Here is a 61315-nt window from a genome sequence, read left to right on the forward strand (position 1 = left end):
TAGTTTTTTTTCTGTGGGACTCTTAGTCCCATATTTGTATTATATTTTTATTTATATATATATATATATATATTACTGTTGTAGATAGTGCCCGAGTTGGGCTTAGTTGTTTGTGAATCTATTTACTGTTTTTTTTTTCTCAGTATGTCAGAGGATAGGGAGAAATCCCATCCCAAGTCGGGTTTTAAAAATGCCCAGATTGTGGGCAAAAAATGTCCATCACTGACAGACATATTCAATGTGTCTCCTGCTTGGGGGCCAAGCACCTCCAAGACACCTGTAGCATTTGTCACTCCTTCTCTTCAAGAGTACTCTTGGAGAGAAGGATGAAACTTATAGACAGAGGATTGCTACAGCAATCTTTTTCAGAGGTTTTGAAAAGCCATGAAGGTGCTATTACGTCTTCCAAATCTTCAAAATCCAAGTCTTCAGATAAGGTATCCAAAAAGGCTAAAATTTCAGAAGGAGGGTCATCGGTTCCACAGTCATCGGAGCCGAGTGTACCTTTGATTCGGAGCTACCTTTCAGTATTGGAGCCGGTCTCCGAAGTTCCTTCTTCACCTCTGCTCCAGTCAGCACCTTCGGTGCATTCAGCTAAGTCTTCAGTCAGCCTTTCGGATTTGGACATGGATCGGCTAGTGCAGAAGTTTTTACAGGCACCAGGTCTTGCCAAATTGTTGTCGGCCCTGACCAGCTTGTTGATGCTGAAGACCATGGAACCGAACTTGTCTACTTCTCCTCTGGGCCGTACTGGACTCTCGGAGCCGAGGGAAGTCGAACCGATGATGATTGGACCCTTGGAGCCGATATCCACTCCGGGGTTATTGGCTCCATCTACTCAGATGTCCTCTGTGCTGACCGAGGGCTCTAGGAGCCGACGCTCTCCAGTCGGGTCCAGGGAGGATAGTCACACCGACTTGTCGATGCCGACTCTCCCTCTCGGGGCTTTGGCTTAGATGAGCTCGGCTCCTACCTCTGGCTCGGTGGCCAGGGTTTCGGTGCGGGAGGATTGGACGGTACTCTCAGATCTGCCTACTCCTCCTCATCAGAGCCATGGTTCCTTCGATGCTATGAGGAGAGTTTTGTCTCCAAAGACAACATCAGCATCGGTTCAGCTTTCCCTCTCCCCTCAAGCTCCTGTGTCTACTTCTGCATCTACCGACCCCTCTAAGCGTAGAGACCCTCAAGTACCCCCACAGGGTGTCCCCTGCTCTTCTGAGACCTCCCCAGACCCTCCCACTGAGGAGGTGCCCAGAAAGAGACTGTGCAAGAGGAGGCACTTAGACTTCCCACAGGAGTCTTTGACATCTGACACGGACTTAGATGAGTCAGAAGGGTCCCCTCCATCCCTCTCTGACGATATTTCTTTTGCAGAGATACTAGCGATCCTTAGTCAGAGGGGCGACTGGCAGTCCAAGACCCATACTGAGGATGAGTCTGTGCTCTTGAAGGCTTTTGGGTCTCAACCTTCCACTTCTTGGGTGTCTCCGCCTTAAGATGAGCTCATGGATCTGATCTCTCGTAAGGCGTGAGAGTCACCGGAGGCCATGGAACCTGTCCCTCGTAGACACAATAAATTCATATCTGCCCCAGTCGATAAACTTTTTTGCCAAAAGGAGTGCCTGTGGATGCCATGGTGGTGGCTGCAGCCACCAAAAAGGAAGTATCTGAGACATCCTCTTCTATCCATCCCCCTAACAGAAATTCTAGGGTTATGGATAGATATGGGAAGCGCATGTTTAGTTCAGTGACTTTTTCTCTGCAATCACTGAACTACTTGACCCATTTTACAAGACTACAGAGAGATCTCCTGAAAGAGCTAGGAGATACCCTCCAGGGTACAGTAGCTGCAGGAGTGGCTGACAAAGTCAAAGCCCAGCTCACTACCCTTAACTCAGTAGTGAACTCACCCATGCATCTCATATCCTATGCAGCTGATGATTCAAGTAGAGCTACTAGTTCGGGCATTGCTCTTCGCAGACAAGCCTGGATGCATCTCTGTTCCTTTGCAGAGCCCTTCAAGTCTTCTTTTATTAATACCCCATTTGATGGCTCATCATTGTTTGGGCCCAAAGTAAAGGAACCTTTAACCAGGTGTGAACAGGAAGGCAAGACTTTATCTGCCGTTGTGCTCTGCTTTTCCACTCCTACTCTGCCCTACCCCAAGGGCCCTAGGGGGGGGAGATGTGGTTCCGAAAAATTCAAACAGCCTTTCATGACACATGTGGTGAAACCCCCTCTAGAGGCAGAGGAGGGGGTTATAACGGAAGACGCTGCCGCCATGGCAGAGGGGGTCTGCAGCAACAGGGTGACAGGAGTCAGTTCTCCGGTCAGTCCTACCAGCGCTTCTGAAAGGGGGCCTGACTGTTTGGCTCTGGAGGCAGTCGGGGGTCACTTGTCTTTGTACTCAGAAGCCTGGATAAACATAACATCGGATACTTGGGTACAAAGCATCATTTCCAGAGGATATTTCATACTGTTCTTTACCCCTCCCATTCCTATCAAAAAAATCCCAGATGTTCCACCCAATCTCAGGGAACAAGCAATCGTAGAGGTCCACAGATTGCTAGAAAAAAAGAGTCATCCAACCAGTCCCAGCAGACAAAGTCGGATTCGGAACTTACTCAAGATTCTTTTTGGTACCAAAGAAAATAGGGGACTGGAGACCTATCTTGGACCTTAACAGACTCAACAAATTCGTAAAGAAAGAGAAGTTCCGAATGGTCTCGCTTCAGTCCATTCTTCCCTTTTTAGGGAAAGGTGATTGGATGTGCTCCATAGATATCAAGGACGCATACTATCACATAAAGATGGACAGATACTCCAGAGATCATCTGCGCTTCCGGCTGGGAGCCAATCATTACCAGTTTCGAGCCCTGCCCTTTGGTCTCACTTCAGCCCCCAGAGTGTTCACCAAATGCATGGCAGTGGTCACGGCTCACTTGAGGTGTCTAGGATTCCAGGTGTTTCCATACTTAGACGATTGGCTCCTCACCACTACCACCAGGCATCAATTGACTCAGGCAACACAATACACTCTGACACTCTGCCATCAATTAGGCATTACGATCAACTTCATAAAGTCTGCCTTATCGCCATCTCAGCATACCGTTTTTATAGGAGCAGAGTTAGATACTTCAACCACCACTCTATGTCTCCCTATCAAAAGAGTCTCCCTTCTTCACCAAAACGTCAGCTCACTGGTGTCAAAGAACAAAGCTACAGCAGCGGAGGTATTGAAAGTACTAGGTTTGATGGCGGCAGCAATCCTGGCTATACCACTCGCAAGGATGCATATGCGAATCCTTCAATGGCTTCTTTTCACTCAGTGGTCTTACCAGAAACTACCAATGCACCACATGATTCTTATCATGGATTCTTGCCGGGGAGACCTTCGGTGGTGGTTGATGTCTCTTCATGTTACAGTAGGGAGACCCTTTGTCCCCCCCCCCCCCCCAGTAGCCACTGTGACCACGGATGCTTCCCTGATAGGGTGGGGGGGGGCATTTTCAGGGAAAGACTGCCCAAGGCACATGGACAGATCAAGAATCACATCTGCACATCAATGTTCTAGAGCTGAGAGCGGTACTTCTGGTGTTGCAGTACTTTCAGGACTCTCTCCCTCTAGGGACTATTACAATTCAGACAGACAACATGTCAGTAGTCTGGTACTTGAACAAGCAGGGCGGAACCAAGTCTTACCCCCCTTGTCGAGAAGCCCTCAGGGTTTGGCAATAGGCTGTGTCGTCCCAGCATTTTCTGTTAGCAACGCACATCCCAGGGAAATCCAACATCATAGCGGACAAGCTAAGCAGGGCAATATTACTCCCTCATGAGTGGTCTCTCAATCAACAGGTTGCGGAGTTGATTTTCCACAAATGGGGCCAGCCTTGTTGCGACCTTTTTGCCAGCCACATCAATTCAAAATGCAGAAGCTACTTTGCCCTAATACCACCTCCCGGTCATCCCCCGAGAGATGCACTTTTACACGATTGGCCCCCGGGTCTCTTTTATGCATTTCCACCCTTGCCATTAATACCCAGATTTCTACAGAAAGCAAAATCACTGGGAAGGAAGGTTATACTCATAGCCCCCTACTGGCCTCGACAGATTTGGTTTCCGTTTCTCCACCATCACCTGTTGGAGGATCCATGGATCCTGGACAAAGTTCCGGACCTTCTGATGCACCCGTCAGGGGACCTTCATCCTTCTCTACAGTCCCTGAAACTGACTGCTTGGCTAATCCACTTCCCCTAATTGCCAGGCTTCATTCAATTTCAGAAGATACAAGACAGATTCTCTTGTCCTCTCACAAGTCATCTACCAGGAAATTATATGGCAGCAAATGGAAAAGGTTCCCAATTTGGGCCAACGCGCAGAACATTGACCCTTTTCGACCTCCGCTATCTTCGATTTTGGAATTTTTGACAAACATTTTTAAGGAAGGGGCAGCAGCTGCTACAGTTCGAGTTCAGTTAGCTGCTATCTCACATTTTCACTTTGGTCTTGATGGCTCAAATACTATGAGCCATAAATTATCCAAAACCTTCCTTAAAGGCGTTCTTCATATGAGACCTCCGATCAAAATTCCCTTTTCTCCCTGGAATTTAAACCTTATGCTGTCTCAGCTTATTCTTCCTCCCTTTGAATCAGCTTTTTCTTGTGATTTAAAATTCTCATCATAGAAAACTATTTTTCTTGTGGCCATTACGTCTGCCCGCAGAGTGTCAGAACTTCAAGCATTATCCATCAGACCACCCTACATGATCTTCCATGCTGATAGAGTATCTCTCAGAATGAACCCCTCCTTTTTACCTAAAGTCTGTTCTGACTCAAACATCAATCAGGTCATTGAACTACCAGTGTTCTTCCCCAACCACTCTAACAACTTAGAATATATGCTGCACAAACTTGATGTTCACAGACAGCTCATATTTTATCTTGACAGAACTAAGGATATTAGGAAATCAGATCAACTTTTTGTAGCCTTCTCAGAAGCAAGAAAAGGCAATCTAGTGGCTAAAACAACCTTATCTAAATGGTTATCCGATTGTATATCCTTTGTTTATGAAAATGTGAACATGCCTTTAACGCACAAACCTAATGCTCATTCTACTAGAGCTGTCTCTACCTCTTCTGCTTTTCAAGTTAAATTGCCCCTTGACAATATTTGCGCTGCAGCCACTTGGTCTAAGCCTCATACCTTTATCACGCATTACAAAGTAGATAAGGCTTCAAGGGACAGGTCTTCATTTGGTTCCATGGTACTGAAGAACATACTTCCATGAGCCACCTAGGATTGAGGGTGCTAGGGACGCTACCCATCAGTGAGAATAAATGGCGAGATTTAACAACTTCACATATAGAAGTTATGTACTTACCATAATGTTCCATGTGAGTTGTTTATCTCGCCTTTATTCTTACGTCCCTCCTTTTCCCTCCTGGCTGACTGTTGACTTAGAAGCTAGTGCCATCCTGGTTATTCAATATTTCTCTTTCCTTTTGGGTACTCTTCTTCGTAGCTATATATATAAGAGAGTATGTATAGGTTGTATATATGTATATATATATGCATAGACTATTATTCACAGCAAACAAGATCTGAGGTAATTCTAGCAGTGCATGGTGGGACAAGGGGCTGGTCTCGAGCTACTGGCAAACCTTGAGCTTGCTATCGGCCGTGTCAGAGCTGAGGATCGGCTCCAACCCATCAGTGAGAATAAAGGCGAGATAAACAACTCACATGGAACGTTATAGTAAGTACATAACTTCTATTTCCTATTCTTCCACAGACAAACTCCTTCATAAATCCAGTAAAAATATTGGTAACTCAATGTACTCTTCATATCCTGCTGTGCCATGAAACTCCATTCCTCTCAAACCAAAACAAGATAAAAACCCTAGGTCCTTCAAAACATGACTAAACAACATATCACTGGCTATCAGTGACACCCAGATATGCTCCTCCTCCTCTCCTGGTTAATCTCAATCATCTACTCCTCTCTACTCTCTCTCTACAACACTGTTTCTAGACTCTTCACCCTTACAGACTTCATGTATCCCTTACTGATTTCCACACCCTCACCCCCTGAACCTGTTATCTTCACATCTAAATAATCCTACACAGTATTCCTGCACTTCCTGCCTCTACTACATTTTCCACACACACCTCCTTCTCTTACCTGCATCTCAATTTCTCATAAGTCTGTCCACTATCCTTCTAAACTACCTCTATGTCACAATTTTCTATTGCTCGTCTTAAAATCACTAAAGGCACTTGTCATAACCATACTGTTCTCCACAAAATAATATACACTATCAACTTAACAACTTCATCTATTTGTTTTTTTACTGTTGTTTTGTGTTTCTCATATTGTATTGTAAATCTGCAACCAGTGCATACATTGGACATTTTTGCTGTTCCATATAATTACTACAACATAGGTTCATAGGTTCGTACTAGGCTAGCTGCTCTTGTGGGCCATTATAAGCCTAGTTAGTTTCTCTTTTTGTTCTCGGATTAACCTATCCCATTTGGTTACAAATTGGCTTTACCCATTCTGTGGTCGATAATTATATATTACTCCTAATGAGAATAACTGATATCATACCATAGATAATTTCATGGGACCTCTGTGTGGGAGAAAGCATTTAGGAGCTGAAACTGTCCATTAATAGTTCAGGGAGTAGTCTTGGGGTAAATTTTCTGTTTCCCTTCCATAGATCCAAGTTGTGTTTCAATATGGGCAGGGATGAACTTTGTTTTATGTGGAGGGAGAATGTGTTCCAGACCAGTGATATCCTCTCTGAGATATACCTTTCCCTCTGAAACATTCTGTTGACATTTCAAAAGAGGTTTAGATCCCTAGACTGAGTATTTTTAGTTCCATTTGACTTGCTGATGAGTAGTAAATCCATCAGTACAGGATCAGAGGATGCCTTCTGTGCTAGACGTAGGTCACCTCTTAGCAGTCTGTAGAATATTGAGTATAGTGAGAGGGCTTTGAGTTGGTCCATGTAGGGCATATTGTTTCAGCCTTGTATCCTTCTAGTAAGGTATATCTGTGGTCATTCTAGTTGTTGCATGTGTCTGGAAAGATACATGCCAAAGGGGCATTACATTGAATTACTGGTCTAATGAGGGCTAAGAAAAGGAGAACAATGACCACCCCTAGATCTAGACCCAGTCCCTTTGGTTATAAGCTGAGCAATATAGGAAGACTTTCTTATATCAATGGACTAATGCTGGTCAAAAGTTAGATCCCAAATCCTGAACAACTGGGTCAACTCTTAGGGGTGTACTGTCACTGTGGTAGTTCCCAGGGTAGATGACTTCCCAAATGATATAAGAATGCATTTTTGGCATGTAGCAATAAAATTAAAGTTGCTTTTTTAGCTTCTATAACAACATTATATTTATATGGAGCGTTTTTCCCATGGCCTCCTCTGAAAAAGTGCTAAGTTTCACTCATACTTTCCTGGCAAATAGAGACAGATAAATAAATAAATTCATTGAGTTTTAATACATATAGTTGATTAGGAAATGGGTGGAAGGGGTAAAAGATGAAGGAATAATCGCATCTTGGTGGAGCAACTTTTGGGTTAAGAAATAAAAAAGTTAATAGTAAGCTGGATAACAAGAAAGGGGGACATGGGAAAGGAAGATCATTATAAGGGGAGAAATATAAATGGTTGGGAAGATATATTGGAAAAGCCCATGAAATTATTTGTAATGGTGTAGAATGTGAACAGAACAAGCTCTGATGCAGGAATCACAGGAGGGAGTAAATAACTTTTTAAATCTCTAGAGGAGCTGAAAGAGAAATATGGTCTGCCAAGAGCAGAATAGTTGGAAATGTTTTAACATTCAGGGAGACATTTATGATTTGGCACATAGATGGAGGAAAAGAGAGAGTCAAGAGGGAAATGAAAAAAGTATGATGACACCATGGGAAGAATGATGGTACCATCTGAATAGTATGATGGCACCATGGGAAGAATGATGGTACCATGTGAATAGTATGATGTCACCATGGGAAGAATGATGGTACCATGTGAATAGTATGATGTCACCATGGGAAGAATGATGGTACCATCTGAATAGTATGATGGCACCATGGGAAGAATGATGGTACCATGTGAATAGTATGATGTCACCATGGGAAGAATGATGGTACCATGTGAATAGTATGATGTCACCATGGGAAGAATGATGGTACCATCTGAATAGTATGATGGCACCATGGGAAGAATGATGGTACCATGGGAATAGTTTGATGGCACCATGGGAAGAATGATGGTACCATGGGAATAGTATGATGGCACCTTGGGAAGAATGATGGCACATTGGGTGGAATGATGGTACCATGTGAACAGTATGATGGCACCATGGGAAGAATGATGGTACCATGGGAATAGTATGATGGCACCATGGGAAGAAAGATGGTACCATGGGAATAGTATGATGGCACCATGGGAAGAATGATGGTACCATGGGAATAGTATGATGGCACCATGGGAAGAGTATGATGGCACCATGGGAATAGTATGATGGCACCATGAGAAGAATGATGGTACCATTGGAATAGTATGATGGCACCATGGGAAGAATGATGGTATCATGGGAATAGTATAATGGCACCATGGGAAGAATGATGGTACCATGGGAATAGTATGATGGCACCTTGGGAAGAATGATGGCACATTGGGTGGAATGATGGTACCATGTGAACAGTATGATGGCACCATGGGAAGAATGATGGTACCATGGGAATAGTATGATGGCACCATGGGAAGAATGATGGTACCATGGGAATAGTATGATGGCACCATGGGAAGAATGATGGTACCATGGGAATAGTATGATGGCACCTTGGGAAGAATGATGGCACATTGGGTGGAATGATGGTACCATGTGAACAGTATGATGGCACCATGGGAAGAATGATGGTACCATGGGAATAGTTTGATGGCACCATGGGAAGAATGATGGTACCATGGGAATAGTATGATGGCACCATGGGAAGAATGATGGTACCATGGGAATAGTATGATGGCCCCATGGGAAGAATGATGGTACCATGGGAATAGTATGATGGCACCATGGGAAAAAGATGGTACCATGGGAATAGTATGATGGCACCATGGGAAGAATGATGGTACCATGGGAATAGTATGATGGCACCATGGGAAGAATGATGGCACCATGGGAATAGTATGATGGCACCATGGGAAGAGTATGATGGCACCATGGGAATAATATGATGGCACCATGGGAAGAGTATGATGGCACCTTGGGAAGAATGATGGTACCATGGGAATAGTATGATGGCACCATGGGAAGAATGATGGCACCATGGGAATAGTATGATGGCACCATGGGAAGAGTATGATGGCACCATGGGAATAATATGATGGCACCATGGGAAGAGTATGATGGCACCATGGGAAGAGTATGATGGCACCATGGTAATAATATGATGGCACCATGGGAAGAGTATGATGGCACCATGTGAAGAATTTCAAAGACAGATGACAAGGAGATGCATAATAATTGATGAGGACCTGAGAAAAATAGAAGCAACCCCTAAAGAAAAAAATGGAATAGGGTGGGGTGGGGTGCAAGGCCTCAACCCAAGAGATGAAACAAGTTTGATGAGTGGTAAAAGGTGCAAGAGGACTACATTGTCTGCAAGACCAGTACATGAGGAACACCCACAGATGGTTCATAACACTGAACTAACTAGAAAAGAAGGCCTGGGGCAATAATAATTGCTGGAAATGTTGACAATGAGAAGAAGAAATTAATTATCTATCTTGAGATTGTTAGTGGGTCCGAGAGAGAACAGATAACAGTCGGATGGAAAAAATATAATAGCAATGGAGGTAAAACACATTACTGCAAAGAAATGGAAAGGGAAGTGGCACATGACAAAGGAGGAACTGCACATAAAATGCATAAAGGTGATGAGCAGAGTACTATGCTCCGCAATGATTACAAGAACTAGCTAAGATGAGAAAGGAATGGAGACGCGTTCTCACATACGATGGAATAAGTACAGCCTAATGATGGGAAGAGGCGAATGTCAGTAGCCTAGGGATAAATAGCTACACAGGAGGAATAGACAGGGACAAGAAGGAAGGAATGGGGGGAGGGAAATGTAGATTAAGGGTGGTGAAATGGGAGAGCACACAACCAAATGACTAACTAGTGAAGAAGAATATAAGTACTTCCACTGATGTGCATGTGCGTGTGTATACATGGCAATGGATGATAAATAAATAAAATGATATATGCATACATGATCAACTAATTAAAAGGTTTTAGTACCAAAAGTACAATGGGATAAAATATACTATGAATTGTTGAAAGGGACAACACAATGTGCACTTTGGGACAAAAGTCTCCTGAGTTTCCAAAACAGAAACACCAAAATTTGTTTTTGTCATGCTAGTTTTCTGTGCACAGTATTCGCACTTGTGAATAATTAAGTTGATTTTGGATATATATAGACTTGAAAGCATTCCTTATGTTATAAATTTAAATGGTTTATCACATTATTTGCCTTACAGCTAGTTTACAATCTCAAAGCTTCTAATCTTTCAGATAGCCCTGGGCAAATAAGACTGAATACTGTCTATGCTAAATGATGACATTATTTAAGAGGAGAACATTAAAAGAGCACATCTTTAGCAAGTGACTCCAATGTAACAACCTGCTCTTAACTTTTAAACTTATATGAAAACATTTCATATCTTTTATGTACGTAGTGCAAAATGAAAACCAGTAGGAATTCATATAAAATGCTACAATGTCAGATATATCTCATATTACGAAGCCACTGGCAAGATAATATTCATACCTGACTCTTTTTTTCACAAGGAACAAGTCCTCCCTCACCCTCCATATTCCTTTATTAATTTATGGTAAATTTATGGAAGCACAACCCTCAAGAAAAGAAAAATATTTAGGGGGGTTATTCAGAGAAAATAGGGCTGTAGCATTACTAGTGCTTCAGTGGTGAGCTCTACTATCACTATGTCAATAATAAGTGATTCAGAGACATGAAAGTGTCACATTGAGCCAAAGTATATTAGTAACTCGCTTACACATCTCCAACTTGAACACTTATCACAACTGTACTGACTTAAGTCTTTCCCCAGCCTAGGCACATACAAACACGCACACACACACACACACACACACACACACACACACACACACACACACACACACACACACACACACAAATTGTGCCACCCATGCACATTCATACAGACAGCATGAGAGTTATACACAGATGCACAGACAGACAGACAGACACACACATATGCAAACAATGCCATACAGGTCCACTCAGTCCTAAACACACCCACACACACACACACACACACACACACACACACACACACACACACACACACACACACACACACACACACACACACACACACAAATTGTGCCACCCATGCACATTCATACAGACAGCATGAGAGTTATACACAGATGCACAGACAGACAGACAGACACACACATATGCAAACAATGCCATACAGGTCCACTCAGTCCTACACACACCCACACACACACACACACACACACACACACACACACACACACACACACACACACACACACACACACACACACACAAACACACCTGCATACACATGCACGCACCCTTGCAGTACTTACCAGCAGTTGTGCTAGTAGCACCACTCCTGTGTGTACACTATAAAAAGATGGTGTGCATTCCCTTGTATTTGCTCTTAATTAGTGTTTTAAAACTTCTCGTTGAATTGTTAAACCATGCTGTTTCAATCATGGTGTACAACTGCTCAGAAGAACACATGTCTAATTTACATTAACCATGCCCCAGTACTGCCATAGTTGCATGTGACAGTTTTAATTTTTATTTATTTATTTTGCATTTAGTTACCAGGGCAGACCAAATTGGCAAAAAAGCCCTTTTCAGAAGTCTCTTATATTTTTGTCCAGAAAAAATCCTTAGCACTTCTCTAACCTCTCTTACTCACCTGACCTTTTCCTTTCTGTAACTTAACTTATAAAACTATTTAGAAAAGATTCCATCTTAAATTATTACCCATCCACTCCCACCTCCTCCAGCATGGCCATCTTAATGTCCCTTTGTTTTCTCTGTTTGCTCTTTCCCCTTTTTTCTAACTGTCTATCTGCCTTCTTTCCTACCTTATAAAAGCCATTTCAAGGTATAAATATAAGCACACCTTCAGAGTAAATTCAAGTCCTTAAAATGATTTAATAAACAGATAGCCAACAGCTCTGAGTCATATTCAGTGCAAAATATCTAGGAATGTTATTGAGTGACTCCCCAGTGCTTTGTTCACTGTTGGCTGCCAAAAATGAACAACATGAGCTGTGAACATACATGTCAAGCATTTCCGCAACAGCAGTGACATTTCTTTCCAGAACTTAACTCTTTTCTTATCATTTCATTCTTGTTCAGATGTACAAGATGATACTGGGTATTTCTTCAAAAGGTTAAGAACTTCCAAAACCACTGCTGTTTGCACCCACTTTGCTTCTTTAAATACATGAGTAGCAGAACTATTCCCTTTATGCATGTAGCAGAACTATTCTCTTTATACACATATGATGTTTGAAGCATGATACTATGTATACAACCCCAAAACTTTGAGAAACGAGGGCAAAATGAAGAGAAACAAAACAGGAGACGCATTTGAAGCAAAGGAAACACCATTTGAGTTGATTGGCTTAAAGGAAAAAAAGGCACATAGGAAACAATGTCTTTTTCTGACTTTATTGTTTATAAAGGCACACAGAAGGGCCAGATTTTTTCAGTTATTATATGGAATATTAGGCTGAATAATACTGGATGAAGCAGAAGCGACAAGTGTAGAAACATATACAGTACTCAGTAATTCTATTTCTGTGGAGTAGGGAAGAATTCTGGGATCCTGCAATGAGAAAGAGACAGCACAGTAGTTTAGCATTTAGTGTCGCCATCACACAATGCTTGGTTCTCCAGTTCAGTTCTCAGCTGGAGTATCTTGTGTGTTTAACCTGAAGGTCACCAAACGTCATACTTCACAAAGGCGTGTCACAGATGAATTGATATTTCAACAAATTTCCCAAAGGCGTGTCACAGATGAATTGATATTTCAACAAATTGTCCCAAAGGCATGTCACAGATGAACTGATATTTCAACAAATTGTCCCAAACGAATGTCACAGAAGAACTGATATTTCAACAAATTGTCTCAGAGGCATGTCACAGATTAATTGGTATTTCAACAAATTGTCCCAAAGGCATGTCACAGATGAATTGATATTTCAACAAATTGTCCCAAAGGCATGTCACAGTTGAATTGATATTTCAACAAAATGTCCCAAAGGCATGTCACAGATGAATTGATATCTCAACAAATGTTCCCAAAGGCATGTCACAGATGAATTGATATTTCAACAAATTGTCCCAAAGGCATGTCACAGATGAACTGATATCTCAACAAATTGTCCCAAAGGCATATCACAGATGAATTGATATTTCAACAAATTGTCCTAAAGGCATGTCACAGATGAATTGATATTCTCAACAAATTGTCCCAAAGCATGTCACAGATTAATTGATATTTCAACAAATTGCTCATAAGCGTGCGTGCCATATGCAATGAACTGGCATTTTATTCAAGTTTAATTTGCCTGCTGTGTGCCCAATGAATGCCAAGACAGGCTTCAGCTCCCCCATGATGCTGAACTTGATAAAGTAAGTTATTAGAGAATGACTGACTAAAAGACTGGCACAGAAACTTTTATCAATATTGTAATTTTGCTTATCATGTCTTGTTAGTCTTAAGGTTATGAATGTCAATTTTTTTAGTCCTCAATGTCTGCCAGTCATCATCTCCCTGTTATCAATATAGCCCAAATCAAGGCATGAGTCACAATCATGGGGTCATCATCAAGATATTCATCAGGGGTTTTTTGTCATGTCTTATCCACATTTTCTGGGTCTGATTATGCCTATAGTACCAATGGTGAAGGCATGTGATGGGATTGCAGTGTAATTGTCTTTGCCTCTGTGCACTACTCAACCAAAGCCCACCCTCCCCTTTTCCAGACAGCATGCCACATGACTCTAGTCTCATCAGTCACTTCCCAGACTGGGCAAACCAATACTTTCTAGTTAGTCCCACCCCCAACCTGGTTCCTCGCAGAACTAAGCAGATAACCAAATAGGGGTAAACTAGATCAGACTCAAGGATCCATCCCTCTATTATTACTGAGAAAGATAACAGGGTTATAAATATTATTTATTCCCTTTATCATTGTATGTTACATTGTTACTGTCCATTGGGCGTCATGTCATTGACTTTGTAATATATCGCTGCCAGTGCTGTAAGTACAGACTTATATAATGAACAAACCTAAAAAGCAAAAGTGACTTTAACTTTTAGCACGTTTCTTGGTCATGTAGGCTACAGCTTGTGCTTTCAATAAATGAAACAAATACTCAGTTTACAGCACGCATACCCTTATAAAAGAATAAAACAGCCAAATCATTCACATTGGTGTTGAAGTTACAGCAAAAAGAAAGCCTCATTAAGTGCCAATAAGCACAAATAAATTAATTAATCAAATAATTAATGCCTCAGCGGTTAAGAATTTCAAGCATTGTACTTTATGCTGTCATGCATGCATAAGTGAAAATAAATGTGAACATGCCAGTATGAGGCAGGGACGGGCCAAAGCAGGAAGCTGCAAGGATTTACTTTTTTGAAAATGTGAGCAATGATTCTTTTGTTTGCAGTATTTTCATTCAGACTGCAACAAACACAAGCTGCAGCAACATCTGCTGACCAGGCTTTGACCTACCCAGTTACACCAATCCAATTAAAATAAAAGGTGAGTATTCTTCATGTCTTTAGATTAGTTATTCCATGATCCCATCACTCTGTCAGGAAGCATTAACTCAATCAGGCATGAGCTATGGGGCTTTTACAGATTTTTTTTCCTAAGAAATGGGCTTCCAGTCAATATGAAGTGACCTAAGAACTTGACCAGATTTGTAGTGAAGCTAAACGTGTGAATCAGTTTCACCCTTATCACTTTGTATACGGGCTCAGTGAACTTTTGAGAATTCATTTAACTGTTACTTCATGGAACCTTGTCAATGCTTGGTTATTAGGTCTCTTGAGAATGTTTGGGACATGTGCAAAGCTGCCTAGTAAGTGAATACCAACTGCATGTGCCTACGTCCTTACAGGCTACAGCTAAGGTAAACCTTATTAATGGGATTTCTGGATGTGTCCTACAGAGTAACTGTACTGTTACATTCAGGGATTAAATGCCTAGTCAAGTAGGTAACAACAGGGTTTTCTGAAGTTATTTTTAATTATTAAATTATGTTTCCTGAACATCAGCTATTAGAAAGTAGGAAAAAGAAATAATCATCACGATTATAATACTAGACTGATCAAAAATAAGAGATGTAAAACAAAGTGCAAGGGATTCCCAACCATGTTCTTATTTTAGTCTATTTTGCTTGCAAAATATTACAACAGTTCGGAAATGCTTTATATATATATATATATATATATATATATATACACACACACACACACACACATGCACACATGCACACACACACACACACACACACACACACACACACACACACACACACACACACACACATTATTTTAAAACCAAACTGTATTTCTCACAGTATTCTACTTTAATTTTAAATAATCCAGACAATCACAATGTAAATAAAAATGTATTGTAGAGTATATTACATCATTATAGATATTATCATTTTAAAGTATATAATAGCACATAGGTGAAATCTCTTAAAAATTACAAAAAAATTAAGTGTTAAAGGACAGTAAACTTTTTTCTGTGAACAATGTAAATAGTGCCCATTCAATTACATCTTTGTTGTGACATGATCTTTATTTCCAGCTGATCATTAAATGCAAACATTCCAAATTGTATTACTAGAACATTGCTGTTATCTGTAAGCCTTATTAAAATGAATCTAATCTTCCAAATTTTCCTTTATCCCTTACTTGCAAGGATATGTAGTCATCCATAAAGCAACTTTCAGGGCATTACCTTATTCTTTTATTACCAGAACAATTATATTCTTATCAATGCAACCCAACCATGCAAAGGAAAAATGGCATAAGAATACAATTTAAACAATTTATTGGAGAAAAGTCACGGAAGGTATGTCAACAAACATGTCTGCAATAATCCTACTTGAAACAAAATCATCCTAACATTTTTGCCCAAAAATTCCCTATAACTCTATATGTAAGATTACTGTAAAGCAAATAGGTCCCCCCGCACAGGACAAATGGAGGTCTTGCCAGGTGTTTGTGCAACTTATGTGAATGTGGTTGGTAAAAGTTCATTAAGAACATGCAAGACACTACAACCTTATATAGTTGTTAGAAAAACTGTACATTCAAAGCTTTCATTATGTAGTACCATAAATATGCATATCATACAGGGCAGGTTAGATGTATGTTGCAATGTGCAAGAGGTCAGACTTTACCTATATATGCATGGCAATATATGCGATATGGGACACCTTAGGAGTACAAACATTGTTGAATGGAGTAACACCGACTGTGTTGTAATGCAGTATGACTGATATGTCACGTGACAGAGCAGTGTAATGTGTCCCATACTGCATTTTCATGCTACGCTTCACATAGACCCTGAATGAGATGTGTGGGAGTGCACATCAAGAAACACAGTTGTCATAAACAAACACAACATACAAGGCTGAAAAGAATCATCATAAAATGTCCTTCATTCAAGAGCTTCATATAATATGGTATATAATAAGTTCCATACGCACAAATATACAGACAAGTCAGTTTGTATATTATAAATCTAGTTATTAACAACAATACATCAACAATCAAAATGAATATAGAGAAAACAAAATATTCCCTTCTCCTGACTGTCGAAAACTTTATGTTGATAATGTTTCAGGTGCTCATGGTCCCTCCTCAACTGTCTTTTTCAGTCATGTGATGGCTCCTAAGTTTAGAGGAGAAATCTAGGCAGGGGCAGAGGTTGCAGGGGCTACAATTTCCCTGCACTGTTAGATCATTCCAGGATGTGACAAAGGGTGTGACAGCCTAGCAGGTCTAACAACAGAGTATTTATTACAGCTGATGCATCTGCACTGGTACCTTTCACTTTACAGTTGTAGATATACTAAGGTTTCTGGTGTTGATACTATGTTCTTCCAAAACAGCAGAAGCTGTTTAGACTGACCTATGGTCCAGTTTGAACTCAGTCAGTCTCCCACTGCCTGGCCAAAACCATCCCTCTGGTCCATGCTTTGGAGCAGAGCATGCTGTAGTCCAAGGCTAAACATGAGCAGGTCATACATGTTGCTGCAGATTAGCAAAACTGTCTTCTTGGTAATTGTAGATCTCTAAGTAGGCCTCAGAGGCCACCTAGCAAATCCAAAACCACCACATCCACTTTTTTCTTCCTCAGCACTCAGGTTGACTTCATCCTGCCCCAGGGGTCACACTGCATTCTTCATAGCCTCTTCAGCTTTTGAAGGACTACAGCCTACCTGTTTTCTCCTGAGACATCTTCTTCCTTTATTCTGAAAGAGAAATCATAATCAATGTACTTATACAAAGCAACCATATGACAATAGGAGTATTCAAGACTACATAAAATACCTTGCTAAAATAATCCTCTGTATCCAAAAAGCAGCACCTAAGGTGTTTGAATGTGGGTCAAGCTGTGGTACCATCAAGACGTATGGCAGTTGCCCTCAGATTTTAAATTGATTTTGATTATGCTGATTATGACACATAGATTTCTGAAGGACAATATTCATAACACTGCACAGCATTTGATCTGCAATACGCTAGCTGTTCTTGAATTATATTTGTGTCATGAAAGAGAATCCAGCACACATGACTTTCCAGCAAAGCATGTAACACATATGGACATATTTGCAGACATGTATGATATTCGTGTACAGACAACCTGACAGTAGCTATTAAATGATCGCACATTCACATGCAAAGAAATCTGCACATGTGGTTAGCCATTGCACATGACACACCGAACATACCTTTCATTTACCTCTAGACAATGGCAGAACACACATCCATCTACCATTATGTAAAAGACAGGAAGCACTACTAATGTTTCAATCACATTTGTTTATTTACACAATGTATAAAACTGGTGCTTCATACATCTCCAAAAAAATTAAATGCAAGGAGCAATTTGAGAAGCACATGCACGTTCATGCATATGAACAAGTTATATGGCAGCGCTGCACTTCTACACTACATCTACAAAGAATAATACAAGAAGACTACCTGGGTTTAACTTATAAACCATGTCATACTGCCTTACTGATGTGCAACCACAGGAAACACTGTAAGGATGTCACTGAATCACAGTTCTATAAAGACCAATTCTCATTTACAAAGAATGAGAATAAGCCATTTCCAGGTAAGCTGAAAGACAAACTTTCTTATATTCCTATTCTAAGACAAACTAGTACCACGGGCTTTGCCCTTAGTGGTTGAAGTTAATGAGGACATCACGCCTTCATGTACACAGTTTTAAATCTTATCCACTGATATCTGTTGGCAAAGATGTTTTCCAATAAAACTGAAGAAACCTAATGCAAAGGTTTAAATTCCAGTTTATCAATCACTGTTACTAAAAGGGCTGTTGGCCAATTAAACTGAAGTGAGACAATCTGGGGAGCGAAATCAGTCTTCACACATTTGAAATCTTGCCCAGCGATCATTGCTAACATGAAATCTGCTGTTTATTCAAACTGAAGAAAGTCCTGTCCGTCAGTCATCATTAGCATGAGTGCTACTGTCCAGTCAAACTGAAGTAAGTCGTTCTGAGGGAGTGCAGTCATTCTACACAGCTATAAAATCCTGTTAATCAGTCAAAGGTAAAATAAAATTTGTTGTTTAATCAAACTGAAGAATGTTACACAGGTACAGTGAATTCATTCTCAAAGTCACACTAAGGCAAAAGACATTGAATACTGCATACAGGAAGACAAAAAAGGAACTTTTAAGTGTAGCAAGCAGACAAGTGCATCACAGTAAATGCTTTTTGAGTAGCTTAACGTTTAATCCATTTATTGCATTTTGCAGTCCTTACATAAGGTTTGTGGCAGCCAGTACCACGATGGGGAGGGATAAAGCACTGACTGTAATGCATATGCCCTGCGTTTGAATAGCAGCTTGGGCATCTGAGGCACTGTCAGGGAAAAAACAGCATGTTGTGATTGTCCTGGGATAGGAAGAGGAAGAAGCACATGCCTTGGGCACATAACACAATTAGATTTTCCTGGTGAAGGCTGGAGAAACAATTGCAATTGCAAATTACTTCTTGATGGTGGGTGGGCAGCTTGCTGATATCAGCTCTCTGTTGAAGTGAGCAGTGAATCAGCACAGTTTGCTCATTGCACAACACACTTAAGTGGTGTTATTAGGACATGTATGGGGTGGGGGTAAGGTAGGGAATCACAGTAGTATGGCAGGGACCAGGGTGTCTTGATCTGTTGACTGAAAAGTGAAGCCTGTGAGCGATAGGAAGGTATTAGTAGGCATGGTGATTAAGAAGAAGCACCAGAATCCACTGATAGTCAACTTTGTTAGACAAAAAGAGAAGAAAAAAAATTAGCTTGCCTACAGAGGATTTGTGTTGTGTTAGAACTACACAGTGATTAACCATATTAGACTTTATGTAAATGTATTTATTTATTCGGGCTTTTGTCTATTTTCATGTACCTACCACTGTATTATATTCATATACTGCACTTTAGAGATTTTCTCCTGGAACTCTGCTGAAAAGGGACTGTTGGGTCAGTCACCCTACCCTGGATAACAGAAACAAATATGTACATAAAATATGTACATACATAAAATAAGTAATATGAGCACATACATGCATAAATATTTAGATAATGGCCTTAGCAGGTTTCTTTATGCATGACTAAATGTCACGGCGAATGTTTGGCAGGTTTCTTTATGCGTGACTAAATGTCATGGTGAATGCTTGACAGGTTTCTTTATGCGTGACTAAATGTCACAGCGAATGTTTGGCAGGTTTCTTTATGTGTGACTAAATGTCATGGCGAATGCTTGGCAGGTTTCTTTATGCATGACTAAATGTCATGGCGAATGTTTGGCAGGCTTCTTTATGCGTGACTAAATGTCATGGTGAATGCTTTGCAGATTTCTTTATGTGTGACTAAATGTCACAGCGAATGTTTGGCAGGTTTCTTTATGTGTGACTAAATGTCATGGTGAATGGTTGGCAGGTTTCTTTATGCGTGACTAAATGTCACGGCGAATGTTTGGCAGGTTTCTTTATGCGTGACTAAATATCATGGTGAATGCTTGGCAGGTTTCTTTATGCATGACTAAATGTCACAGCGAATGTTTGGCAGGTTTCTTTATGCGTTACTAAATGTCATGGCGAATGCTTGGCAGGTTTCTTTATGTGTGCTAAATGTCACGGCGAATGCTTGGCAGGTTTCTTTATGCATGACTAAATGTCATGGTGAATGCTTGGCAGGTTTCTTTATGCATGATTAATGTCACAGCGAATGTTTGGCAGGTTTCTTTATGCGTTACTAAATGTCATGGCGAATGCTTGGCAGGTTTCATGTGTGCTAAATGTCACGGCGAATTCTTGGCAGGTTTCTTTATGCGTGACTAAATGTCACGGCGAATGTTCATCTCATTTATCTTCTTTGAAGAAATGGTTAGCAAAAGAGCTGTTGTTAACCCTGTTCATGGTATTACAGAGATGTTCCAGGACTCTGATCTTTCTAGACACATACCCAATGGAAAAGAAGGAACAGGAGCAGTTTAGGGCCATATAATAAAGCCATGATATGGCAATTATAATCTGCTAGAAACATGCTAAGTTTGTTTATTAATTCACTGGTTGTCAGCTTCTAGCCTAAATACACAGACCAAGCATCCAATACAAAAATTGGATTCCTGAAGCTCCTGTTTGGATTCCAAAGGAGAATTACAAGAATAATCCAGTCTGTCTGATAAACTGAAAGAATTAATATATAACATCTTTGGTATGCTGAGAACTGATGTTCATTGAATATCATAGTTCAGTAGTGTTTTCTGATGATTGTGGCCACCTTTCCTAGAAAAGCTGAGTATCTGATGACAAAGTATACGTTTTGTTGAGCCTTCATTTGGCCAGGTGTACACCATATCCTAACATGCTTCTCCATTCTCAATCCCAGTATTCTGTTTTACTTCATACTACAGCATTTGAACTATGGACTATTACAAGATAAATAAACTCTTCTTTGACAGAAATGCATAGTATGTTTACATCTGAAACAATGGCAATTCATTAAAAAATATATGTCTGAATACCCAAATGAAAATTGTATCTGCCGCAAAATTTCAGAGCCGTCTGTAACAGTAAAAGACATATGAACCTCTCAGTTCTATACCTATGTAGAAGGCCGATATGTCCACCCCCTTTAGTTATACTTTTATACTTCATTTAAATAACTTTGAGGCAATGATAGCAGGATATCATATCATATCATAGCACCAAACAACACCTAAAACTGCTCTCTGTCCCTCAGGATTCCAGTCCTCCTCAGTCATAATTTTGATTCCGTGACTTTAGTGACTTCATACCATGGCATTTGACACATGACACATCACAATTAAAAAAACATATATGACACTTGGGTCCACTGTAAAAAATATAGTTTATATTATAAAAGAAAGATGAAGCATGCAACAATGGCTTACAGTCCGATAGATTTAGGTGTTTAGATATTAATTAACTATATGAAATAATGAACATAAAATGCGGCGGTGGTGCTGCGGTAGCATTGTCGCCTCACAGTAAGACGCTGTCCGGTTCGATTCTCAACTAGAGCGTCTTCTGCGTGGAGACATGCATGAATGGGCATACCTTCGTTGAAGGTTGTGTGTCAGGGCTGGTAACTCGGCACGTAAAAATCAACTACCAATCATTAGCGGACCAGAGTTCCGCTGTGGCGACCCCTAACTGGGAAAAGATGAAAGACACAAACATTGAATTATTTTTTAAATGTTTTGATTCTATTTATTTTAATATTTATCCATTTTAGCATTATACAAAGATTTATTTGTATTTCAAAGGGATATACTGTAAGCAACTTGCTCTTTAATGAAGGATTTTAAACCTAAATAAGTACCACATGGTTTAATTACGAACTTATAAAAGGAGTGGTTATGAGATGTGTGATTGTTTTGATGAAGTCTAAAGTTTTATGCAGATGAAAACGCTGTTTTTGTTTATATCTGTTTATGTGTTAAACTTATTAAACTTTTGACTGTAGTTAATATGCTGGTGATATTTTGGTTAATCCCTGACTGGCTGGTAAAGGTGCTATTGCAGAGTGCAGTGTTTTGAGTTTTTACCGACACAGCGTAGCAAATGGTGTCAGCAGCTATACTGAGGTATTCAGATGGCAGGTTGTCAGGAGCTAGTGTTTTAGGTTCCAGTTTTTGAATGTAATTTTGATGGTGTTTCTTTGTATGGTTGTTAGGCTGAGTTGGGATGTGCAGCTATAGTCAGGGGATAATTTACAGGGTGGGTATGGTTTGTTATTGTTTGAGTTAAATAGAGTACTGGATATGAAGTGTTTCTTGAATTTGTCTGCAGTGTTCCTACTGGTTTCAGATGGTAAAGGATTTGGGGTGGATTTTCTGCCTGGTTTTAGGAAGTTGTTTACATTTTGTCAAAATCTTTTGGGTTTTTTTATGTGTGATTTATTTTGTGGAGAAAAAGTTCTTTTTATCTAATAAACTTGTGCTTTTGTGAGGTTTCTGAGGCACTGATATCTATCTATTTAGGAATGATTCCTAGTTTTGGGCACTGTTTCCAGGCTTCAGCCAGGGTTAGCCATGGATCAGACTTTATATTCACTCTTTAATGTTACATAGGGGCTTGTTTGGTTAAGAAGGAGTTACTGAAGTGACAGACAGCTTCATTTAGAGGCAGTTATTTGAGAAGTTCCCAGTCACATTGTTTAAGTGTGTCAATAAATATGGATCTGTGTTAAACTTACTAAACTTTTGAGGTGTTTTAGTTCATGAGCGACATTTTGTTTGACCCCAGATTGGCTGGTAAAGGTGTTATTCTAGAGTGCAGTGTTTCGGATTTTTATGGATACAGAGTAAAAAAATGGTGTCAGCAGCTGTACTGAGGCATTTGGATAGCATGTTGCCAGGAGCGAGAGATGTGAGTTTTAGTTTTTAATGTATTTTTGACGGTATTTGTCTCTATGGTTGTTAGGCTGAGTTAGGTATGGTGCTATGGTCAGGGTGATATATGGAGTAGCTATTGTTTGTTACTGTTGTTATTGTTTGAGCAAAGTAGATTACTGGATATGGCGTGTTTCTTGAATTTGCCTGCAATGTCCCTGCAGTTGTCTGATGGGTAGGTTTTCTGCTTGGTTTTAGGAGGTTGTCTAAACTTTGCCAAAATCTTTTTTTTTTTTTTTTTTTATTTGTTTTATTTGCGTGGTCTGGTTTGTGAAGAAAAGTTCTTTTTATCATCATAAACTTGTGCCTTTGTATGGTTTCTGAGGCAATGATATCTCTATATGTAGAACTGGGTTCTAGTTTTGTGCCGTTGTTTCTAGGCTTTGTTTCATTTTCTCATGAATTGTTTAGTTTGATAGGTTAACCATGGGGTAGAATTTAGTTTTACTCTTTTAAGTCTTATAGGGGCTTGTTGCTTTTGTATGGTTTAGAAGGAGTTGTTGAAGTTATAGACAGCTTCATCTACAGGCAAATATTTGAGGGTTCCCAGTCACACTGTTTAAGTGTGTCATTAAATATGAATTTATCAAAATTGGTTAAGTTTCTCACAGAATTGAAGTTTAATGTTTGGGGAGAACCTGTGATATCCTCTCTGATGTATGTGCGGGGTGATGATCAAAACGTAAATTAAAGGTCATGCTGCTAAAGGCTAGGATTCTAAACATGAAACTGCACTCATTGAAAGCATTTTTAACCCTGGAAGATGCTGACATTTCTGCAGTCACAGAAACCTGGTTCAAAGCTGTGGAGAGCACCCCATCCATACCAGGTTACTCATCCTATCATACATTCAGACCCCAAACCATGGGGAGTACAGCAAAAGAAGGAGGAGTTGCAATATATATAAAAGACATACACACCTCCAGGCTAGTCAAACAGTATGATGCACAGGAAACACTCCAGGTGCATTTAACAATTGACAAGACCCCTATTCAAATCACAGCTAGCTATAGGCCTCCAACTTTGACTCAAGATGCCCACTTCACCTATCTGGACCTCTTTGAATTTATCAAGATTCAACCCTTTACCCTGATCCTGGGCGACTCTAATTATTCAACCATAGACTGGAAGAAATACTCATGCCAAATACAAATGCCCAGAGATTCCTTAATTTCATCAATTCAAATGCCTTGGACCAGTTGGTCGACACCCCCACAAGAGGTGAAATGTCTTGGACTTGGTATTAACCAACATGAGTAACCACTGCAGCACCCCTACAGTGTCATCATCCCTAGTAAGATCTGACCACAAAGCGGTCATTTTTGAAGTCATCATTGCCCCCCCCCCCCCCCAGCTAGGGTCAAACAAAAAAATCTTCTCCAAAGCTGACTACAGCCTCCTGAGGTAAGGTATAAACAGCTTCACAGCCCCCTCACCCTCCACAGGAAGTGGCACATATGTCCAAACCTACATCAAAGTGCTATATGAGCATTTATATAGCTGTATGGAATCAGGAATAGCCAAAAGGACAAAATCCTCCTCCTCAAGGAAGAGTAAACCTGTCTGGTGGACATCTGCAATAAATAAACTCCATAATGAAAGGAAAAAAATGCTGTCCAGGACCAAGAAGGAGCAGGTGCCTAATTGGAAGCAATCTCTCTTTAGCCTGAACAAGCAAATAAGAGCAATAGTAAAACCTTCCAAAGCAAACCAAGTCCAAAGTGGCTACATCTACTAAAGACAATCATATGGCCTTCTTCACATATGTCCGCAGTCTTAAGGGAAGCACCTAGATCTGCTCAGAACTGATGGTCAAGGCCACCACATACACAAACACTGTAGATATAGCCAACCTGCTGACAGACAAGTTCAGTGAAAACCTCAACCCTCTATCCCCCCATCAGTAAAACAGGACATCCCCAGTACCTGCCCCCTCTCCTTATCTCTAGGAAGCAAGTCATCAGTGCCCTCTCAAATGCAAAAAATACAGCCTTCGTGGGACCTGATAGCATCCCAGGCTGCATACTATATGAACTCAGGTAGGAACTTGTAGCACCATTAGGCACCCTATTCAACCAAAGCCTGAGTACCAGCTTTATCCCAACTGAGTGGAGGGCAGCCACTGTCATTCCTTTGCACAAAGGTGGCACGTCCTCTGATTCAGGAAATTATAGACCCATGAGCCTATCTAGCCTGATCTGCAAGGCCATGGAGCAGATTATCATGGATCTCATTAACAAGGACATTGGCAACCTCCAGACACTCTATCCCACACAGTTTGGTTTCATCAAGCAGAGGTCATGCCTGTTAAATTTGGTAGACTTCTTTGAGACAGTCACCAAGACCACGGATGAGGTGAAGATGGCACACAACACCTATCTTGACCTGGCCAAAGCCTTTGATACCATTCCCCACTCAGGTATAATAGATAAACTCTCCCAACTAGGCATCAATCCATATGTTACCAGATCGGTAGCAAACTGGCTCACTAATAGAACCTACCTAGTTAAAATAGGGGCAGCCACCTCAAGCAGTAGACCCGTAACAAGCGGTGTACCTCAGGGATCATCTTGGGGCATCTGCTGTTTGGGATATACTTTTCTGAGGTGTAGGCCAAAACCAATGGGCTATGGCTGACCAAGTTTGCAGATGACTGCAAGCTTGGTGCTGTCATCAATTCCCTAGTAATGTGGACATCCTCCAAGAGGGTCTCATCCAAACAAATGACTGATGCCAGAAACATGGCCTCCAATTGAATGCCAAAATATGCATCATCATCCCCTTTGGAGAGAGTGACGTCCCCACAAATTATCACATTGATCACAAGGCCTTCTTTAGTTATGTCAACTCCCAGGTATGCTCTGAGTTAGTGAAAAATGACAAAAAATACACTGAACCCACAGACATTGCCAACATCCTGGCAGAAGGGTTCAGTGCAAACATCTCCCCCCCTTCCCCCCAAAAGAGAAAATGTCTATCCCAACAGAGTGTAGCCTTCCTGAGATCACAGATGCACAGGTGAGAGCTGCCCTCTCCAAAGCAAAAAACACAGCATCAATGGGACCAGACGGTGTTCCGGTATGTGTCTTACACGAGCTCCAAGAGAAACTAAACCCTCATATAAAGTCACTGTTCAATCTCAGCCTTACTACAGGATATGTACCCAAGGAATGGCATACAGCAACAGTGCTCCCACTCCACAAAGGTGGTGCCACAACAGACCCCGGAAACTATCGCCCTATAAGCCTGACTAGCCTGGTCTGCAAAGCTATGGAGCGTATCATCATGGAAATCATAAACAAAGACATTGGGAACCTCCAGACACTGGATCTTACCCAATTCGGCTTTATTAAGGGCAGATATTGCCTCTTGAACCTGGTCGACTTCTTTGAAACAGTTACCAAAGCCATATATGAAGGGAAGGTAGTCCACACAGCCTACCTGGACCTCGCAAAAGCCTTCAACACAATACCCCACTCAGGCATCATAAATAAGCTCACCAGCTTATTATCAACCCCTATGTCACAAGATGGGTTGCAAATTGGCTCAGGAATAGAACCCACATGGTCAGAATAGCAGGTGCCATGTCAGACTCTAAACCAGTTACAAGTGGTGTCCCATAAGGCTCAGTCCTGGGACCTCTCTTGTTCGGTATATATTTCTCCAAGGTACAGGCTAACACGGGTGGACTATGGCTGACCAAGTTTGCAGATGACTTCAAACTGCGTGCCATAATTGACTCTCCAGCTGACACAAGCATCCTCCAAAAGGGTCTCACAGAGACGGATAACTGGTGCCAGAGCCATGGCCTAAAGCTAAATGCCAAAAAGTGCATAGTCATCCCCTTTGGGAAAAACAAAGTGCACACAAATTACCACATAGGTGGTAATCCATTAAGTACGGAAGAAGTAATTAGGGACTTGGAGACCCAAGTAGATAGCAATCTCACCTTTGACAATCACGTTGCCAAAGTGGTTAGAAAGACCTTCTATATAGCCCACCTTATCACAAAAGGGTTCACATCTAGATCAAGAGAGGTCATTGTGCCCCTCTACTCATCACTTATCAGGCCCATAATTGAATACAATGCCCATTTGGGATGTACCTTACCCGACACCTGCAGCAACTGGAAAGACCCCAAAATGGTATCTCACCAAGAGGATCAAGGGGCTCAAACAGATGCCCTATGCAGTTCGGCTAGAGAAACTCCAGCTCTACTCAGTTGCATACCGCCTACTCAGAGGCAATCTGTGTCTGACGTATAAGGCCATGTCCAACCCAGAATTAATGGACATGCTTCACCTCAGGAAATCCAAATCCCTTAGAGCTACACGCTCCAGGGACTTGAACCTCAGCACAGAAATAAATAGGACATGCTGGAGGGACAGGTTCATATCCCAGGGGCTCCCCTCACTCTGTAACAAAATCCCAATCCATGTTAGGCAGAGCCCCTCACTGACCCTCTTCAAGAGAAATCTTGACAAATGGATGGGAGATTGTAAGTTTACCCCTGGGATCTCTTCTGTGTCCCTGCTTGACAGAGGTACAGTAAACTAACCTTAAAAGGGCTACCTTCTGTGACCTGCTATACAGAGGCACAGTCAACTAATCTAAAAGGGTGGCGAAAGCCAAACACACTCTGGCTAGGCTTACAAATGCCCTAGGGCAGGTAGCCTAGTATCAACCTATGAACCTATGAACCTACTGATAATAAGGTCCTAAGCATGCAATCAGTAGTGAAGGACTTGGGTACCCAGGTTGATAGCAACGGACTTTTGACCACCATATTGCCTCCATTGTTCAGAAAACTTTCTACATGGCCCACCTTATTAGTAAAAGTATCTCATCCAGGGACAAGGTGGTCATAACATCCCTGTATTCTTCCCTTATAAGACCCACTATTGAGTACAATGCTCATTTTGGCATGTACCTCACAAAGCACATGCAGCAGCTGGAGAAACCACAGACGTTCCTCACCAGGAGAATCCAGGGCCTCACACATCTACCCTACACAGATAGGCTAAAGGCCCTGTCCCTCTACTTAATTTCCTACAGACTCCTCATAGGTGACCTCTGTCTGGCATACAAAGCAATCTCAGACCCTGCCTTGATGAGACTGCTGCATATCCGCAAGTCAAGCACCACTCCAATAACCCATACATGCAAACTCAACCTGGTCTGTGACATCAATAGGATTTGTTGGCAGGACAGATTTGTGTCCTAGAGACTCCCCCTTTGTGAACAGACTCCCTCTCCACATCAAGCAGAGTACCTCATTAACCCTTTTTAAGCGCAACCTAGCTAACTGTATGGGCAACAGAAAATACACCCCTGGGATTCCACCTGTGTCCCTGCTGGACAATGGCATAGGGTGCTGACTTTTTGGAACATGGGCTAAATTCTTGGCTAGGCATGAAAGGGCCTCAGGGCCAATAGCCTAGTAACTTCCTATGATCCTGTGATCCTATGAGAGAGTTTGGGAGGATGCTAGCTAGCTTAATTTTTTTCAAAGTTGGTTGAGAGTATGCAGTCTAGTATGGATCTCTTGGATACTTTGTCATATCAGGTTGGTTGTTACATCAGCTCAATGAAATGATAGAGGTTAATATTATGGGGGTAGAGGCAGGTTTGTTAGAGGTCCGGTCTATGTTACGGTCACTGAGCAGGATGGTTATTTTGTTGAAAGTAGAGGATAAGTAGCTATGTATATCTTCCATAGTCTTGATATTTTTGGGGAATAAAATAAAATGATATATTTTATTTATACTTTTAACTTCTTATTTAATAGCAACTAAGGAAAGATACACTGTGGATCAGAGTTGTAGTCTACCTCCTGATCAAAAGTCATATCGCCCCCAGTATAAAAGGAGTATAATGCATCATGCGGATTTTGACTGTAAAGCATTATTTATGTCATAGAGCTAGTATTTAATTTATACTGATGATATTGGTATTACTAAGGCATCACCAACAGCCACCAGACCACATCTGTACTTCATCAGTGTATACTTCAAAAGCTATTAAGTATATCTCTGGGAGTCAGAAGGATGCATGCCACAAAATAATAGACATACTCACTTTGGGAAATGTTTCAATATTTGGTGAATCTCTTGTGAAGTACATCAACACTACCATCACAAGACTAAATAAGAACAGTGTGAGAATTATCTGTGTTTATGGAACCAGTATCCAGGATGTTATGAAGGCTCTTAAATGTCCCCATCCTGCAACTATGAAAAGGGGGTCACATATATGGCTCTCTACCCAAGGGGAAATGTAGAGGGATTTGATTGACATTGCTAAACATGAGACAGAGGCAGGAAAGACACTGGCTTCATGGTATCTTGCCCTCACCAAGAATGATGAGAAAACTCAAGGACAGGAAAACTGTTTTCAATAATTGGCTTAGTAGCTGGTGCTGTTTTAGGAGGAGTCAATGCCTGCTTGAAGTGAATGGCCTAAAAGATCCTCCTGCTTTGCCAGAGATGGTCTTCACCTCTCTTACCAGGTCTCTCACATCCTGGCTAAAGCATTTATTGCACACCTTGTGTAGACAGATTCTGCCTGATGGATATTCCCACTCGACAAATTCCAAGCGATTCTACTCAATACCAAGGGTCTTAAAAAGTTGCAGAGGTTTGAGGCTCTCAGTAAACTTGAACACATACATATAATATGTTTAGTAACATAAACATAGTTCAGTTTCAATTAAGGCACCCCTATGTGTGGACTTAGCACCTATCATGCGTGCAAACCTGCAGGCAACTGTAAGGGATTGTCAATCCTTCTCAGAGTCACTCTTAGATCAAAGCAGAGAACTTTTGAAATTTTGGAAATTTAAGTCACCATAAACAAAAATCACCTACCATTACATAGCCAGCTATTGCTCTTCAAATATACCCTTAACTGACCACAATAGCTACATTATGCCATAACCAACATCCCCATAAACCCAAGTATATTATTTCCAGATAACTTCAATTACACTACAATAAAGTGGTTCATCCATATAACAAATTGAAAGCATTGCCCAATGTTCCTTTACTATGTGAATGTGAACTACATAGAACAGATGGCAAACATCTTAATTTCAGGATGCATAACCCTGGATATTGTCCTTACTAATATTTTCCCTTCTTCTAACTACACACATCTAATTTACCAATGTTAAATCAGACCACAGATTGGTAAACCTGCACATATAAGGCTGAAGGTGCTCCCAAAACAAATATGTCGTGCGTCAAGGACTTTTCAAAGCAAATCTCCTGCAGCTGCTTAAAAACCAAAATATTTCTACTGCATCCTTAGCCGGTCTGCACCTTAGAATAGAACTAAGGTCTATACCTCTGAATACTACTGTCACCTAAATAGTTTAAGTGAGAAACCAATACCCCTTATGGTGAAATTCTTATATAAACAAACTGCAGAAAAGGAAAATACATTACAATCCCATAAGTGATCACATGCTCCCTATTTTAAGAGGGCACTCAAACAAAGCAAAGGACTTAAGGCAGTCGTAAGAAAACACAGAGCTGATTTTGAGCTAAAAGGGTCTGCAGATACCAATAGTAATAAAATCCTTCTTTATCTAAATTAGAAAATTAAGAAAAATAATCATCAGTGTTCTAAATTGATCCAACGTGTTACCACCCATTCTGGTCCCAAAGAAATTATTGATATCACTGATGATAAATTTAATACAAACTTTGCCCTGACTAAATTTTCCCTAGCACTACAGATACCACATTGAGTCTCTCCTGAAAGGAGGCCACCTGGTCAAAAATAAATAAAATTCACCGTACTCACCTTCATAACTGTTCCCCTGATTCCACAGTCCCTGACCACTATCTTTAAATCACTTTGGAGAAAATACTAGCAGACCTGTCTAAAACAAAACAACACCACATCCATGGATTCTGATGAAACTGGGGTGAAGTATGGCTTACCAGAACCTCTGTTAAACCAACGTAACATGATTCTTGCTAAAACTATGCCTCTGAAGCAGGGAGAACAGACACTAAAACTGACAATTATAGTCCCATTAGTCTTGTTACACTTACTCCTAGGTCAACATCAATTTGACTTTGTCAAGGTAGGTCCTGCCTTCTTAACTTTATAAACTTTGTCAAAAGGATAACATAAGCAGCTAATATCATTATCCATGCACATGTCCTTCCTGGACATACTTAAAGCAATCAATACTATTCTCCCTATGCAGACATCATTATCAGACTTCTGAAACTAAACTGCAACTGATCCGTAATAAGGTAGATATCAGATTGGCTCTCAGACAATCGAGTTTCATGTACCTCCTCAAAAAGTAAAAATGCTACAAACAGGGTTCATTAAAATTCAGTACTGGGCTGTGGATTCTTTTCTATATAACATTTATTTTTCTGATCTGCAAGCCAATGCTCTGGGTCTCTCATTAAAAACAATGCAGATGATTTTGGTGTTAGGGTAGAGAAACTCATTTAAAATACCTTACTCCATAATGTTAACAGACTTGCAAAGTTATATTTAAGACTTGTGACATCTTTAATATGTCTGCTTCTGTGACCTTTCTCTGTGAATGTAAAAGAGGAGATAAAAGAAAAATAAAATGTACAAAATTTGTAACTGAAATGCATATTGTAAGTTCTTTCTTTTCTGAGATGGGAAACCAAAGATGATAAAAATGCAGTTAATTGATTCTTCAAAGTGATAACTGACAAGAGCTTTGAAACAGTCATTAGTATGCAATAAGTTATTTTGTTCTAACATTCACATAAAATCATTATTTGCACAATATGTTCTATAGTTGTGAATCAATCTGTAAATCTTTAAAATTGTATTTTAAACAGTCTACCTTAGACTGTCTGACTTTTTTTTAATAAATTAAGCATTTCTCTACATACTCACATAAGTGAGTCTTAAAGCCTGCCCATTTTACACTAAGTCTAACTGATAAAACAGCCAGCTCCAGAAAAAAAAAATGTAATTGGTAATTAATAAAATCAGACACTTATGGCTAATCCAATGAGACAAAATTACATTTCCACATGATGATGTTGAAATATTAGAATGGAAGTCTAAGAACACCGTAACACAGAATGGTCGGGCACAAATCAAATGACATGAGAAGCCTGGCTGACTTCAAAAAGAAGGATTTGTGAATAGCAAAAAAAAAAAAAAAAAATAACATGGACCAGAACTTGTAGATATGTGTAAGTAAGGTTAAATCTTTAAATCTTTTTGGTAGGGTATAACAATATCCAATACAGCATCAGTTTTAGGAATATTAGTTTTTTTTTTTTTTTGGCCCTGGGGGGATGTAAAATCAAGTTCCAGCCCACACCACCTCCAAAAAAAATGCAATTACTACCCTTACAATGAGTGTGCACATTATGTAGCATAATAAGAAAACTAAGGTAAGGGAACAAAAGTTCTATAATGCACATGGCTGCGGAATCCCCACGGTCGAGTGACCTCTGAAAGACATGCGTAAATGAGCATGCCTTCGCTGAAGGTTGGGCGTTGGGCTGGCAACTCGGCACCATAAAAATCTACTGCCAATCATTAGCAGACCGGAGTTTTGCTGTGGTGACCCCTAACCGGGAAAAGCCGAAAAGACAAACAACAACAACAAACAACAACATGACTGTGGAAGTCATAATGCAAAGAAAAAGTAGTAAATTAAAATATTTATAACTATTATAACCATGCCTGAAGAAGCTCTAAAAGTATCACCAAGTTCAAGAAACTTAAAACAACTCTTACTAATAGTATCCCACTGTCCCTTAGAAGATGAGGGTCTTGTAAACAACAATCTTGCAAAACAATTAAAAAAACAAATCATAAAAGTGTCTCCTGTTAGCTAACTTTTGAAGACCATAAACATTCTGGGAAATATTCACCTAGGTGATCACATACAAATTTAAAATGAAAATGTGCATTGTGTCCAGTATGAACCAGATCCTGATATGCTACACAACTATTAACACCAAACAACTGAGGCAACATGAAATAAGGCAAATAAGGAAGCATCCTATAGTTTCCCAACAAAAAGTATGGATAATATCTGTATAAAAACTAGCATAAAATAAATAATTTTGTTCATGAACCCCTTTATCCCCCTTGACACAATGAACAGACTACTTTTGGCTTATGTCCAACACTTTATTGCCAGACCACAAACATAATACGGAATCATCAACAGAATCTCAATGTTATAATAATAAAATTGAACAAACTACATAACATACATCTGATGGAAACAGCAGCATTACCAGAACACTCACTCATGAGAGTCATGTCCTTTACAGCTCCCTATCATGACAGAACACAGCAGAAACGCCCAGGAAAGCATCCATCACTGCTCACTACTGAAGTGAAACCAGATAAGACCTCAAAAAAGGAAACACAAAAAAAAACACACAAGGCTGCCTACATGGCAGCATGTAACTCCCTTTCCTCTGTTAGCTAAACTAAATTAATCATCAGTAACTTACATACTCTTAACAACCTCCTCAAGTTTTCTGTTTATAACTGGAAATACTACCAATAAAAAGATCAAGACCCAAGTTACTTAAGTGAACAACATGCCTTCTAAACTATATTGAATTTTTATCAACCAAATCCCAATGCTTGTCTACAAAAAACAAACATAAAGAAAAAGATGCTCCAGACACCCTATGATTAATAGCATGCACAGAGGGATGTGTCACAGTGGAGGTGGGGGCATTACCCTCACAATGCTATTGTGTGATTCATAGAGGGATGTGTCACAGCTGAGGTGGGGGCATTACCCTCACAATGCCATTGTGTGCCAACCTAATAATGTCTTGTTAGTGGAAGGTAAGGATTAACATAGAACCCCCTCCTGACCCCCCACCCTGCAGACCACAGTATAATAGCTCCTCACCTTGCCTGATCTCTCTCTCATCACATGACAGTTCACACATTTTAGAACCTGCATATGAGGCTTCTGGCTGCTACCACTGTCTAAGACCTGTTCCATAATGGAAACCCTTCTGATGCAAGACATACCAAGGTCCAACAAGGTTCAGCAATCAGAGAAAATGAGAAAATACAAGCACTGGCAATAGGACAGCCAGGTGTGAACAGCTGTGGAGTGCAAAAAATAAATGCATAACTTAAATTCACCAATGAGTATATCATCTGGGATATCTACATTCCTTTTAGCAAACCAGATTGAAACACGAGTTATGATTGGGAAGGCTCTAACTAGAAAAGCATGTAATTTTAGCTGTAATTCTTCAAGCTATTGACATATGGATAACCATAATCAAATCAAATAAAAAGCAAGAGGACTTGAAAAGAATTTAAAAAATCCCATGTCAAAAATGCCATTGTCAAAAAATAAGCACATAAAAATAACATTATATAATGCCAAAAAATGTTAATATAAAATATGTTTAAATAGTTTAAAGTTTGTGCATAAAAACAACAGATTTTTTTTTGAAAATCAAAAGTCTGAATGAAGGTGACAAATTAATATCTCATGGGCATTATTATCTTATTTGTCTCTAAAGCAATACGAGTCTTAGTGCTGTTTCATGTAAATGAGGGATTGTTTAGAAACCGATGAGCAATTAACAGAAGATCATGGCTATTGAGTCATCCATCAACAGAAGACCATGGTTATTGAGTCATCTATTTACAGATGATCATGGTTATTGAGTCATCTATTAACAGAAGATCATGTTTATTGAGTCATCTATTAACAGAAGAGCATAGTTATTGAGTAATCTATTAACAAAAGATCATGGCTATTGAGTCATCCATCAACAGAAGATCATGGTTATTGAGTAATCTATTAACAGAAGATCATGGTTATTGAGTCATCTATTAACAAAAGATAATGGTTATTGAGTCATCCATTAACATAAGATCATGTTTATTAAGTAATCTATTAACAGCAGATTGTGATTGTTGAGTAATCCATTAACAGAAGATCATGACTATTGAGTCACCCATTAACGGAAGATCATGGTTATTGAGTAATCCATTAACAGGAGATTGTGGTTATTGAGTAATCCATTACAGAGGGTTATGGTTATGGAGCAATCTATTAACAGAAGATCATGGTTATTGAGTAAGCCATTAACAAAACATCATGGTTATTGAGTAAACTATTAACAGGCAATCGTGATTTCCTTGAACAATGAGATCTTCTATGGAATAGGTAGATTTGAAATTCCAAGACAAAAAAAAAAGCCAGCAGAAAAGATTAGTTCATAAGAACCACATATAACAAGGTTATTTCTCTAATTCCTATCTTCAGTTCAAACACCTTTTCATATTAAGTATTAATAGCTCTCTAAGCCTTAAGTAGTTTTTCCTCCAGGGATTTAGATGAATCTTCCTGTCCAGAAACTCTTCCTTCTACTTCCTGTAACCTTGAAGAAAGAACAGCAGTAACACTCTTGCTATCTTCTTATTCAATCAAAAGTTTTGGTAAAGACTCATGAATAGGCAAGATAGTGACTTTCAAGTCCTGACGAATAATGGTAGGTTTCAGTTTAGATCTGGGGTATTTAGGAAGTTTTATGTCAATCTAAGTAGAAGTCACATTGTGACTGTTAATACTAAAACACATAAGCTTACCACTGTTCTAATTTGTAACTGATGGAAACAGTCTGTGCTTAAAAGAAATTGTTTCCCCTAGGGTCCATAACTTATCATTGGGTGATATCCAGAAAGAAGGTGCATAAGCATGCTGGGCTGGTACATGGTCTATAACATGTACCAGAGCCCTGCACAATTTCAGAAAGGGACTTGTGGACAATGGAGTATCTATATACGTTACTATATACCTGGTGGAGAAAAGGTGTGCAGGAGGTATGCAAAAGAGGGCAAAAGCGCCACTGTCCATGATTCACAAGCCTGTGATTTGTAGACTGCAACTGCATGCTAACCACAGCAAGTTCTTACCACACATCCTCGAGGACTGTGGCACACTGATGATGTTGTATAGCAAACAACCACTTAGGAACAACAGCAGAGAACATGCACAGAACATGTCACTATGTAGAGGAACATAGAATGCTGCAACTCTGCCCTTTTGGAAGGTACACCATGCTTATCAACATGTTAATACACTCTAAAATTGCTGTCCACTTATATATGAAGACATAACAATGCAGACACAAAAAGGAAATATGTACACCAGTAAAAATCCTCATTTCCATTATACGCAAATGAGACCTGCTCTGTTGTCATAGCTACAGAGGCTAACATTTTTCTGACTTGTTCCTTAATATGACAGTGGAGTGGGTCATAGACCAGATGTGCTGCCATTCCTTTTCTTACTGTGCATTGTACCAGCTCTGCCAGTCTAGCACTATGGCTGACGGTCTACACCTGTTGTAACAACCGATAGCAATGCCATGTCTGCTGTTGACAACTTCAATCAATACAAGGGGTCGTGGGTAGAACAAAAAAGAGAATACATGACTTTGCAATAATTTCTCACAGATGTTTGATTATTACTTTCTTTCCTTCATTTTTCCGATAATTTTTAGCAAAAATTGATATAACTTGCATAGCTTTCTCTGTTCAATGAACACATATTGCCAGACCTGAGGCCTCCCACTGCTGCTGTACATCTAGAGATTCTGCTCTCCTTTTCTTCCCTTCCATGGTCTTTACCCGACATTACCTCTGATTTTGGATTAGACATTTTTTATCTACAGAAAACAGCCCCAACACTGGCACGTTTATTATTTGATACCATCAACATCCATTCTTTTATTAAGTGATTTGTGTTGATTTATTTTTAATTTGCTTTTGCCTTTTCTACAGTTTTATAATCTGGTAAATCTATCAGTGAGAGTCAGAGTACTGAAAAGGTCATTGGTGAGAGTCAGAGTGCTGAAGAGGTCATTGGTGAGAATCAGTACTGAAGAGGTCATTGGTCCTGAGCTACAATGCTGAAGGCTTTCATCTGAATCACATTAACCCCAATGGGCATATAATGTGACCCCCTAACCACCTCACTTAGGGATCATGATTAATTTCTATATTATACATGCTCATTGGTCACTCATTGGTCCACCTGTTTACATTATAACATTAGCAAGATTCTCCTTGTGATGTTGTCATCAGCTTTTGATCTGCTCTTAAAATGAATCAGATTATAAATATGATCATCACATTTTTTTAGCATGCCCTACTGGCTGATGAAACTTTCAGATAACTGTTAATCTAATAATGAAAAGCACTTGGTGGATACAGAAATTAACCACTATGATGAATATTAGTGTAATACAATTAATTAACCACTTTCATCAAAGATAGACTTCATAAGAAATAATATCAGTTAAAATATCAGTGCTTAAATACAAGCATTGACCAATCAGTTTGTAAAATCAGTTAACACATTAAACATCAAATTTAATCCTTTAATAAGACTCCATTATTTAATAGCATGCCTTCTATCCCTTAAAAAAAACATTTGATGTTTATTGTTTTGCTCAACTCAGGAAAATGATCAGCTGCCAACTTGGTCTGCCACTCTGTTTCCTTCATTTCTACCATATTTTTATAATTACCTCCTATTAGGTCCAAGGGGACTTGTTCTAACATTGCAAACAGAAATTTTTTGCACTTACTGCACCCACCAGAATGTTTGAATAGTCCATTGTTAGTGTTGTTAGTTTTAATTGAATATAAATGATCCTTACTTTTCTTAACGACTCCTTGTGGTCATGCCTATATAGAAGGCTTGACATTTGGAACATAACCCTATATAAATAACTCCCTTTGAAAGACAATTAAACCTCCCTAAAATTTTAACAGTATGTTTTAGCTGTTCTAAAAATAACATATGGCCCCTCATATATAAATCTACAAGCTGTACAGGAGTCACATTTGAAAGTTCCTAACCTCTTGTGTGTAATTGGTAGGAAAGTTTTAGTACTGTCACCTTGTAATAACTGTTTAACACTAAAGTTCTTTTTATATACAAATGATGTGTGCCTTCCTAAACATTAAGCAGCTTGCTGTTGCTTTCAATAAGTTTCCAATTACTGCAAATAACTTTAATAAAACACCTGTCAACTGACATATCTATCTATACAGCTGCCATATTATTACTGTTACACGTTTTACTATTTGTTTTCGTTCATTATTATCCTTTTTTTCATTTTTTGTTCAATTTTATTGTACTCTGCAACTAAAATTGGTGCAAAGTGATATTTTCTTTTCAAACAAACCTCATCTGATGTCTTTTTCCAAGAAATCCAAATTGTGACCTTTAGCGTAAAATAATGAGGTTATAAAATCAACCTCATTATCAAACTCACTAGCTCTACTTGTCATCCTAGAAGGCCTGATATAGCGTCCCCTAGGAATGTTCTTTTTTATAAAGTACAGATGATTGCTTCTATAATGAAGGCATCCATTGGAAAAAGTAGTTTTATGATCAATTCTACTTTTGAAGATTTCTTGCTGTAAATGCCATTCTAGCCAAATATCTAGAAAACTAACATTTCCTGTTTCCCCTAAATTAATTCCAAAAACACGGAACTTTGATTCATGCTATCTATAAAATGCTGATGTTCATCTGTGGTAACTTTGAAGATAAAAAAAACAGGTCATCCATGAACCTTTTATAGTAAATAAATTTGCCAAAATATTTTAGTGTTGGCAAGACTTTCATTTCCCACCATCCTAAGACAAAGTTGGCAAAGGCAGGAGTTACCACAGACCCCATTGCCATGCCTTTTATTTGTTTACAATAATTTTTATAAAAAAAAAAAAGAATATCTAAAAAGATTTCAAGTAAAGCACAATAGAAATTAATCAAACTGTTTGTGGTGTTAGTGTATTTATCCAAAAATAACCTGACAAATCCAATCCTCACATCTTGTGGTATACTTGTGAATAGTGACATAATATCTGCAGTCATCATATAGTTGTTTCCATCCTTATATTTATATTTGCCATTGAATTCATGTAAACTTTCTAAGAAATCCCAGGAATTATGAACATAAGAGGGCAGTTGTTGAACCAAAGTGTTCAAGACGGTGTCTAAAAATAAAGAGATTCCCTCTGTAATGTTATTAGGAGCGGAAACTATTGGCCTGAAAGGAGGTTGGGTCACACTTTTATGTATTTTCATATGCTGAGTAACACACCAGTCTTAGGATTCTGTAGTAACAAAAAATTGCACAACTCCACAATAATATCACCGTTCATTAAGAATTCATATAAACAAGTGCAAATAAATTTATAACTTTTATATATGTCATTTAACAAAGTCATAATATATTCACCTGAATTACTTAACAAACTTCCCATAGCTAAGTTCTAAGCTTTCATATTCACGATGACCAACCCACTACCTTTGTCGGCTTTCATAAATCTTACTTCTCTAAGATTCCTGAATTTATTCAAAGCTTCCTTTCCTTTGTGACTCAAATTAAAAAAAAAAAGGATTCTTAACTTTTTTATTTAAATTTTCTCTAATATCACTGTCACAAAGTGATTGGTGAATGCTTGTATTTAAACACTGATTTTTTTAACTGGTATTTTTTCTGATGATGTCAATGTTTGACAAAAGCAGCTAATTAAATGTACTACATTAATATTCATTGTAGTGGCTCGATTCTGTATATGCCAAGTGGTTTTCATCCTTAGTGTTGGTTTTTACTACTATTTGGGAATAGTGTCTTGCTTGTGTTATTACCTGTTAATCTTCTTCAACCAAGTAGTCTGAAGACTTTTCATCAAGAGTCCAGTTTCACTGTGGACCCTTTCCATATCATCAAAACTAGTTGGTTCTGAGGTCATTTAGTACCTGAGTCAGCTATGAAACCACTGAACTCATCACAGAATTCATTTGTCTTATGAAGGGTTGTACTTTGTTTAGGTAATTATCTCTGTCATTCATGTAGGAGTATATATTTTTGATCTAGTATTCCAACTTTGTATAGGTACCACAGATGTGCTGGTGAAGACAGCATTCTGGTTTAATCAGCATTTCTTTCATTTTAGTCTTGGGGTCCAATTATCTAGGTTACCCAATGATGATCTGACCCATTTCAGAGATTTCAGGATTGTTTGTTTTTGTAACCTGATTCTTGCTGTGGATCAGCGTTTAGAGGAGACCACTGACAATTTTTATTTTATTTTTATTTTATTTATCCTTTGTTGACCAGGTTATTCCCACTAGGTTAGTGGCCTGTTTTTGAGGAAGACCCAAGGTGGTATTTATACTACTTGAGGAAAATTGTCCAGGGCATCAGACAACTTTTCCTACTCTTTTTGATAGGTGACTTAGGATCTTTTACATCCACCAAAGCTACCACCAACTCAAGCAGATGGGACCTGAGTTTAACATCTCATCTGAAGGATGAAACACTCAAGAATGCAGCACCCCTAAAACTGCACTACAGTGTCAGCATTCCAATCACCTGGAGAGGGAATAGAACCCATAGTCATATGGATTTCCAGCACCAAATGTGAGCATGCTGTCTGTCGTGCTACTGACACTAATCCTAAATAGTTAAGTTTGGCTGACATTAGAGATGCTTTACATTAATGCCCCAGTCTATGTATGCCCAGTGCCTATAACTATTCATGAATGCTGATACAGTTGTTAGCTAATGGATTACACAGGAAACAGCATGGTTTGGAATGCATTTGAAGGCAAATACTCCAAATGGACGGCAAGAATCTTCTGATTGGTCATCTGATATTCTTCCAATCAAAAATCTTAGTTTATAATCCTGTCTCTTCTCCAGGGAATCTTTTGAAGTAACAAAGTATTCCCACCAAGCTTTTTTAGATCAAGGGCAGGTTTTACAGTCCAGCCTGGATTATGAACAAGGCTTATGAACATGAAGATGTGGTGCACTTTTTTATCGCTAAAATTTCCCATCTTCGTGGCTTTTTGTGACAGTGGTGTTATCCTCCATCCTTATGTCCTTGATCTGAGTTGGTGTTACCTGGGTTTGATAATACTTTGTGAATTATCAGAGCTATATATCTTAACTATTGTCTACTGACCTGAGATTGACAAGGCTAATTATAACAAGCCTAATATCTCTATATCTAGTTATCTCCCAGGGCTTTTCATCTTGTCTTTTAGAATGATGTTGTCACCTCAATACTGAATAAATAGTATTTTGAACAATATGGGGAAGCTATCATGCAATATTAATTGTTTGGCAGTGGTAGGATATCCACACCAAATATTAATTGTTTGATAGTGGTGAGTTAGCTACATCCCATACTAAATGGCTTGTAGTGGTGTGGATAGTGAATTCCTGTAGCTTGTGTACAGTGATCACAGAAGGTGTTTTTGTACTCTAAATCAGCCGCACAGTGAACACTGAGAGTTCAGATCACAATTGTTTTATTTTTTTTGTTAGCTTAGTTAGTAAGGGAGAGCAGGCAAGCATGTCAGCAGAGGAGTATGGCAAGCTGACAAGTAGCCAGTTGGCTGAGATGTGCCAGGCTAAAGGACTGGTGCATGGAAAACTGACTAAGGCAGACATGATTGCAGCTTTGGTCACAGCTGCATCAGAAAATAGCAACCAGGATGACAATCAGATGGGCCATGGAGATGTACAACACTCAGGGAATGGACAGCTCAACCTTTGTGCAGAGGACTTCAAAATCCAGCTGGAGCTAAAGAGACTTGAGTTGGAGGCCAGGAATTTGGAAATGGAAGCTGTGGAGAAGGAGAGGCAGTATGAAAAGGAGATGCTGACTCTCCGCCAGAGTCATGGAGGTAATGGGGAAGGGAGTAACTGGACCCCAGAAGCACAAAAGGTCAGTAAATTTCTTCCGCAGTTTACAGAGGGGGATAATTTTGACAGTTTCATTCATATGTTTGAGAGGGTATGTAAACAGTATGATGTTGATCAAAGGCTCTGGGTAAGGTTGCTGACCCCCTTACTCCAAGGTAAAGCTGTAACTGTGTTGTCCATGATATCTGATTGTGATTTTTTTGATAATACTGCTGTTAAGAATTGTTTGCTAGAATTTTTTAAGCTAACACATGAAACTGATAGGAAAACATTTCGTGAGCATAGATGCAAGGCAGATGAAAGTGTGTGTGAATATGTTGCTGAACTGAGCACTTATTTTCATAGGTGGGTGAGTGGATGTCAGATCACCACTTTTGAAGAGCTGGCAGACCATTTGGTGAAGTAAAAAGCCCTTAGCACTTTGTCTGAGGACATGAGGATCTGGTTAGCTGATAGACACTGTGCTACTTAAGATGAGTTGGGGAAGAAGGGAGACCTATATCTAGCAAGCAGAGCATCCATGCACAGGAAAGGGGCCCCCAGTACTACTCATGGGTCTAAAGGAACCTATGGTGGGCAGTCCAGACTGCCCCAACAGAATCCAACAGTAGCAGGGGAAGCCACTAGTCCAGGTAAATGTTCAGGACCTAGGGTTAAATTTATTGAATGCAATCAGTGGGGTGATGTGTCATATAGATGTCCATAGAGGCAAGGTGGGGAACAAATGGTGAGAGAAGCCAGTAAGTGGGAAGGACAAAATGCCAACAGTAGGTTGTCTTGAGAGTAAAAGGGTACCAAACTACTACCAGAGGTTGGTTATATCCTATCATAGTGAATGGCAAAGAGGCCATTGCTAAGAGAGACACAGCCTCTGACATAACCATTGTGAAGCCTGCAATGGTTACAGAGGAGCACTGCTTGCCTGAGCAGTCTCCTCCAGTCAGAGCTTTAGGAGGGACCCCATTCCAAATACTTTGGCTAGGATTCACCTTGACTGGGAGGGTGGAAAAGGAAGCCAGCAAGTAGGTGTGTTTGTGGATATCCCTGCAGATGTCCTAATAGGGAATGATTTTGATAATGCAGTGCCATGTGCTTATGCAGTTACATGCAGTCAGGCTTTGAGACAAGCATTTGGATCTGGTAGCCTGGGGGAGACCCAAGCAGAATGCACACTTGCAGCCAGGACTGGTGAGGTGGTTACTTCAGGGAGGGAGCTACCCTGTAGCAATGAGACTGAAGGTGAACCACAGCTGCTTGTGGGTACTGATGGTCCCTTGGACAGAGTGACTGTAAGGGCAGAGGTGAGTAGTAGTACCCAGGCTGACAGTGAGGCACTGCTGTCAGAGGATACCAGACTTCCTGTGGAAGGGGAGCTGGGGAGGGTTACAAAGAGAGAGTTGAGACAGGCTCATCTCTCAGATCCTACATTACAATGCCTGAGGCAGGTAGCTAGTGAGGCACCTGATTCTCAAGGGAAGGGGGATTCTGTATACTGGGACAAAGGGTTACTGTATAGAGAGTGGAGCCCTGAGGGAGGGCTAGCAGATGAGAGAATACAGCAGTTGGTAGCACCCAGAGCCTACCCTCTAGCACTTCTAGGCATAGCCCATGTTATTCCCTTTGCAGGTCATATGGACATAAAACATACAAAGAGATGTAATATGCAGAACTTCTATTGGCCTGGAATTTCCAGAGATGTAACAGGGTACTGCATGACCTGTGAGCAGTGCCAAAAGGTAGGCAAGAGACAAGGTGAAAGCTCCTTTGATGCCTTTGTTTGTGATTGAGGAGCCATTTCAGCGGGTAGCTATGGATATTGTGGGGCCTCTGAGTACCCCAAGTTCCACAGGAAAAAAGTATATCCTAGTGGTAGTAGATTATGCTACAAGATACCCTGAGTCAGTGGCTTTGTCCTCCATTGAGGCAGAAAAGGAGGCAAATGCTTTGTTAGAGATTTTCAGCAGGGTAAGTTTCCCAAATGAAATACTGACTGACAGAGGTGCCAATTTCATGTCAGACCTGCTGGCTTGTCTGTGGAAGTCCTGTGGGTGAAGCAGCTGAAGACCACCCCCTGCCATCCCCAGACTAATGGTCTGGTTTAGAGGTTAAACTCTACAGTCCGTGTCCACTCAAGTCTATGCTACGGGCATTTGCAGACCAGTTTAAGAGGGAGTGGGATGAATATTTGGCACATCTGTTTTTTCCTTACAGAGAGGTTCCCCAGGAATCCACAGGTTTTTCACGCTTTGAATTGTTGTATGTGCATAGGGTGAAGGGGTCTCTAGATTTAATTTGTGATGAGTGGGAAGGTGAGTATGAATCTCACAAGGAGTCTGTTGTGGCATATGTCCTAAACCTCAGGACAAGGCTCAGAGAACTCATGGGCTTGGCCCAGGAGAACCTGGTAGAAGCCCAACAGCAGAAAAATGTCTGGTATGACAGGAATGCTCGAGCTAGAAAGTATGTTGTAGGGCAGCAGGTAATGGTTCTCCTTCCTGTCAGACATAACAAGCTGCAGACAGCCTGGGGGGATCCTTCAAGGTGGTAAGAAAGGTAAATTGTGTTAACTACATAGTAGAACTGCTAGGCAGGAGGCAGGGGCACATATTCTACCATTTTAGCATGATGAAACCTTACCATGATAGGGAGGCCCCTGTGCTGAGTATTTGCAGTGGATTGCAGGATGAGTCTGAGAGATATCTGGTGACTGATCTCCTCAGTGAGGCTCGGACTGACACCTCAGTGGATGGGGTAGCAATGTCCCAGCAGCTATCTCCTACCCAGGTTTGAGAAATCCGAGCAGTGTTACAGGAGTTTGGGGACATGTTCACTAGGAAATCATGGTGCACCCACCTGCTGCAGCACCAGGTGGATACAGGACTCCAATGACCTATCAGGCAGTCCCCTTACAGGGTGCCTGAGAGAGTCAAACAGACTCTGAGGGAGGAGATAAAGGAAATGTTGGAACTAGGGGTAATACAAGAGTCCAGCAGTTCATGGGCCTCCCCACTGGTGGTGGTGCCAAAGAAGGATGGCAGGACAAGGTTCTGTGTGGACTACAGGAAATTAAATAGTCACACAGAGTCATATGCTTATCTCATGCCTAAGATGGAGGAAGCCCTAGAGCAGCTGGGTGGGGATAAGTATCTTACCACCATTGATCTTACCAAGGGTTACTGGCAGGTGACCTTGACTCCCAGTGCTAGAGAGAGGTCAGCCTTTGTGACTCCTTTTGGCTTGTATGAGTTCACAAAGATGCCCTTTGGGATGAAAAATGCCCCAGCAACTTTCTAGAGGCTGGTAGATCATATCCTAGCAGGAGCATGAGGGTTTGCTCTTGCTTACCTAGATGATATTGCCATTTACAGCCATTCCTGGCAAGAGCACCTTCAACATGTCAGGGAGGTGCTGGGCAGACTATAAAGGACAGGGCTGACCATTAAGCCCAGCAAATGTCAGGTGGGTATGGCAGAGGTCTCCTACCTGTGATATAGAGTGGGGAGTGGTAAGATCAGGCCAGAACCTGCCAAAGTGGAAGCCATTCATGCATGGCCTGCACCTGTTACCAAAAAGCAGGTGAGGACTTTCTTAGGGACAGCAGGGTACTACAGAAAATTCGCCCCCAGTTATAGTACCATAGCTGTTCCCTTCACAGACCTGACAAGGAAAAACAGGCCAGATAAGGTAGTGTGGACCATAGCATGTGAGCAGGCATTCCAGAAGCTTAAAGAAACTTTGGGAGGACCCCCTGTGTTAGCCAGTCCAGATTACAGCAAAGAATTTGTTGTGCAGGTGGATACTTCAAACCATGCTGTGACGGCTGAACTTAGCCAGATTCCTTCAGAGGGAGAAGAGCACCCAGTTGTTTATCTCAGTCGTAGGCTCCAACCCAAGGAGGAATACTATGCAGCTGTAGAAAAGGAATGTCTAGCCATAGTGTGGGCACTGCAGAAACTTCAGCCTTATCTGTATGGAAGGAAATTTACTGCAGTTACAGATTACAATCCCCTAACATGGTTACACTGAGCCAGCCAGCAAGATGCCAAGTTGCTAAGTTGGAGCCTAGGGTTGCAAGCATGTATGTCAGTTCAGCACTGCAGTGGGATTAGCATGTTCTCAAGACAGGGAATCGGGTAAGGTATACCCAGATAGACCTAACCCTTTCAAGCAACGTTTTTCAAGGGTCACTTGAAAAACTAGCTTGAGTTCTCAGGGTGGGGGGAAGATATGTGAAGGCTGGAAGCCTAGCTAGATAGAATTTTGTAAATAATTCTATGTCATTGTAAATATTAATGTAATCCACAGGCTGTTTTACAAATTTAAGAAAACTAAATGTATGAACACTATTATATGTTCTTAGCTTCAAAAATGTAACCATAGTGCTCCCTGCTGGAAGAAAGCTGATAAATAAAGCAGTGTATGACTGTTTGATCTCAAGCTCGGAGACAGGATGTCTGGACTAAGGAATTCTTTTTATTGTTTTATGACAAGTTAATTACTAAATTTTACATATAAAATGTCTTTTATTGCTGTGGCTTCCTGCAGGTGCAGATTACAAAAAGAAATGTAAAGTTTAAGTTCTGTGAGCCTGGGAAACTAAATCAGAACTGTTAAGAATTATTTAATCTGAAATGAATCAGCAGTACTGCGTTATCAATTTAAGGACAGAAAGAAATGAGAGCATTTTGTCTGAAGAACATCCACTCACCAGCACTTGCTTAGATCTGTATGTAAGTAGAATTGAGAATAGTAATTTCTCTTAGAGATAGAAATAGCCAGATTAGTCTAGTTGTTTTCTATATTTATGTCAGACTATTCTAAGGTATTTTTTAAAACATTTCCTGTGATTTCTGAACTCTGTAATGTCATTGTGTTGAAGTAATAAGTATTGTCTTGTGTTTTTATTATTAATTATTAAATATTTTTAAACCTTTCAACTGTGGCTGTTTTGTGTAAAGGCAATTTAAGCTCTTAGAGTACATTGCATGGATTTGGTGATACTGTCCAAGCCACTCCAATAGTTTATCCATGGGTCACACTATTTGGATAACAGTAATATTACACAGTGAAATTGGTCAACCTTTGGGAAGGGCCTTATAGTAGCTGATATTAGTGGTTGGTGGCGGTGATTTCTACTTTATAGCCTGGAGAGAAGGAGGCATAGATGGAGAACCTGTGCCAGCCTTCCCCAGGAGTGTTTGTATTTAACTCATATCTCAAAGTGTGTGTGTGTGTGTGTGTGTGTGTGTGTGTGTGTGTGTGTGTGTGTGTGTGTGTGTGTGTGTGTGTGTATGTGTGTGTGTGAGTGTGTGTGTGTGTGTGTGTGTGTGTGTGTGTGTGTGTGTGTGTGTGTGTGTGTGTGTGTGTGTGTGTGTGTGTGTAAGCTACTTGAGCAGGGACATGAAGCACTGGTTGGACAGAGAGGGTGCTGAAGGTTTTGGCTTGACCACTAGGCTGAGATCTGTACCCTATAGCTGTGCCAGTGGGGAGTCTTGTTGGGGATAAGGAGAGAAAGGGAGAAACCAGCCCCAGACTGACTGTGATGTATCAACAAGTACATGTTCCTAGATATAGCCTCAGGGCATGCAAATAAAAAACAATTTTTTTGCAAGGGGCAAGACCCCTGCACCTATCATGTGGGGGTTGTACCTCCTCACCCCTGTTACTTAAATATACCAATTTCAAGATCACACAGTGCCGGGCATTCCAGTGATCTCTCACAAAAGTCAACAGCTTTCCTATTGACCAAATTCAGAAGGCAGAAAAGCTGTTGACCTAAACACCTGTCAACTAATTAAAGTAGAACCGTATATACTAACCTGAATCCCTCCATAGTGCAGGACTACAGCAAGTATAAAAGTTGTTTATAAAGTGATTTAACAAATTACAGGGATAGTGGGATGAATTTGATGGTTTAATGTCATACTTACACTGTCGCCTCCCAGTAAGACGCTGTCCGGTTCGATTCTCAGCTAGACCATCTTCTGCGTGGAGACATGCGTGAATGGGCATACCTTCGTTGAAGGTTGTGCATCAGGCCTGGCAAGCTGGTACATAAAAATCAACTGCCAATCATTAGCGGACCGGAGTTCCGCTGTGGCGACCCCTAACCGGGAAAAGCCGAAAGACACAAACAAATGTCATACTTACACTTGATAATCTAGTAATTCTGTTTCTGCAACACAGGCAGTGATCAGCTGTTCCATTACAGTGCAGCTGGTGAAAAGATGCACTAATATTGTAGCTGGAATTCATTACATGTCAAAAATGGAGCTCTAAGTGCTAGTGTTAGATCTTAACTTCAACTCCCTACACACTGTCACCCAACTAACAACAACCTACAGGAAATTTACATTCCATCACTGCTAAACTAATCCCACAATATAGTCCAAATTGTTAATAAGGTATACTGGAAAAATGGTTGAAATGCAAACCAACCAGTATACAAAGATGTTTCTGAAAATTATTCCATCATTATACACTGGCCAGTTTGAGTTTCAGTAATGCTATTATAGTATAACTGCTAAATGGTTCCAAAGCAATACATTAGTGATCAATACTAAACAGTGTAGTGACACAACTGAGACTGCCAATATATAAACATCAAAGCTCAAAACACATTCAACACTCTATTAGTGCTTTCACATAAGTGCTTGCATCACTTTCCTCATGGTACCATTTCTAAGCACACACATATGTAGCCATGCACACACATACACAGACCTACACACACACACAAACGCACACACACACACACACACACACACACACACACACACACACACACACACACACACACACACACAAGCAGTCACAAGTACAAGTGCACAAATAATGGCATGATACAGCCACAATAGCCAAGGGGATAGTTAATTAGTACCATATCTTTGTCCTGGTCTTACTTTCCTAGTTTCCCCATAAAAAAATGATGCTAAAAGACTGAGCCTTATTTAATTGTAAAAAAAAAAAAAATAAGTAAATAGACAAATAATCAATACATAAAAAACTGTTTGACTGAATATACCATGTACAAATTGTGTTACAAAATATATACATATTTTAATACAAACTGATTATATGTTTTTAGGCATTCATCAACAATTATGCAATGATTCCCATCTGGCAAATGATAATAATATGCTATAAATATGTTACATATGCTACTTCAAAACCTAGAAAGCAAGCCCTGCTGTTAAAAATTGTAGTTTTTTGTATTTGGCATGTGTGAAACTCGACTGTGGCATTTATAATAGGGAGTATAGTTATGGGCAATAAACCAGATAAAACTAAACAAAAAAAAAACATATGCATATATTCTTCAAATTGTTACCCAGTATATAGATGCTGATGTTATTTGGAAGCTTGTGCAGATGTAGTAATATCTATAGACTTGTACAGCTTCGGCAAGTGACAAAACGAAACAGCAAAGTAAAGTAGCAAGCCTTGGAAAAGTGATACTTTGTCCTTTGTTCTTTAGTCCTTGGTGTGCTGCAATATTTCATAACAAAAAGGAGTGCTTTTCACACAGATATCTCATATATATATATATATATATATATATATACATTTTTTCTAATTTATTGAGGTTTAAAACAGTTGTTTCCGCTGTCATGAGCAACCAAATGACTGTATTTAGCAAATATCTGACATATTATTATTATTTGTCATAATTTATCAAAATAACTATAGTGTTATAATATCTCAGTATTATGCACACACACACACACACACACACACACACACACACACACACACACACACACACACGCGCGCGCGTGTGCACGTGCATGCGCTCGCAGACATATAATACAGAAAAAGAAACCTCTTTAATTCATAGTAAGATATATTTACTTCACTTTTGCCTTCAGTGGTTGGAGTAAGGCACCTGCAAATAAAAAAATCCATTTGTATATGATTAATTGTAGTGTGTCATGTACCTTAAAAACATGATCTCAATGTGTAGCAATTTGAAAATATTTTACTTTCATTGCTAATTGAATAATGTGTTTATATAAACAGTGAATTCATTTTATTTAAAGAACTGCAAATAACATTAATAAATTACATTCCTGTGTTGCTCAGCAAAAGTCTGACAATTATGTTAAACATTTTGAAATGTCATAAACTACAAAATGGCTCTGCCAAGACACAGCATACCAGCCAACAAAAAAAAATAAATTTTGCATTATTTTGCTAATTTTAAATCACAATATTTATATTGAATAAATATTGCATCACTTCAGGCTTAAATAGCAGTAAACACTTGGCATTATTCTTAGATTACCTCTCTCATCATGATAGAAAGAACAAATCTGAATGCTTTATCTTTTCAGAAATATAAAATGACAATGTGTACATTTGATGCAAAGTGCTCTAAATATATTTTAAAATGTAAATTGTAGAGAACAAGAAGTATAAACTATTGGCTTTGTCAGTAGTGCTGAGATGGATGTACCATCAGTATTAGGTACCACAAATAAATATGTATCCATATATAGTATATATGGCCATAAGTATTAAATTCTCATAATATGAGGATGGAATGCTTATAACTAATTTTTTTCCAGTCACACTAAACAAATTATTAACTTTAAACAGTTTATTTGATTGCTAAAAAGTCAAATTCCACATTAACATATGCAAAATGCAGCATGGCACGCATTCTGCAAATGTTACATTTTATATGTGAGGAAAACGAACAGTGCACCTATTTAGAGCATTTCTTAATATGAGGAATTGAAATATGAATTATGTTGAAAATTGACATAAATAATAATAGTAGAAAATAATAAGTAATAATGAAATAACTTGCAATATTCTTAGTGAGTTATATTTTAAAAGTATAACTTGATAAAACTGCATTAATGTAATGCTACATAGAAATATAATGTATGTATGTGTGTTTTATACATGCACACACACACACACACACACACACACACACACACACACACACACACACACACCGTTAGTGAAATAACATAAGATATAATACATGCTGTAAGTAAAATAATAAAATAAAAATGGAAATGTACTATGTATGTATGGAGACAGAGAGAAAGATGTCCATGTATGTGCCTATATATTTCATTGTATAATTTAGGAATTTAATGTAGCTTAAAGATTCAGAATATTTATTTTATCATTTTATTCACAGACATTATTATAAGATATTTATTGCCAATGTTCAGACTTTCTTTACTTGTTTTATTACATTATTGTATTTGGTATGTTATATTTTTGACATGAATTCTGAAAGACAAATACATATCATATAACCTCTTTACATACTAAATATATGTTTTAGATAAGGTTTATGTTTATGTTTAATTTTACCACAGTTATTTAGTTACACTATGAATGGAAAGGTGAGTTAGTAACTTATAATGCATGCAAACTGTGTTCTGCCATGATCTACAGTGATAAAAATTTAAACTCTTAACTAAGTTAATCCTTATCGTATGATATTGTACAATATTTCTTTTACCTACATGTCATATGAATACAAACAGCCTCTAATTATTTATCATTTTACTAAACATTTTTCAAATACGTATGTTTTACATGAATAAATTCAATTACTGGGATTATTGGTTCAAAATTCTGATCAAAATGTAAGACGTTTCTAATAGCCATGTTATGAATTATGATACAGAGCAGAATAAAAAATTATTTATGATTTATTTTCTAGATATCTGGCTATATAGCTTACCACTTAAAAAAAACATAGCTTTAGAATTGTATGAAAACATGAGCTGCCTGTTACTGCTATGTCTTTGTAATCCAATAAAGATGTATAAAATATAGTACTGAGGACCACAGATATCATAACCTTATAATTCAGCTAAAGTTATTCATTATCTAATGAACAAAAGTAGCTCCAAGCAGCTATGGCAGTCATGATATATATACAGTCCAGGCAACTTCTTCTGGTACTGCAAAGCACAGAATAACAGAACAAAACCGGTACAGCAACCTAATGATCTAATGAATAACACAGTTCAAATAAAACAGAATTTAAAAAGCATAAATGTGCAGCAGACATTAAACAGTTTTAGTTTTTTTTTTTTGTTTTCTTTACTGTCTAATTTATAAATAAAATATGTGCATAGTTTTAAATAACCTGAAACTGTTTGGATTTGTAAAATGTAACTGAAGTAGTTCCAGAAATCAGTGGCACAGCATTTTCAATTAAATGCAAGTTATCAAAATGTTCTACATTGCTATTGTTAATATTTGAGTTTGACAATGCCATGGCAAGAATAATACGCTATATGTATGGAAATCTTTCAGTTGTATGGGAGCCATTCTAAAATATGGTGTGCTTAGATAAGTTTTTTGTACCATTTACTTTTTATGTATTTATTTAGCTATTATTTTATTAGCAATATTACTTAAAAAAGGCTAAACAAAATGTTTAAGAAAGAAAAAAAAAAGAAATGCTAGCAAGTGGAAATTTGCAATGTAAGCACAGGACAATCTTCCTGCATATTTTATTTGTATCATCCATTTAGAGGTCAGAGCTTAAACAGTACTTTGTTGGTATTATATTGCAAAATGAGTTGTAGCCGCAGTAACTTTGTCTTTATTTATAATTGCAGACAACTTAATAAAAATTAAGCCATGGGGATGTTGCAACTAAAATGAGTTTAATATTATTTCCCCTTATCTAACCTCTAAGGTTGTATCTCTTTAGAAAATAACTTTGTAATTTGCTATGTATTTTATAGTGGAAATAAAACTGCGTATTTGGAACAATTTGGCAAACAAATTAGACTGATCTGTAATATGCAATATAGTTATCTGTCCATTTTGTTTAAGTAATATCTTAAAGCTGCCGACATTTAGCGATGTATCAATATTCAGTTATCATTCTGAAGTGTCATGTAGATAATGTCTGATTAGTTACATCAGTATTATAATATGTATAAGCAGTTTTTCACATTTTCTAAAGCTGCCACGAGGAAAGAAAATATGCTGTTCATTGTGTGCATATTAACTGCTAAATACAGCTTCTGTACAGATTTAATTAAATATTTACAAAGGTATATATATTCAGTAAATGCATCCCTAAGCTGTAGGGTAAAATATGTTTTGTTTTGCAATCAAAATGATTCTGAAAGCAACAGCCTTCAACAAACACAGCAAGTCAACATTTTCTGTTGCTTTTTTAAGGACTTTGTTCTTTCTTGCTGACTCCCTGGGAATCTATACAATTATTGCCTATTTTAAGATAGTAAAAAATCTAAGCATCTTAATATATGCACCTGAGTGTGTGTGTATGTGTGTATTTCTATATATATTTATCTAAAAGTAAGCAACACACACATGGACTGTGTGTGTGGGTGTGTGTGTGTGTGTGTGTGTGTGTGTGTGTGTGAGTGTAGGTATGTACATTTGCATGTGTTCAAATGTGTTCAGCTTACAATGGGTTAAACCAGCATATCTGAGGGTGGCTGTAGTAAATCTGACATACTTAAATTGGAGAAACAATTTACATGCAGTAAAATGGAACCATAGTGTGAGATAACTCATAGCAAATATGTTTACCAGGATAATGAATGTGAAAATTGTTAGTTCAAAGTGTGCATATTAATCATACACTTTCCTCTTACAGTAGGTATACTATCTATAGCCAGTTCTTATCATTTCATATAGGATAATAAGTTAGGCTTTTCCTCTGAATTCTTTTGTTATCTATTAGTTGTCCCTTAGTTCCACATCAGAAAAGTATTGTAATCATGCTGTTTCTAACAGTTTCTAATACTAAAACAAGGACATAGACACAAACTCATGTACGTACACAGACACAGACGTTCAGATGGATAGACACTCACCAAAACACAAACACACACATGCAGACACGGACAACTGCATATGAAAACGTTAGTATAAGTGAATTGCATACGTACATTTTATACTGAAGTGACACCACCAAGAATTACTTGCGGGTTAACATGTTTCTCATTTTATCACAACTATCACAGCTGTTTCCAATATGACAGGCTTAGATGTGGACAATAAACTTTACATCATGACATTTTGGTTATTTCAGTTTTTTGTTCTTTATTTTCATATATATATATGTATATATATATATATATATATAGATATAGATATAGATATAGATATAGATATATATATATATATATATCTTACTTCCTATTGTAACAACAAGATCAAAGAAATTACTCACTTTTTCATGTCAATGTTCCTTAATGTAAAATGCTTCTATATTTTCAGTAGTTGCCACTGCTTCCTCATGAAATGTGACACTGGAACGCAAAACCCTTGCAAGTTTTGTGAAAGGCACATAATGGTGCTAATTTTAAAAGAAGCACAGACATTCTTGTATACACACACACACACACACACACACACACACACACACACACACACACACACACACACACACACACACACTTTCACATCACAAATATATGACACACACACACACACACACACACACACACACACATGCATTCACACTTTCACATCACAAATATATGAGATACGCACACTGACTTTCAGTTCACACATATAGTGACGCAATAAGCTGAGGATTTTAACAACTTTAGGCTTGACCTTGACAGCATGCTGGTTGTGACAAAGCTTATTTCTTAAATGAACTGAGCAAGAAAAATAGAGTGATAAGTTCAGATCTTACCATGGTTCACTCAATAAACACCTGGCTTAGTTTGAAAACATGAGCTTGGCTCATTGGAATCCATAGAAGAAGCTGTCACCTCCAACTCATCACACCACAACAGAGGCCCTACATCTGGGCTCTGTTCTTCAGTGAAGGATCCCTAATTAGGTGCAAATAGGGCTGTGCTGAAGGTGACCTGTCAAGACCTTTTGCAAATGTAGTGACATAATTAGTTTAAAAAATGTGAGTATTAAAGTATGGCTTTAATTTTTATTGCTTCCCATTTTTTTCATATTTTGATGCATTTGTTAAACGCTATGTAGACATAACTAACCTGGGGATGTGACAGTTTTATATAGTTGTCATTTAAACAAATAATAATGACAACGGACCCTTTCTAAACCCCGAGCAAACTAAATACTTATGTCTTGTTTTTCTTGTCAATGTTGTTGTTGCAACAAACACCCGGGAATAACAATCAAAAATAATCAAATAAATAATAAAGCCAGCCATTAGTAAGCACTTATGTTATTCCCTAATAATGTTTATTTAAGTTTAAGTTTATTTAAGTATATAAAAGGGGATGTCACTTAAGGTAACACTGTTTGTTCTTTACTATATAACAGCTTTTGTAATGACTGTAAGTTATTAAAGAAAAGTTTAGAAATAATCCAATAGCTGCAGTCATTGAATAGAAAAAATCTTGAACTGCATTATTATATAAGCTAATATCATAACTGGAAGCACAATTGCATGCTTTTCCTGCAGCATTGAGATATATACTTGTTCATAAAATATTAAACCTCTGATGGCATGCTTAAATTGATGGAATTTGGCAAGGCACATAAAGATAACACAATGAATGGAGGACTCTTAATGTGCTACTTTGATTCTGGTGATGGCAGAATCAACCATCATGCCTTTGTCTGAACATTTCATAACTTCTACTGAAGAACTCAGTTATGTTTTTCTCAAAGAGTAAAAATCTTTCAGTTTCTCTCCACCCTGCCCCAGTTTAATTGATGATCAGCTGAAATCTGTGTAAGCTTGGTCATTTATAATATTTACAACACTTTAATTCTTAACTAGATTGGTTTGCAGTAAACCTATAAATGTTTATGAATCTTGTGTATACAATTCATGAGGCAGTTGCCATATATTTAGGTAGTTTTGTAAGCAAATGCCTTACTATGTCTTCTTTAAGAAAGCACACTGGACTAGAACTGTAGTGAAAGCCAATAAAACATATATTAAGAAAATGCAGTAGAAAGAATGTTGCAGTGTGTGTATAGTATTTAGAATCTTACCGTACATGTACATAAACTATATTAAACTAAGTAGTTGAGTTATTTAGCACATTTGAGTAGCTGGTTAACTGGCAGAGACAGGAATCATATATTTTGCTTTGAAATATTCTAGAGAATGTACTCAGACCCTTCAGTCACATGTCTGTCCTAAGGATGTCTGTTTAAGTTTGTATAATTTCTCCAGCTGTGGAACTCATTGAAAAGCTGCTGTCCCCTGCAGAGGCTTGACACATTTTCTCCTGGTTCTCCCAATGTGGTTACAACAGTTATGAGGGCAGTGAGACCTGTCAACAGCCTTTCAGTAGCTTTGCATTGTCTTAAAGTGCTAGCATCCTGTTTGGGAATATTACAAAACATCCACAATATCCCATCAATGAGAGGAATCTCTTTTCCTTTTCACGCCCTTAGAGTTAACTTCATCACTTAGTGTAACTTCTTGTGATTACTACAATAATCAGTTTGTGATTATCTGCAAGTCTTTACTCCATGAACTACTTCACAGGCTGCAAATGTCACAGCAATTCAGAAGCTCTTTATGCAGCCAGAAAGAACATTCTTGACAAGTTGTTTTACTTTTTGGAGGTTGATTGTATGCATTTGCCCCAGTAAGCAGCATTTGCATTATAAGATCAGTACTTTTTGCTAACCATCATGTTGCAGCCTATGGCCAAAGTGTAACTTAAAAAGAAAAAAAAAAAAAGCATGTGCTCTTCTGTCTACAAGAGTGAACATATCAAAAGTTATTTGGACATTTGGCACTGTCTTATGTGGTAAGAGGACTTTCTCTTGAGATAGGTATACAGAGAAAGTGGGCATATAGAAATCTGGAAGTTTTTGTATCAGTTTATACCAAATGGCTGTAATTTTAGGACATTATCTTGCTAAGTACAACAGGAAGTGCTACCTGGTTGCAGGTGGTTAATATAGGTGAGCCGTGACAATACATGAATCAATTTTATTTATTATGCTTTATAATACATACTTCAACAACACTTTACACACGCTGACAAAATAAGATTATCTCAGGAAAATGCTGTAGTATGAATATACGCAGGGTCTAGACATGGAAGGCACAAATTTTAAATTATACATATTTTTGTGGATGTGTGTGTGTGTGTGTGTGTGTGTGTGTGTGTGTGTGTGTGTGTGTGTGTGTGTGTGTGTGTGTGTGTGTGTCTATTATTATATATATTTACCTCTAACTTCTACAAATTTGGCCACCTACACTTTACAAGTAGGTGGGTGATTTTTTTAAGAAACCATCTATAAACACTCAAGAATGAAAATATTGCTTGTAATTTTACACTGTAAAATGATCTTATTTATTAGTTTATTAACTGAGTGCTCGATTGGCATTTGTTAACCTGACATCCGTTTTGAAGGTCTATTTACAGTGGAATCACAGGAACAGTAAAGCATCCAGAGGCAAATGATATGTATATTTATAGAAAATTACACAGATCATACTCCAATCTCAAAAGAAAAAGGGCAACAGCAGATGGACTGAGCCAGAGTTATAAACAAGTACTAAACTTGGAACAAATATAAACAAACAGTAGTATCACGCAAATCAATTAACACCAGATAAAATGCTCAAGGCTTATCCATCAAAATCTGATGTTTAATTAATTCAATAAATGACCATCCCCTACTCAAGCAAGTTATTTCTAAAATAGGGTAACCTGAGCACTTTACAATTATCTTGGGTATTGTCTCAGGCATTGAAGCAGACCTCCACCCAAGTTTAAAGTTTGTGTGCTAAATTGTGACTCAGTCCCACAGTCAGCCAATTGTCCTATTTACAGCTAAGCAACCTGAGCCCTTCAGAAATGTCTTAAGGAGTTTCTTTGCTAAGAATTTCAGTTCCCCATAATTGCTTTGGGAGCTTGCCTGGCAGTACAGTGGTGAATCTGCATGAATGTCTGCTGTTGCAAAGTTTACGAAGTTTGCATATCCCTACTTTACTATGTAAAGATCAGATATAAAGAAGTGCATGTGGTTACAGGACAGCAAGTGTGAAGCGAATGAGTCATCCAAAAGGTAAGACACGAAAGTGTATTTCTTCTTAATTGCATAACAGTGCCAAAGTTTGCTGAAGTATCTCAGAAGGCAATAAGCAATTAATTCAAAATGAGAGACGGGTAGACTTTAAAAAGTAACATGCAAAACTGTCTTGCATATTCATATGCACAAAAGAGAGAGAGAAAAGAAAAATATAAAAAACATGAGCATGTTCAGCTGAAAAGTATGCTGTAGTTATATTTAAAGGCAACTACATGTGGAGCATTAAAATTAGAAAAACTATACATAAAAATGACCTATATGTGGATGTGAAATTAAATGAAACGTTATGCTGTTGCACGTAAGCTATTTTTATAATTTATTTTTAGAGCAGCATAGATGATGAGGCTTTTTATAGGATATTCTATTTTTCACATGCTTCTTATTTTAGTGTCAAGAGGTACTTTTCTGCTGAAAAAGTTAATTCTAAATTATATGCAGGTGTACCTTATGTAAAAAAAAAAAGAATGCACAAGAAGTATCAGTTTAAATAAACTGTTCACCACTTATCACAGCTGATCAAGTTAATTCTAAATGATATGCAGGTGTACCTTATGTAAAAAAAAAAAAGAATGCACAAGAAGTTTCAGTTTAAATGAACTGTTCACAACTTATCACAGCTTTAATTTTATCAAGCCAGAAGTTCGCACGGGATAAGATTGTTAGCAGGGTAGCTTAACTGTCTGTGTAGTATTGTTTATGCAGGTATCTGTAATGACACTCAAACTGAGGCCTTCTTATATAGAAGAAAATGAATCACAAAATTTCTTTGGCTGAGTAAAACATTAACATTGCTTGAATTCTGTTGTTAAGCAAACTACTGAACAAAGATGCAAAACTGACTGAATGTTTTAATGATACCATTTCCATGCTGGACAATGCACGGTCTTAATGCAGAAATGAGGAGCAGTAGGAGAGGAGGAAAACATATTTTTAGAATAACCCATTCTCTTTCTGGACATGTTATTTGACCTTCCTGTGATGTAACACTCTAATCTAGAAACTCATAGAAAAAAGAATGTTTTCCTAAAGCAGACACTTTATTTTGGCTTTATTATAGTAAACAATGGAACAAAGAAGGAAATAAAGATTTTCATTATTTAGGCATCAGCTGAAGACATAACTGCTACAGTACTGATAATTTCAAATAAAGGTGAACCAGCTCCACTCCCTCCGATTTGCAGGATCAGGATTTTAAAGTTACACTGTCTCCCTATGGACATAAATTAGTGGGTAATGTGAAATTATTTTAATTTTAAACCACCTGCTGTTTATATTATTCAAGTGTACACAGTGTACTTACAATAATTTTGTAACTGTTCAGCTCCTCTTGTACAAAGCACTAATGAAGAAACTCACAGGTAAAATACATATGTCCTATACTTCAGGTTATCTTATCGGAAGGCACTGCAATGCTAGCAAATTATAAATTATTTACATCATGTATCATAGTTTGATTGTTCAGTATTTAACTAGCAAGAAGTGATTGTGATATCTCAATCAAAAATAATAATTTATACAAGAAAGATTACAATAGTGTTGCCTGTTTACACATCTAGTACTGTATTGTCATTAAAATTAGGCATATTACATGCATCATTACTTTTTAAAATGATCATACCAAAATAGTATACATTTTGTTTACCAATCAAAAATGTCAAAAAAAAATTCTCAAAACTTACAGCATTAATTTAACAACATTATGGTCACTTAAGCTATGTCTGAATTATACATATGGAAACATTTAACTTTCATGTTCCACTGGTTATAGCAAAACACACATACATCTACAGATATATATTACTGAAGAAATAAAATAACTGCATATTTCTGATTACAAATGGGACAACTGCTAGCATTACCTTTAGAGTAGCTTTCTACTGTATTATTTTAAAAGCAGTCAATATTAATAGATACATTTTAGTGATGACAAAACGGACAATATTTATCAGTGTGAATCAGTTATATAATTTATATAGACACTGTTTGTAGTTTGGGTAAAATCATATTCAAAGAAATGTACTGACGGGATTACATTAAATCAGCACTATTGTTACTCTGTAATGAAGTATTATGCATTTATAAAAATGTAGATAGGACAAAAAATAATTGCCATATCATAAAAAGAAATAATTTTTTCTTGGTTCTTAAAACACACACACTATATGCATACTTTTCATTTGGTACATAATTTCTCTTTAGGAATAATATAGATTTTTTCTAAAGGTTTAGCTGATATAGCAGCTAAATGGAGTTAAAACAGAAATACACCTTTTTGTTTTACAGTAAATGACCACAAATGTTGCTGCAGCATTTTCTTCCTGAAAATTGCAATACATTTAAAATAATAGCAGTTCAATAAAAATCTATAATCAAAGGAAGAAATACATGAAAATACATGTTATCCTACCTTTACCCTCTAGACATTATGAGTCTGTAGACATTCAAAATCCCTGTATTTTTTGGCAGTCAGCAGTCAATGTGTTAACATTTTAAGAATTTGGTTTCTGTGTTTGCTTTTAAAAACTTACAAAATTATAGCATACGGCAGTTGTGCTTGTGCTAGATTCATTTTAACTAAATCATATAAAATAATTAAGTAAATCATAACTAAATGAAGAGCAAAAATGTATTTCCAAGTCACATTTTCATCCGTTCTCCCCAAATATTCATCCACTCATATGCTGTACTTATTCCACATAGAGGAAACACTATAATTTGTGCAATTTAGGAAAATCATTTAGTCTGGGATGGTGCTTAGATTTTTAACCTGACAAGTAAACTAGATAGCATTATACTATTACAGTGAAGGTGAGGAACAGAAATTAATACAAATTATAGGTCTACGTTAAGCCATCGAATGTCACGTTCACCAAATGTCCATTCAACAAACACATATCAGAGAAAATGCCATACGGTGAAAAGGCAAATGATCGTTCGGTGTACACTGGACCCTCCTTATTTAGGGGGACTGTGCCCCCACACCCCCCACTAATTATATATATACCACATCTGAGATTGCACTACAGTTGGGAAAGAGCAAATTTCGTTATCAATATGTCACCGTTAAGTACATAGCTCGAGCCATTTCCTGTATGTTGGCCAACTATGATCATTCATGGATTTTTCATACAATCATATGGCCTTATGATGAATGGCACATTCTCTGATATGTGTGCGATGAATGGCCGTTCAGTGAATGTGCCATT

The 61315-nt window shown here is 38.6% G+C and overlaps 1 long non-coding RNA gene across 1 annotated transcript; it reads right to left on the bottom strand.

Moving 5' to 3' along the window:
• Positions 1-16193: 16193 nt before the first annotated feature.
• Positions 16194-54434, bottom strand: LOC122788781. Its single transcript, XR_006362731.1, has 2 exons — positions 54286-54434; positions 16194-17639 (listed from the first exon to the last, which is right to left on the bottom strand). It is a non-coding gene; the product is annotated as an uncharacterized LOC122788781 (long non-coding RNA).
• Positions 54435-61315: the final 6881 nt, after the last annotated feature.

The sequence above is a fragment of the Protopterus annectens genome, chromosome 14.part0 (assembly GCF_019279795.1).
Source record: "Protopterus annectens isolate FY-2018-M chromosome 14.part0, PAN1.0, whole genome shotgun sequence".
Taxonomy (NCBI): Eukaryota; Metazoa; Chordata; order Ceratodontiformes; family Protopteridae; genus Protopterus; species Protopterus annectens.